This window comes from Coregonus lavaretus (assembly GCF_964263955.1).
Source record: "Coregonus lavaretus genome assembly, chromosome: 33".
In the NCBI taxonomy this organism is placed as follows: Eukaryota; Metazoa; Chordata; class Actinopteri; order Salmoniformes; family Salmonidae; genus Coregonus; species Coregonus lavaretus.
Window position 1 is genome coordinate 20865743 of NC_140020.1, and position 72089 is coordinate 20937831.

The following is a 72089-nucleotide window of genomic DNA, read 5'->3' on the forward strand; positions in this document are numbered from 1 at the left end:
TATGTAGATTGCATGTCTGTGTGCTCGATTTTATACACCTGTCAGCAACGGGTGTGGCTGAAATAGCCGAATCGACTAATTTGAAGGGGTGTCCACATACTTTTTTTTAAATATATAGTGTATTTGCTTTAATTTGTTTGTTTCACACTGGAAATTCCAATAAAATAGAGAAAAGCGAATAAAATAATGAGAGCAAAGTCAGCAAAGGAGAGAGAGAGACCGAGACCGAGACAGAGGAAAGAGATGTTTGTTAGTGACATTGTTTTGGATTATCTTAGACTGTTGGATCTGATCGATGGGATAATGATCATTTGATTGTATTGTCTTCTATTTTACCAAGCACCTTTTTCCTTCCAGTTGTTCACCTTATTCCACCTTCTCCTCCGAATCTCCTCTTCCACCTACAGTTGAAGTTGGAAGTTTACATACACTTAGGTTGGAGTCATTAAAACTCGTTTTTCAAACACTCCACAAATTTCTTGTTAACAAACTATAGATTTGGCAAGTTGGTTAGGACATCTACTTTGTGCATGACACAAGTAATTTTTTTAACAATTGTTTACAGACAGATTATTTCACTTATAATTCACTGTATCACAATTCAAGTGGGTCAGAAGTTTACATACACTGAGTTGACTGTGCCTTTAAACAGTTTGGAAAATTCCAGAAAATTATGTCATGGCTTTAGAAGCTTCTGATAGGCTAATTGACATCATTTGAATCAATTGGATGTGTACCTGTGGATGTATTTCAAGGCATACCTTCAAACTCTGTGCCTCTTTGCTTGACATCATGGGAAAATCAAAAGAAATCAGCCATGACCTCAGAAAGAAAATTGTAGACCTCCACAAGTCTGGTTCATCCTTGGGAGCAATTTCCAAACGCCTGAAGGTACCACGTTCATCTGTACAAACAATAGTATGCAAGTATAAACACCATGGGACCACGCAGCCGTCATACCGCTCAGGCAGGAGACGCGTTCTGTCTCCTAGAGATGAACGTACTTTGCTGCAAAAAGTGCAAATCAATCCCAGAACAACAGCAAAGGACCTTGTGAAGATGCTGGAGGAAACAGGTACAAAAGTATCTATATCCACAGTAAAATGAGTCCTATATCGACATAACCTGAAAGGCCGCACAGCAAGGAAGAAGCCACTGCTCCAAAACCGCCATAAAAAAGCCAGACTACGGTTTGCAACTGCACATGGGGACAAAGATCGCACTTTTTGGAGAAATGTCCTCTGGTCAGATGAAACAAAAATAGAACTGTTTGGCCATAATGACCATCGTTATGTTTGGAGGAAAAAGGGGGCTGCTTGCAAGCCGAAGAACACCATCCCAACCGTGAAGCATGGGGGTGGCAGCATCATTCTGTGGGGGTGCTTTGCTGCAGGAGGGACTGGTGCACTTCACAAAATAGATGGCATCATGAAGAAGGAAAATTATGTGGATATATTGAAGCAACATCTCAAGACATCAGTCAGGAAGTTAAAGCTTGGTTGCAAATGGGTCTTCCAAATGGACAATGACCCCAAGCATACTTCCAAAGTTGTGGCAAAATGGCTTAAGGACCACAAAGTCAAGATATTGGAGTGGCCATCACAAAGCCCTGACCTCAATCCTATAGAACATTTGTGGGCAGAACTGAAAAATGTGTGTGCGAGCAAGGAGGCCTACAAACCTGACTCAGTTACACCAGCTTTGTCAGGAGGAATGGGCCAAAATTCACCCAACTTATTGTGGGAAGCTTGTGGAAGGTTACCCAAAACGTTTGACCCAAGTTAAACAATTTAAAGGCAATGCTACCAAATACTAATTGAGTGTATGTAAACTTCTGACCCACTGGGAATGTGATGAAAGAAATAAAAGCTGAAATAAATCATTCTCTCTACTATTATTCAGACATTTCACATTCTTAAAATAAATGTGTGATCCTAACTGACCTAAGACAGGGAATTTTTACTAGGATTAAATGTCAGGAATTGTGAAAAACTGAGTTTAAATGTATTTGGCTAAGGTGGATGTAAACCTCCGACTTCAACTGTACTTTAGGCTCTCCTCTCCACCATGTAGTTCTCCCTCATCCTGTTACTTTTCCTTCTTCTCCCTCCTGTCCTTCTCCCAGCTGTACCTTCCCTTCTTCTCCCTCCTGTCCTTCTCCCAGCTGTACCTTCCCTTCTTCTCCCTCCTGTCCTTCTCCCAGCTGTACCTTCCCTTCTTCTCCTCCCTCCTCCACAAGACTAGCCCTGGCCAAGCGAAGGAAGGCGAACTGACCACAACCCAGAAAGCTGTCTCTCTCGCTCTCGCTCTCTCTACTCCCCCTCTCCTTTGTCTCCTACACACTCATCAGTAGAGAAGCATCTCCCTAAATCCCCCTGTACACATAAACAAAGCAAGCAGAAAGCAGAGGAAGAAAGGGACCTAGTCTTGACCTTTCACACCAATATAACATTTGAAATAAGAGAGTTTACATACATTAGAACAGTGTTTCCCAACTCCAGTCCTCGAGGCGACAACAAAAATGTGTACTGTTGGGGGTCCTCGAGGCCTGGAGTTGGGAAACACTGCGTTAGAATATCCATACTACCACTGACTGAACATCCATACCGGGGGTGGCAGTGGACTTATCTTTGGAGAGCAGGGAGGGGAGAGAGACGTAGCTGAGACTCAGCTGTGTGTGTTTGTGTATTTTAGTGTCAACTCTGAACATGCCTGCAGACAGGGAGTGTATTCCTCCTCCTCCTCCTCCTCCTCTCTGGCAGTCTACTCTCCTGAACATGGGAGACCTGTTAACTGATTACAGATGTGTGCTGCTTGGAGCAGGTCTGACTGCAGCCAACACACACTCCTCTCCAGAGCACTGTCAGTAAGCACTGTGGAAATATCAGCTTTCACACAGTTTAATGAACACATGGAAATGTCAGGATACACCCACACACTTTTATCCACATAGGGATATAGGCTACTATTCATATTACCTGCTCTGTCATGGACAATCACATTCATACATACAGTCACATGTTTACAGACATAAAACCTACATGCAGGCACGCACGCACACATGCACACACACACACACACACACACACACACACACACACACACACACACACCCCTGACCCCTTACATACAAACCTAGATATGCATACACACAGTCACACACACACAACAACTTTGGCACTGGATTCAAAGTAAACACTTTCACCTTTTGCATCACTGTGGTTATAAATCAATCTGAGTACGAAAATAAAGCCTTGCACAACTCTTCTCCTCCGACATATGCAACCAATACAACTCATCAATCTTAAAGTAACACCCTAAAGCAGTAGGTAACTATGGTTAGTCAGGGAATGTCACAGGACAGGCAAGCCCCTTGCCATGACAACCACCATGCTCGTGCATGGAAGAGTAGCTGCTGCATGTGCAGAAGTTAACTAAACCATGATGTCACTCATTTCCAGACCTGACCTTGTACATACTACAGTACTTCAAGTCTATTCTCCATATTCTGCTTAATTTAAATGATTGAATAACTGTGGTATTCTCTCTCTGTGGATGGAGGACTGTGGCTGACTATATGCATATCTTACTGGCTGTGTTAATTCTGTGGGAGTTTAAGTGGATCCCTTGGAGTTTGGTCATTAATTGGAGTTTAGTCATTTGTGTTTGGTCCAGACCATCCCGCTGACTACACCACTCTCCCTTGAGGCAGGTAAACCAGCAAATTGTTCAGCCACGTTTCTAACATTTGCCATGTTGCGCTCTATACAGCAACAATGCATGCTGGAGATCCTTAAAGGGAAATTTCACTGCTGCTCTATTACACTGTGTACAGTATGTCCATTAATTTCTTCACTACACGCAAATACGATCGTTTCTGCATCTCATTGGTAGAAACGGGCCATCTACATTTCCTGGTTGTAAGCAAACCACAATATCCAGAATTCATATCGATTTCAGTAGAGGTGGATCCAGTTGATGCGAATAATCCCGTGGAGAAATATCAAAATGTCTGTGTTTGTAACGAGCACTTTCAGCCAGAGGATTTCGAAACTGACCTGAAGTCTCAACTGATGGTGTTGTCAGGTCATCGAACATTTAAAAGTGATGCTATTCCATTGATTTTAACCCTTCACTTCAAAGAGGAAAGGTATCCGATCAGCCAACATCAGTGCAGCAGAAAATAAGTTGAGCTGAGATAACGTAGCTAACTTTACTTAGCTAACTAGCCAACTACGTTTATTAATCTAAACCAAAATCTAACTAGCTAGATTTCATAATACGCTGGCTAGACATTCCAAAGCAAATCAATGTAATTAGCTAGCTGCTATCTGGCAAAGTGATTTGTAACTTTGCAAGCTAACAATAGCTACATTAGGTTACGTTAGCTACAGCCTACCGGATCGTATCTAACCGTTAGCTAGCTAACTAACTGACTACCAGTACCGCAGAGGCTAACATGACTATGTGTTCGATCCCATCAACATCTGCAGCGGCATCAACATCAAGCTCAGCACCAGCAATTAGTGTAAGTCACCTTTGCTAAATCTTTCCATGACTCCATGATGAGCAAATAAATATACTGGAGCTAAGGCATAAACATGGTCCATGTCTTGTTGTCATAGCTGGTGTGTTTACAAGTAGGCTATAACTTCTACTGTACTTTTCTCTGTGTAATGTAGGCTTAGTTGATTGTTCATACAAGGCTTGAAGTCTACATTGGAAAAAAGCAGAGGTATTAGTAAGGAGGGGATAGTGTGGGTGACTGACTGGTGTCTGCTGGGGGTGGGTATTGTGTGTGTGTGAGAAGGTTAATATGTGTGATCGATTGACTTGAGGGGGATGAGTGGATATAGTACCTTGTTTGAGTGTGTAAAATTGGGACAAATTAGTCAAATGTTGGCTAATCACTGACTACTGTGTGTCCTACAGATTCTTTGGCATGGGGGAGAGAGGCTGTTAGTATGCCCTTCTAATCTATGTACTCTATTGTTGTGCTTGTCTACTCAACATCACAATTGTAGGTGCTCATATACAACAATACACAACTGGACTGTCTACAAGTCCCCATCAAACCGTTCACATCTTTGCTAACAGCCCATCTCAATGCCCCATTATTGACTCTGAGTGTAACAAAACACATACCAGTCTACTGTACCCTTTTTTGTTTCAAGTTTTATTAGTCGTATGTACGGGATACACATTGTATACAGCTTCTAACTAAATGTTTACTTGCAGGTTCCTTCTCGATAATGCAACAACAATGAGAAATGGTAAAAAAATAAGAATACAAACATAAAGTAGATGACTCAGTAGAATATAATAAACATTTTAGCATAAGTATAATACAGGAAGGCACAATTTATAGTACAATATTTACCTGTGTATTGGGGAAGGGGGGTTGGGGGCAAGTGTATAAATTGAGCAGTATAATAAGAGTCTGGTAGCAGCAGTTGTGATGTGTGCTAAGGTGCAGAGAATCAGAGCAGGTGGTCAGTCCAGTTCAAGTGTTCAGCAGTCTTGTAGATACCAACAAGCTCAGAGAGTTTCTATCAGACCTCATTCTCTGATACCATCTGCCTGACGGTAAGGGAGAGAACAGCTTGTGGCTGGGGTGTGTGGGGTCCGTGATGATGCTGCATGCTTTTTAGAATAGATGTCCTGGATGGGTCCCAGTGATGTACTGGGCCGTCTTCACCACCCACTGGAGGGCCTTGCGGTCATGGAAGGAGCAATTCCCGTAACAGGCTGTGATGCAACCGGTCAGGACGCTCTCGATGGTGCAGCGGTAGTATTTGGAGAGGACCCGGGGCGGCATGCCAAATTTCTTCAGCCATTTACAGATGAACATGGTTTCTTGTATGGTTACACATCCTCATTATCAGTCTTCATGTTTTACACATCCTCATGATCAGTATTCATGTCTTTCCAGGAGTCTTGCAGTACAAACACATCTTCTGCAAGAGGTCGACGCAGTGGGTGGTGAAGAAAGTGTATGAGCCCAGAACCCACCACTTCAGGGAAAGGCTTGTCCACCTGTCTGTGGAGTGCAGAATGACCAGACTGTTGTCTACAAGGAGCCAGAGTCACAGCTCCCCAAACCCAACATCCCTGCCAACAGCGCCAAAGCCTGCTACACCAGCTGCCATTACCCAACACAAGACGAGGTTCACCAGCTGAAGAACACTCTGGAACCTGCCTGGAACATTCAACCAACACAACATCCATATTCAGTTAGACTGATGTTGTAGTATAATATAGAATGCCTAGTATGCTCACAACTGCATTGTGTTATAGATATTGCTAGCTCTTGTACATATGTTTATAATGGTGTTTGATCAAATGTTTTATATAATCTTTTTTAAAGTGTACTGACAAGTGACTAGATGATTCCAGCTTCACCAGAAACCAATAAAGTGTCGTCTTCAACTTCTGGATCAATTCATTGTGATATTCATTAAATGTACCTGTATTTGGATAAACTAGCTACAATCTTAATTCTAAAACAAGTGGTGATGCAGGGAGTTGGTGTATCATTTCAACTTTCATTTGTTGGCAAGTAAACATGTTAAAATAAAACAGTAGATTAGTCTATCAATATAGCACATAAGTAGACATGGCTTGGAATTAAGGCTTGGTTTATTTTATCTGGAGACCGAGGTGAATTAACATTTACATTTACATTTTAGTCATTTAGCAGACGCTCTTATCCAGAGCGACTTACAGGAGCAATTAGGGTTAAGTGCCTTGCTCAAGGGCACATCGACAGATTTTTCACCTAGTCGGCTCGGGGATTAGAACCAGCGACCTTTCGGTTACTGGCACAACGCTCTTAACCACTAAGCTACCTGCCGCCCCATATATATATATACACACACATACACACACACACTGAGATCATGTGACACTTAGATTGCACACAGGTAGACTTTATTTAACTAATTATGTGACTTCTGAAGGTAATTGGTTGCACCAGATCTTATTTAGGGGCTTCATAGCAAAGGGGGTGAATACATATGCATGCACCACTTTTCCGTTATGCTTTTTTTTTTTTTTTTTTTTACACGTTTTTTTTTTAAATTTCACTTCACCAATTTGGACTACTTTGTCTAGGTCCATAACATGAAATCCAAATAAAAATATATTTAAATGACAGGTTGTAATGCAACAAAATAGTGAAAACGCCAAGGGGGCTGAATACTTTTGCAAGGCACTGTATAATGACATCAGCCTCAACTGCCAGGAAGCGTGCAGCACATTGCTGAACAATGATGAGAGGGATTCCTCTTCAGTACGAGAGTTTGCAACAGTGTGTGAGCCAAAGATAAAATCAGATTCAGTGCCCACAAATACTACAATATGGAAACTGCCAAAATAATGAATATAAGAACTCTTGCCTGCAGAGGAGCAGTACATTAACTACACCAACAAACTGAAGTGTGTAGATGTGTTATACGCCTGCCTGTACTAATAAAAATATAAATGTGTCTCTGGTGATGAAGGCCTTTTTCTGTTTGACAGTGTAGGCCTCTTTTTCTATGGAAGAGGACAACAATGTGGTGATCCATCAGCAAGATATCACTAATGTCCACCAGATGGCATTAAAAGCAATGTAAGTGTCTCAAAGACTGCTCAGTGGATAATGTACGTTTTTCACTCTTGAGAAGGCACATGTTCCCCCAAAGATCTCATGCAAAATGACTATATCACTAGGCGCCAACTATAATGTTTTATCTCATTAAAACAGCTGTAAGACTAAATCATGTACCAGCTTGAAATTCTAAGCTTGGGCTTCTTCTTATGTGACAAAAAACATATAGGGCTACAAACTCACTCCCTTGTTATGTAAGGCAGCTAAGGCTGCGTTTACACAGGCAGCCCAATTAACACAGCAGTATGCAGAAACAGTTATGGCAATGTATGACATTGTATATACAGTAGAAGAAAAATATACTACTAACGCCTATAATAAATACTACAGTTCTACAAAGGGAATACTTGCATATGGTGTGTTTGGGTGGTGAGTTCTACAAAGGGAATACTTGCATATGGTGTTCTTGGGTGGTGCAGTGAGGTGTTCAGAGTCACTTTGATACACGGGCCGATTGTTGTTATGGGACCTTTCACACCTCCTCTTGAGAGTCATTAACTTCTTTGTATCCAAGCGGTATTGTCTGAGAGAGAAAGACAAAAACGCTATTAGACATTCATGAACAATCGTTGTGTACTGTCTGTATTTCTACTATAGCAGCATGGAGTAGAATATGAGACATCCCACAGACAGACATTAGCTAGCTAGCTACAACACACAGGTATAGTTACTCCAAGACTAATATGAGTCATAAAGCCAAAGTCATTCCTTGACTCTTCTTCATCATCAAAATGTTTCTCCAGTTTTGCTCCTAATGAGATGCACTGAGGCTAGCTAGCTATAATGGACTACAGTACATTTTAGATATAGCAAACAAAGCTAGCTAGCTAAACTTGGCTAGCTTGGCTTGTAGTGGTACTAGCAAGCCCCGTTATGGCCGACTCGATCACAGAATTGTACTGTACTGAACAACACTGCCTTGTGTAAAAAGAGAGCTTATATTGCTAGCTAGCTGCCAACATCAAAACAACTTACTCATTTGTAATTTGCCCTGCTTGCTGGTCTCACTATTCTTTTTCTCGCTGTATCAACTCCTCTTCAGTGTATTCCTGCTAATGTATGCATGTTCCTTTGTAAAATAACATTTAAACAAATGTTTTGTCATCCAGCTCTTTTTGGAAAGAGGAATTATTAGAAGCAGCCATTGTAATTATTTAGCAATCTCGGATAAACACCCCAAATAGTGTCTAGAGGTGAAGTTTCCGTTTAATGTAAAGATTGTTGTAATCATCAATCATGAAGGAAATTCAAGGTTACTCACGTGACCCCGGTTCTATAAGCATATGAGTGCGATGTCTTACTATGGGATGCACCTGGGCATGTCCTTGAGCTCGAAGTATCCAATCACACAGCGTCTGTTGGAGACAGACAGGTCGAGTGGTGAATGAGGTGAGCCCCTCTCCTCCGTAAAGGGAGCTACTTGCCCGCCAAACTGGTCTTTCTCGAGCATGCCTCTTTTCCTTGCGCTTTTGCAAGCAGTGGAAAGCTCACCGCTTTGACTAGGGTTGCAAAATTCGGTGAACTTTCAATAAATCCCCTGGTTTTCCAGAAATCCTGATTGGAGGATTCCGGATTTCCTGCTTATTCCCTCCTGCTTACAGGAATCCTCCAAAGTTGGATTTCGGGAATAGCAGGGAATTTATTGAAAGTTCCCAGAATTTTGCAACCCTAGGTAAGACATCTCGCTCATATTCTGATAGAACTGGGGTTACGTGAGTAACCTTGAGTTGTATTTCAAATACCTGTTTCGATGTCTCACTATTGGATATGGCCAACTCCCGTAACACAGACATGCTCTCCGAAGCCAGTGTAGTTCCAACAGCATCACCCCTCAGAGGCTCCGACACTGAGGGAGTATGCACCAAAAAAGGTGCAGTGACATCCAGTCGGTAAAGACCTTGGTCATAGAGGGGCTCGAAGATGAGGGATAAGCCTGTTACCTCGCTCAGTCAGAGTGGAGGGTGTCAGGCCTAGGAGAGGGAAAAAGCTTAAGGCATTACCCTTGAGAGGGTGTGCCAATGCTTCCACCTCTAGTGGTGTGTAACCACCATATCAGGACAGGGTCTCCAAAACCCTAATAGGGTTGTCGCTTTCTAACAGTCTGTCTTTTGAGTCAGTCTGGATAGATGCGGAGGGCGAGCTCTCAGGAACAGGTTTGAAGTACTAGCACGTGCGTGTCATGCGCACCCCAGGGCGTGCTAACGTCACAGTGGGGCACAGGGCAGAGAGTGTGTCCCATTGCTGGGATATCCTCATAATGCATCCGAGGCATATGGGCATACTATTTATTTAAAAACATACCTGATCCCCTTGGACTGCGTCCCTAGCAGGTGGCAATAAGTATGGCTATACCGTGTCACTGAGCAGGGCTTTTGCATGAGAGCGGCCAACGGAATGAAATAAGGCGTCAATAGGTGTAGCTTAAAGGAAGAAGGAAACATGCTGATAACCCAGATGTCCTAATCCTGAGAAATGGATCAGCTATGTGTCTGGTCTGTCTTAGTCCTACCCCGGAGGGAAGGGCTGACAAGCGAAAATGTCCTCAGCAGCTGACAAGTGCCCGACTGTGTGAACCAAGTGCAGGTAAGAATGGGACAAGGAAAAAATGTCAGTGTGGTGGACTTGAGATAGCTGTTTGTGGCTGCCCAGCAACAGGCATCCCCCCCCACACTTTCTTTTTCCTCGGACCAGACTACAGGTTTGCCACTTAGAAAGTGCTATCTATAACCAGAAACTGTTATTTGGCTGTCCCCATAGGAGAACCATTTGAAGAACCCCTTTTGGTTTCAGGTAGAACTATTTTGGTTTCAGGTAGAACCCTTTTGGTTCCAGGTAGAACCCTTTTGGGTTCCATGTAGAAGCCTTTCCACAGAGGGTTCCAAAAAGGGTTCTACCTGGAACCAAAAAGGGTTCTCCTATGGGTACAGCTGCAGAACCCTTTTTTCTAAGAATGTAGTCTGCTGAGTCGCCGGGGGTCTTGGGCCCCCAAAGCCAGCTTGTTGCCCCCTCCCTGCTGTGAGGCTAGGTCGAGTTGCAGTGACCAACAGGCTGCCACGGACTTCGATTTCTTTCTAACACGTCACACTTCTTCCGCATGGCAGAGACAGCAGGGCCGAAACAACTCTTTGGGTGTCACAGGGACATCCAGGAGGTCCACTTTCTCTTTGTCTGTTACGCTGGACAAGATTAGCCAAAGTGCCCTTTCTTCCACCCCTGCCAGGCTCATGGTGCGACCACAGCCATGGATGGCATTACGGGAGGCTTGGAGGTTTAGATCCGTAATCATACAGATCTCATCCCAAGCATCCTGATACAGGGTTCCCGAATCTAGTTGCTTCCCAACATCCTCCAGTAACTATGCCTGGTAAGCCAACACGTTAGGTGCTCTGATTGATAAGGCCAAGGCTTTGTACGTTTAATGAAAAATGGAGGCAGAAAAGCGCTCTCTTTCCAGGGAGGGAAGTTCCAGTAGTGCTAGCAGCACGGCTTGTGGGGTGGAGGTGGTCCGCCAGTGACAGCTCCACCATGAGAGGGTTGCAACACCCAGATTCTTCCATATTGTGCATGTCCATGCTCGGGAAACCCCTAGCCAGGATATTGCTGGTAAGGAGCTTATCCCATGAGTTCCTTGCAGGCTAGGACCGCAGGAAGCAGTTGCTTAGCGGGGGCTATGCGGGATGGGAGTATTTTCCAATCATATAGGTCCCTTCTCGGGTCCTGGCCCCCCAAAGGAGCCGGCCACGTAATATCAAGTCTGCCCGCGGCTCGCTTGCAAACATTGAGGAGCCCGTACTCCAAGGGGAGATCAGCGGCTCCTCCGTCTTGGGGGCGGGGGGATCTCGGGACTTGAGATGGGGGAAGAACGAGGCCTTCACCCTCCATGTCAATCACAAAGTCGAGGAGACCCACAATATTAATCCCGTCGTTGTCTTCGTCATCACTTAGCTCGCCTTCCTCCGACACTATGTTGTCAGACAGCAAGGGGAGGGAATCAAGCTGGGCTCGGCTGTGGGGAGTTTAGCCTCCACCTCGGCCAGTGGCTGAGAGGGGAGGGAGGGGGAAGTAATAGCGGAGCGTTTTAGCCTCCTTTTCAAACCTGCTCTAGAGAGCAATTTACAATGCTTACACGACATTTGATGTATAGAGGGTGAAAATCCTTCCCCGCAACCATGGAGCCGCAAGCACAAGAACGTGGTGGGTTGGGTGCTAGGCTCGTCTAGGGATGGGGCAGCAGTGGCCATGGTGTAGAATAGGGTTATGATGAAAACGGCTGTTGTATACTGAACAAAAATATTAATGCAACATGCAACAATTTCAATGATTGTACTGAGCAGGGGCGCAGCCATGGGTGGGCCTGGTAGGGCATATGCCCACCCACTGGGGAGCCAGGCCCACCTATGGCTGCGCCCCTGCTCAGTCATGTGAAATCCATTGATTATGGCCTAATGAATTTATTTCAATTGACTGATTTCCTTAAATAAACTGTAATCAGCCAATCAGAATGTGTTTTTCCCCACAAAAGGGCTTTATTACAGACAGAAATACTCCTCAGTTTCATCAGCTGTCCGGGTGGCTGGTCTCAGACGATCCCGTAAGTGAAGAAGCCGGATGTGGAGGTCCTGGGCTGGCGTGGTAACACGTGGTCTCTAAAATGACGTTGGAGGTGGCTTATGGTAGAGAAATTAACATTAAATTATCTGGCAACAGCTCTGGTGGACTTTGCTGCAGTCAGCATGCCAATTGCATACTCCCTCAAAACTTGAGACGTCTGTGGCATTGTGTTGTGTGACAAAACTGCACATTTTAGAGTGGCCTTTTATTGTCCCCAGCACAAGGTGCACCTGTGTAATGATCATGCTGTTTAATCAGCTTCTTGATATGCCACACCTGTCAGGTGGATGGATTATCTTGGCAAAGGAGAAATGCTGACTAACAAGGATGTAAACAAATGTGTGCACATCATTTGAGAGAAATAAGCTTTTTGTGCATATGGTACATTTCTGGGATCTTTTATTTCAGATCACGAAACATGGGACCAACACTTTTACATTTTGCGTTTATATTTTTGTTCAGTATAAAAACAATATGTAAGCTCTGGGCTTTAGTTAGGTGTAAGCTATCTAGTAGAAGCCTTACAGCTAAAGCTAGCTAGGATGTCCACAGTGGGAACACCACAGCTGTGACGAACGCACCATGTTGGTCGAAGGCGTGTGCTGACCTAGTCAGCCGAAGCCTCGCGGCGAGGGCTAACCGAACCTCGATAGCTAGCCATGTGGAGCTAGCTAGACGGAGACTGAAGAGTAGAAAATGAATTCTACTCGAAGCAAAAACCTTTCGGTCGGTACTCAACTATCGACAGGAGCTGAGGTCCTATGTTTGGCACCGTTAACCTCACAGTTCGCGTGAGATCAGTTCAGTAGGAAACCAGGAATCTAGTCAAGCTGAGTAGAGCTAAGTGAACGCATTCACTTCCGCAAGGATGAGAGGCGAGAATTACCAGTTTGGCGGGCGAGTGGCTCTCTTTATGGAGAAGAGGGGCTCACCTCATTCGCCACTCGACTTATCTGTCTCCAACAGACTCTGTGTGATTGGATACTTTGAGCTTATGGACAGGCTCAGGCGCATCCTATTGTAGAACATCGAAACTAGTATTTGAAATGTAACTAGGTAATTCCTATAGACAGCATTATATACCATAGTCTGAGTTAACCCTTATTTTGCATGGTCTCTATGCACACTGACAGCCTCCACACAGTCACGCACACTGACACTCCAACACACACATAACATGCACAAAATATTTACAGTATACTGACTACACACACACTCACATACAATTATAATTTACGCTGCTGCTACTCTGTTTATCATATATCCTGATGCCTAGTCACCTTACAGCTATACATATCTACAGTGCCTTCAGAAAGTATTCACACCCCTTGACTTTTTCCACATTTTGTTGTGAATTTAAAATTGATTAAATTAAGACTTTGTGTCACTGGCCTACACACAATACCTCATTATGTCAAAGTGGAATTATGTTTTTAGACATTTTTACAAATTAATTAAAAATGAAAAGCCTAAATAAATTCAGGAGTAAAAATGTGCTTAACAAGTCACATAAGTTGCATGGACTCTGTGTGCAATAATAGTGTTTAACATAATTTTTTTATACTATCTCATCTCTGTACCCAATCATTATCTGGAAGGTCCCTCAGTCAAGCACTACATTTCAATCACAGATTCAACCACAAAGACCAGGGAGGTTTTCCAATGCTTTCCATCGAAGAGCCCTTTAAGCATGGTGAAGTTATTCATTACACTTTGGATGGTGGATCAATACACCCAGTCACTACAAAGATACAGGCGTCCTTCCTAATTCAGTTGCCAGAGAGGAAGGAAACAGCTCAGGGATTTCACCATAAGGCCAATGGTGACTTTAAAACAGTTACAGAGTTTAATGGCTGTGATAGGAGAAAACTAAGGATGGATCAACAACATTGTACTTACTCCACAATAATAACCTAAATGACAGAGTGAAAAGAAGGAAGCCTGTACAGAATAAAAAATATTCCAAAACGTGCATCCTGTTTGCAATAAGGCACTAAAGTAAAACTAGAAAAAAATGTGGCAAAGAAATTAACTTTATGTCCTGAATACAAAGTGTTATGTTTGCGGCAAATCCAATACAACACATCACTGAGTACCACTCTTCATATTTTCAAGCATGGTGGTGGCAGTATCATGTTATGGGTATGCTTGTCATCGGCAAGGGCTGGGCGATATGGCCAGAATATCATATCACGTTGTAAAATTTTTAAAAATGACGGTATTTTATGTTTTTGAATAATAAAAGTTCTAAATGTTCTTTATGAGTAGTGCATGATCCTAGAGTGGCAACACATACATTCTAAGTGATTTCAATGGGTATTTCCATACTGCCACATAGGGCTGCACGATATGGGCAAACAATCTAAGCCTTATTTTTAACCAAATGTTTGACTTGCGATTTAGAGCAAAACACATGGGTGTACTGTTGGAATCATGGAAATTGAATAATCATTCTAATTCTATAGTTAGAATATAATAGTGGGCACTTTGAATACAGTGTTGTTTGAAATGACCACGAATGAAAATGCCAGGGAGGAGTTATTGTGACAGGGTAGGAACTAGGAAACAAAGTGTTGATAAGTGTATCCTAGGGGACCCTGTAATCTTGGCTACATTGAATGTTCTCTCTTAGCTACTTCATGTAGCTAACATATTCTTGCTTCGCATATTCCTCTTTGATTTAGAAGATACTGTTGCACAAACAACATGTTGAGTTAGGTCTACATCATTACTAGTATTATCAGGCTGTATAGCTAATTACGTTTGCTCTGACTCTGTACATTTATTAGCTAGCTAGCGATTAGTATTAGCGATTAGCAGCTAACAATTAGTGGCTAACAGGATTTAGGCCCAAATTGCTAAGAAAAGACAAATGTTAGCTGTTGGCAGATGTAAGAAACGCAAACTAATAGTGTAATTCTAAAACGCTAGTGGATTTATATTCAGAAGCAAAGTGAAAACAGCATCGTTGTCATCAACGTTTTTGCATGTGCTTCATTAACCCTGCAGACTGAACGCAAGTGTCTAGTGGTCGAGTAACAACGAATGCGCTACTTGAGCGACAGGGGCAGGGCTAGGTCTGTGGTAAGGGGAGTAAACTATAAAAATGGACGTTCACACAACGTATCACATTTAACAAAATAATCAAATACTGTTATAGAAGGTAAAGTAAAAACCCAAACCGGTCTGTGCATCAATACCGGTACATCGTAAAATACGGTATACCGCCCAGCCCTAGCAAGGACTAAGGAGTTTTGTCGGATAAAAATAAACGGAATAGAGCTAAGCACAGGCAAAATCCTAGAGGACAACATGGTTCAGTCTGCTTTCCAACAGACACTGGTAGACAAATTCACCTTTCAGCAGGACAATAACATAAAACACAAGGCCAAATATACACTGGAGTTGCTTACCAAGACAACATTGAATGTTCCTGAGTGGCCTAATTACAGTTTTAACTTAAATCGGCTTGAAATCTATGACAAGATTAGAAAATGGCTGTAGCAATGATCAACAACCAACTTGATAACACTTGAAGAATTGTAAAAAGAATAATGTGCAAATATTGTACAATCCAGGTGTGCAAAGTTCTTAGAGACGTGTAATCGCTGCCAAAGGTGATTCTAACATGTATTGACACAGGGGTGTGAATACTTGTGTAAATGGAATATTTCTGTATTTCATTTTCAATACATTTGCAAAAGTTTCTAAAAACATGTTTTCACTTTGTCATTATTTTAAATTCAGTCTGTAACACAACAAAATGGGGAATGTCAAGGGGTATGAATACTTTCTGAAGGCACTGTACCTCTATCACTCCTGTATCCCTGCACATTGTAAATATGGTATTGGAACTGACCGTGTATATAACTTCTTACTTTCTCATGTTCTTTCAATGTTCTTATTTTTTATTTCTTGTGTGTTTTTGTTCTACCTTAAGTTATTGTTAGTGCTATATTGATTACTGCATTGTTGGGTTTGGAGCTTGCAACTAAGGCATTTCAGTGTACTTGTGCACGTGACATAAAAACTTGAAACATAGTAGTTATGACCACTTCAAGCCTGACCGTGACTCATCCTTCAGTGCATGCGACTGTTCAGACACAGAGCTCTCGTGGTCTCATCGACTATAGAGCCTGACTCCAAACCAGCTGGCTCAGACTCACTGACTGTATAATGACCACATGGGTTTGTAAGTATAGTCACTGTCAGCATTTTCTCTCCCCCCAAAAACCATCAGAACAGTGATTGATACAGAGTGGAACGTAAATAAACTCAGGATAAGCAGAGAGAGGATTAGGGTATGTTTACAGAAGGATATTTGATTGAAATCATGGCTATTTGGAGAGAATCAATCAAAGTTTCCAGATGAAGAAAAATCGGATTCTTCCCATGCAACAAGACAGCAATTTCCTAATGTTTCTTATAAATATTTATTTGAATTTAAAAGGGCCCTTGACAGAGTTTTAAAAAACATTTCCTGTAAGGTCATTGAACCAGATAATAGGCCATGGATGGACATAGCACAGTACACACTACAGCGTTATATAATGGTCTGTCATACAGGCCTATCTATCTCACTTATGAGCGTGAGATTAAGATTGGATAGAGGTCCTACAGGGACGCCCCTGAAGGATCATATACTGTGGGAAACCCCAGATACTGTATGTTGTTTCAACCCCACGGTATGTTTCTGTAGTGGTGGTATGCGCAGGGAGAAATCCCTGTAGGAGGTGAATGAGGGGTTGACAGGTCAGTATCAGTGCCAGTAGCCTGTAGACACCAAATGTAGAACCATAACAAATGAACTGTTTTACAACCATGACAATGAAGTTGTATTCTATTCAATACTCCAGGCTACAGAAAGATGGTTGATATAAACCCTCTGTCCATCTCTCTCGCTCTCTCTCTGTCTCTCTCTCTCTGTCTCTCTCGCTCTGTTTGATATCAAGTTCCTTCCAGTCAAAATCATTAAGATTATGTGGAACATTAACCATGACTAATGCAGCCGGAGTTCCAAATGGTTCTTCAGAGCACACACAATCATATACAATCATAGAGACCTTTGCTGTTATGTTACTGTAGCCTTAGTAGCCTGTATCCTATTGGTCACACTGAAATCCACATGACAGGAGGGAGCACTGCATTGCTTAGTGAACCTTTAAAGGGGCAATCAGCAGTTGCTACATCCATTTTTGGACATAGACATTAATTATATGTACCCATTCATTCTTGAAGAATATAACTTAGAAATGCCTGATAAGCTTATTTCAACTGGCATACCCCATCAGACCCCAACATATAAGCTTGTTTTACTTCAATGTTTGTAAACAAAGTAAATGTAAACAAACACTATATAGCCTCAAAACATAGTTCAAACTATCATTTTAAAATCATGGATGGTCAGACCTTGCATCCATAGCTCTGTCTATGAATTTGAGAGTGGTTACATTTCTCCAGCCCCATCATTTTTACATTTATGTCATTTAGCAGATGCTCTTATCCAGAGCGACTTACAGTTAGTGAATGCATACGGGTTTTTTTCATACTGGCCCCCCGTGGGAAACGAACCCACATCCCTGCCGGTCAAACCGTCCCCTAACTTGGACGACTTGTGCGCCGCCCATGGGTCTCCCGGTTGCGATAGAGCCTGGACTCGAACCAGGATCTCTAGTGGCAGAGCTAGTGCGATGCAGTGCCTTAGACCACCGCGCCACTCGGGAGTCAGCTTTTCACTGAAACAGGGGCGTGGAGGGCAGTTTGTTATTGTTTCTACTGCTGATTGCTGGTTTTAGATTAAAACATATCTGAAATCAATTAATTACTACCAGATATGGGAGAAATAACTTATCTAGTTGCATAAAAAAGTCATTTGGATCTAAGTGTCTCGGTCACCATAATGACAAACACTAGTTGACATTCTGATTCTCATTTGTGTTTGAACTTTTGTTTAAATCAAAACGCTGTGTTTGACAACGAGCAGAAGAGAACCTACTTACCATTTGAGACCTCCTTACTGTTTGACTGGAGAGGACAAAAGGACTCAAGCATACTGTACCCTCCTGCCTTTGATGGGGTGCAGTGAATGACAGCTGGGGCCGTAATAACTGTGTAAATACTGCCACCTAGTGTCAGCTAAGAGGGAGACGCTTTGGAGAGGAGGCATTCTCCATTGATAGAAAGTCTCTAGTTGATGGACCTGGTGCTATTCAGTCCAGCAGGTGGCAGAACAGGACCTTATAGTTGTATGACTTGTTAGACAGTGAGTGAAAGAGAGAGACTAGACAGTTCTGAATCCCTACCTTTCTACCCAAGTGTACACTTTAGGGAGATGGGTAGAGAATCAGACAGCAGCTTGTGTGTGACCGGGTGAAAGACTGTGCTGTAACTTAAGAAGATACAGTGGGGGAAAAAAATATTTAGTCAGCCACCAATTGTGCAAGTTCTCCCACTTAAAAAGATGAGAGAGGCCTGTAATTTTCATCATAGGTACACATGAACTATGACAGACAAAATGAGGAAAATAAATCCAGAAAATCACATTGTAGGATTTTTTATGAATTTATTTGCAAATTATGGTGGAAAATAAGTATTTGGTCAATAACAAAAGTTTCTCAATACTTTGTTGTATACCCTTTGTTGGCAATGACACAGGTCAAATGTTTTCTGTAAGTCTTCACAAGGTTTTCACACACTGTTGCTGGTATTTTGGCCCATTCCTCCATGCAGATCTCCTCTAGAGCAGTGATGTTTTGGGGCTGTCGCTGGGCAACACGGACTTTCAACTCCCTCCAAAGATTTTCTATGGGGTTGAGATCTGGAGACTGGCTAGGCCACTCCAAGACCTTGAAATGCTTCTTACGAAGCCACTCCTTCATTGCCCGGGCAGTGTGTTTGGAATCATTGTCATGCTGAAAGACCCAGCCACGTTTCATCTTCAATGCCCTTGCTGATGGAAGGAGGTTTTCACTCAAAATCTCACGATACATGGCCCCATTCATTCTTTCCTTTACACAGATCAGTCGTCCTGGTCCCTTTGCAGAAAAACAGCCCGAAAGCATGATGTTTCCACCCCCATGCTTCACAGTAGGTATGGTGTTCTTTGGATGCAACTCAGCATTCTTTGTCCTCCAAACACGACGAGTTGAGTTTTTACCAAAAAGTTCTATTTTGGTTTCATCTGACCATATGACATTCTCCCAATCCTCTTCTGGATCATCTAAATGCACTCTAGCAAACTTCAGACGGGCCTGGACATGTACTGGCTTAAGCAGGGGGACACGTCTGGCACTGCAGGATTTGAGTCCCTGGCGGCGTAGTGTGTTACTGATGGTAGGCTTTGTTACTTTGGTCCCAGCTCTCTGCAGGTCATTCACTAGGTCCTCCCGTGTGGTTCTGGGATTTTTGCTCACCGTTCTTGTGATCATTTTGACCCCACGGGGTGAGATCTCGCGTGGAGCCCCAGATCGAGGGAGATTATCAGTGGTCTTGTATGTCTTCCATTTCCTAATAATTGCTCCCACAGTTGATTTCTTCAAACCAAGCTGCTTACCTATTGCAGATTCAGTCTTCCCAGCCTGGTGCAGGTCTACAATTTTGTTTCTGGTGTCCTTTGACAGCTCTTTGGTCTTGGCCATAGTGGAGTTTGGAGTGTGACTGTTTGAGGTTGTGGACAGGTGTCTTTTATACTGATAACAAGTTCAAACAGGTGCCATTAATACAGGTAACGAGTGGAGGACAGAGGAGCCTCTTAAAGAAGAAGTTACAGGTCTGTGAGAGCCAGAAATGTTGCTTGTTTGTAGGTGACCAAATACTTATTTTCCACCATAATTTGCAAATAAATTCATTAAAAATCCTACAATGTGATTTTCTGGAAAAAAAATTCTCAATTTGTCTGTCATAGTTGACGTGTACCTATGATGAAAATTACAGGCCTCTCTCATCTTTTTAAGTGGGAGAACTTGCACAATTGGTGGCTGACTAAATACTTTTTTCCCCCACTGTATTTGTGGGTAGATAAGCAGCAGGAGAGTATGTGGAGCGTGAGCATGTGTCTTTATGTGGTGTTGCCGTGTTTCTCTTAAGTGTGTGAATGTGTGTGTGCCTGTGAAATAATTGACTATATTAATGTGGAGATCACATTTCATAACACGGAATCAAACAAGAACTGAGTCAGCTCTCTCTGCTAACTGACTCACTTCCTGTTTATGTCGCCGTGGCAATCAATGCCAGTCCTCAGGAAAGGTCACTCAACATGAGGGGGAAATAGCTAAGTTTCCATTAACTTGCCCAGTGATTTTTTTGTCAACATTTAGCACGTTTGTATAGAAAATAGATGTGACAATTGCCTGCTCGGGTCCGTTTCCATTTAACTATATTGTGTCGATAAAAACAGCTGGACGTAATGACGTCACACCAAAAAAAATCGCTAAAAACTACAGTGTCGAATAAGAAGGTAGTGCTTGAAGTGTTTCCATTACCCATTTAGACAAATTAAACATTAATAAATTTGGCGACAGCCAGTATGCCCTCCCACCTATCTGTTTCATGTCTCAGGTAGCCTGCGAAAGCCAACATGGATAGAATGCAATAATTAACTAATATTGGCCATATTCTAATAATAGGCATTAATTCTAAATGCAGTTAGCGTTTAGAATTAAATGTGGAGTGGAGTTTATAGTTACGTGATGACATCACGTGCCCCGCGTTCCTTCAAAAGTATTTGGCAATCATCATTTATTTGAAGAACACCGTTTCCATCATCATTTGTCAATAAAGAAAGTTAGAAAAAATAAAAATCCACCCCTGTCGAAAGGATAAATTTTTTGTCTATCTTTTGAAAATGTATCCTATATCTGCCGTTTCCATTACGCCACATTGCTTTTGTCGAATAAACCTGGGTCAATGGAAACTTGCATTATGCCAAGCTGTACTTCTGTACACATGCGTGCTAGTGGTCAGTCTTGATAACCATTATTTTGAGAGTATATATCTGTATCTAGATACATTGTAGCCTATAGTGTTGACAGACATGCAAGACAGAGGATGTGCATGCACACTGAATGCATTACTCAAAGCACAGCCATTGCAACTCTGTCTGGCATCTAGCCCAGTGGCGATTTTAGCATGTCAATCTTGGTGGGGCAAACTCAAAACAAATGTTTTAGACGCATGCCAGCAAAGCCACAAAACAACACATCACTAAACAATACATTAATTGCACTATAACGGTGACAAGTGGCGACCTGTTTTGAGCCCCACCTGCTTAGCAAAAAATATATATACAGTACCAGTCAAAAGTTTGGACACACCTACTCATTCAAGGGTTTTTCTTTATTTTTACTGTTTTCTACATTGTAGAATAATAGTGAAGACATCAAAACTATGAAATAACACATGTGGAAGAGTATGCAAAGCTGTCATCAAGGCAAAGGGTGGCTACTTTGAAGAATCTTAAATATATTTAGATTTTTATTACACTTTTTTGGTTACTACATGATTCTATATGTGTTATTTCGTAGTTTTGATGTCTTCACTATTATTCTACAATGTAGAAAATAGTAAAAAATAAAGAAAAATCCTTGAATGAGTAGCTGTGTCCAAACTTTTGACTGGTACTGTATATGTATATATTTTTTGTGCCTGTTTTGCATGTTATTTTGGCATTAATACGTGTCACATATCAGTTTGCAAACAATGTAAAAAATAAAAAATAAAGAATCTTTGAATTAATAAAGCCACATACAAACATGGTCTCTTTTTTGCTTTCTTGAGTAAGGCAGCTCCAAAATGTAGGTGTTTCAGCCTAGCTCAGTGCTTTATGTGGTGGTGGGGCAGCCAGCGGAAAATACAGAGCATAGGGGTTGGTAATGTTCTCTAGTTGCGCCGTGATTGGTTCAGTGTTCTGTCACTCATGGGGACACTACGTCACTGCAAAATCTACAGGGACAGTGTGGGAGTACCATTACAGTGAGCTAGAAAGTTCAAGCCTCTTGGGTGCTGCCATAGATTTACATTAGAAGTGCCCATCCAAGAAGGCTCAAGGTCATTGGCCACAGATAAAATGACGTCAAATCACGTTATATCTGCCGTAGCTTTGATTGGACTGATAATGTTTACATCATACTTTCAAAATCTTAGCTAGCAAGCTAGACAAGCAGTCATCATCATGAATCAAGACGACAATCTACTGGCAAATCCTTTTCAATACTTGTCATATGAAGAGAAATTATAGATAAAATGTATCGGTGCTCATCGGCCATTGGACATAAACATTACACAACAAGTTGGAAATAGCAAATTCAACAATGAGGGGTTTGGAAGAAATCAGTGGCTAACTGAAAGCATTGCAAAGCAATCACTGGCCTGCTATTCGGTGGCGAGGGTGTGTGGTCCAAGTCTGGGTGTAAGGGTCTCTTTTCCAAGCTTAAAAAGATAAACATTTACATGCAACACCATGGGCCAGAAAAGGTTGAATACATTGGCCATGCTGTCAATCCAGCATGACTTCTGCCACATTCAAAACCACTGGAAACTCGGAACTGGGAAATCTCAGACTTCAATGAGTTCAACTGGCAACTCTGCAAAAAACGAGTTCCGACTGGGAAAATACGTTTAGAACGGTCATCCAACTCGGAATTCCAAGTCGGGAACTCGGGCCTCTTTCTAGGGCTCCGACCTGAAGATCACTGATGTCATAATTCGACCTTGTTTTTTTCGGAGTTCCCAGTTGTCTTGAAAGCACCATAGATCCAGAGAATGCCAGACTTTGATGACGAAGTTTTATGACAAAATTTGCCAACAAGAAGGACCGCCGTGCCACCTTCCTGTTCAAGTGAGCACAGCACAACAAGGTGAGTCCAAAAATGTCTTGTATGCTGCTGCATAAATGATGTAAATGCCAGGGAGATGCACTGTAGCTAAGAAAGTAATACTAAGTGTATGTTGTGTAGTAAGCTGTTAGTAGCCCATGTGCCTCACCCTAATAATTTGGTCCCTTTCCCCTCATAACTTAGCTTACTGTTCTGACTTGGTGGTGCACATGTAGCCTATAGCCTGTTTTAGAGAAACGTCATCATTGAATATTGTAAGAGCTTTCATTGTCTGCTTATATGCCCCCTTTATTTATCCTACGGTTCTGACTTGGTGTACAGGGAGAATACTGTAAGAACGGCCCATGTTCTGAATTCTGTCACTGTACATTTTAAAAGTGCTGAACAAATAGTTATATTGACTACGTCCGTCTTAGCTCGCTCATTAATGTCTTAATCGAAATTACGGATTGCCTCTTATCCGCTCATCGTTCCCTTATGCCATAGTTTGTACATCTCAATTGTCAGTAGAAACTACATTTGATTAAGAAAGTCAGACATATCAGCTATGTTTTTTAAAAAGGCAGTAAATGAGGCTGAATTAACTATTTCGCTGCCAGGCAAGGCTCCGCTGATAGCCAGGTGTAGCGGTGGTAAGAATTCACTCCATGGTGCTGAAAAGAAAGCTCTGCTGTTGGGACAGCTTTATGTAGGCCCTAACAGTTTATGTGCACGGTTTGTCACCGTTATAGTGCAATTAATGTATTGTTTAGTGTTGTGTAGTGGCTTTGCTGGCATGCATTTAAAAAAAAGTTTGCCCCACCAAGATTTACATGCTAAAATCGCCACTGACAGTGACAAACAATTTTTATTTTTTTGCTGGCTGCCCTTCCACCACAGAAAGCACTGAGCTAGGCTGAAACACCTGCATTTTAGAGCTGCCTTACTCAAGAAAGCAAAAAAGAGACCATGTTTGTATGCGGCTATATTAACTCAATTATTATTACTTTTTACATTGTTTGTAAACTGATATGTGACACGTATTAATGTAGGGATGGGAGCTGTGCATCTTGGTTTAGTGGGCAGGGCGAGTCAGCGAATCTCATTAGCAATGGAGCCGTTTAGCTGAGGCTTAATGAGCGTGCTCCAGAAGGTCAGTTGGGGTGGAGCGGTAACTCATTAAGGTCAGGGCCACAGGGAGGTGTGGGAGTGGCCATATAGAAATACAACCTGTAGAATTAAAATATGTCTGTAATTTTACACATACAATTGGGCCTACAATTCCAAAGTACATTGTCTAGAAAGGACACTACACCTGTGCAAGCACTTCTATTCCACAAACCATGGGCTTTTTAGAATCTATATTTCACAGACGTGTGGAATTGCAGTGCAACTGAAGTTACCTCTCCAAACTGTCTAATGTCCAGTGAGTTCTATGTACTCTATATCTATGAGTATCAATTAAGCACAGTAGGTCAATGCATCTTTTCTGGGCCTGCTCAGACGGACAGTGGGAGGGAGGAAGGGTGGGGATGTACATTCGGCTCTCACAGGCTCATGGTAATCTTATAATGAATTTCCTTTCTTATACAGGTGCATCCTATTTCTGCACTATAGCTGTGTGTGCACTTACTATGTAGCCTAATGTGCATGCACTGCTGCCTTGAAGAAATACAGTTTTACTGTATTGTATATTGTATTGGAATCATGTATTGCACTGCATTTTATTCTATTCTATTGTAAACTTCCTTGTGGGACAAACAGAATCTAACACATGGTGAAACAGGGTAGGTAGCTAGATGATTCATAATTATCTCTTGTTACAATAAGTATTCAAAGATACTTATGTTATTCTTGGTAAAATCAGCCTCTATAAACCAATCACTCAACTGCCCTCTCTCTCCCCTCCTGTGTGAACTTGACTATGTATAATCTCAGCCGGAAGCACGTAGCTACATTCTGAACTCTAACCCTACTACCTCTACGACTTAGTCTCAGACACATAGAACATCCCCTAGACTAGAGTAGATGGTCCAGGGTTGTGTAACATTATGTAAGTCCTATCTCTTCCCCCTTCCCCCAGATGTTGACCACCATCTTCCTTAATCCATTATGATTCTGGGGTAAAACTGTATGGTTGGAGGTGAGGGTAGGCTATACTGTGCTGAATTTCTTGAGTCATTTCACTGGCAAGTTTGCAAGTCTGGCAAAGTAGCCATACAGAAATGGTGGATTGAAATTGCAGCCATTCTTTCTGCATGGACTATATTCCAGATACTATTGTCAAACGATTAATCTAAAAACCACTGTGTAACTGTGATATCCAAATGAAGTTAATGGAACTATTTTCCATTGTGTTCATGGATAGGGACTCCCTTTGCAGGTGTAACATGTCAGAGTGTTGTCTTCCGTCACCTCTTCCCTCACACACCTCTGTCTTTTCCAACAGGCTAGCCCTGGGGAAGAGTGTATGGTTTCATAGCGTGACTGTGCAAAGGTTTCTCTTCCAGGTCGCTGTTTATAGACCCAAAAGGCCATGCCCTCTGTGTCAGTAAAAGAGTGGTTTTACAATGTGGAGCATGCACAGGGCCAGGTCCAGGTCACATGTCATTCGCCAGGCTGGTCTTTCCTTCCTGGTTTCTGCCAGGAAGTTGTAATTGTAAATGTAACACTGTAAAAGAGCAACTTAGGTTCATCAGTCATGGGAAAAACACAGGCCTACTAGGAACAGTATGAGCTGTGTGTGTGCGTGCGTGCGTGCGTGCGTGTACATACAGTACATACATACATACACATGTGTGTGTGGGACTATGTGTGTATGCATGTACGTGTGTGTGCATGTATGTGTAGGTTTGTGTGTGTATAGGTATGTGTTACTGTACATACAGGGTAATCTGCAGTAAGATGGTTTATGGGCTAGTCGACAGTGACGCAGATATGCCAGTGAAGCTCTATCTGATGGATTCTGAGTGACAAGTACTGTAGCCCAACCTGACACTATGGCCTATAGCCTACATACTGTACCTGTACACAGCAGTTACATATACACACACAAATACATTTTGGATTGGGAACTGTGAAAACTGACTTTTTAAAGATTTTACATGCAATGCTTACACTTCTTAAAAGGCAGAGCGAGAGAGAGCGCGAGAGAGATTTTGCCAACCCTAAAGGGTGACATAAGGAAGGATCTAACATAGCCCAGTTTATATCAAGAGATGAATATGACTGATAGTTAACATTAATATTTTTGTAAACAACATGATCTACATATCTGACACAATACTACACAAAACGAAAGGTACTCTCTGGTACTCATACTCTGAAGGGTATGATGACCACATTGGAGTTTGTCAAACAACACATGCATGTGGCTTTTAGTAGTGAATCTTCGGGGTGTAAAATAACTGTGAAAAGCACATCAAAATCCCTGTGCAAAAGGTGTTGCATCTATAAAAACAGCCTTTGTCAGTTTCCAAGTCTTCTTGTAGAATGTGCCTAGTGACAGATCTATAATCAGCGTTCATTCTGCCAATATAACATTAATCTATGGGGGGGTGAAACGCAAAACTGACCTCTGATCGGCATATGGGACAACTTTATTCCCTTTGCACGTTGCAAGCGATGTACCCTGAAGCGCCGATTACAACGATTGGTGGAACAAGCTGCCACTCAAACTAACCATTCCCGCTGTTCCTTCGCTGGGGAAAGCATTTTCGACGTCAGAACCTCTCAGTGGCGCAACGCACTGCCACCAAGCGAAACACGAGCAACATGTAACGGGCAAGTAGAAACCATACACCATTTTATGTAATGGTATGTGAAGGTGTATAGGAATACGTATTTCGTAGGTTAAATCTGATGCGTAAAAGAGCAGCAGATATATTCGAAGAGAGGCGAAACCTGCTGCGTGTAAAAGTGGGAGGAAAAGAAACTTTTGGGGAATGGGAATACAACTTACTAAGAAAGTGCAAGACGCTATTCTGTATCAATGCTAATTGACAGGCGCAACTTTAGGCGATGGCGACCCAGACGGAAGAGAAAACGCACAGTGAGCTAACGAATACGGGACAGTGAGCGAGGCCCACGGCTGGACAAGCCCTTCAGACCCGCCCAACAATCGAATAATATCCCAGTTGAACTTGGGGAAAGGGGAGAGATTGGACAGCTAGCTTTACGCAGCGCAACGAGCTGAACATATACCCCGACTTCACTACAAGCAACTGAGAAGTGGAACTACACGTCTGCTGTGCGTAAATTGGAGATGATACGGCTTGTTATGATTAACAACGTTATCTAAAGGACGGCGATGAAGGTAAATACAGCCAGCTGATGTGGCCAAAGCACTCTTGTAAGCTACTCCTGCGGCAACACGGCCGCTTTAATTCAAAGCGAAGCAAGAGACGGAGGGAGTGAACACTTTTGGCGTTTATATTTTCTTATCTACCTTTTATCAATATGGGCGAGAAAGTCGACTCGAAACGATCGACTCCGGTGGAAGGCTGTTTGGACGGGGAGAGCAGCAACCTCAGCGTGCTCAACTGGGAACAAGTGCAGCGCCTGGACGCTATCCTGGCTGAGTCCATCCCAATCCACGGTCGCTGGAACTTCCCAACCCTTGAGATTAAACCGCGGGACATAGTCAAAGTGGTCCGGTGTCGCATGGAGGAGAAACGCATACATGTCCGGGAGGTCCGCCTGAACGGTTCCGCGGCCAGCCATGTTCTCCATGAGGACAGCGGGTTGGGATGGAAGGATCTGGACTTGATATTCTGTGCCGACATGAAAGGCGAGCTAGAGTTCCAGACAGTGAAGGATATAGTTCTTGATGCTTTGCTAGACTTCTTACCCGAGGGAGTGAACAAGGAGAAGATCACACCAGTGACCTTAAAGGTAATATCACTTTTATTATCAGTTGACATGATCATTTCAGATCCATACTGCTGGTTAATGCAGTTTATTACGCAACAGTTTAGGTGCGCAATGTTTGTATGAGCATTGCATGCTGCGTATCATGGCTGCGTTACAATGCAACCAGTGAAAGTTATGCTCCAGTATAAGAATGCAATACATTAGTTTTACATTACAATGCAACCAATGAAAGTTATGCTCCAGTATGAAAATGCAATACATTCGTTTTACATCTTCATTTCCACTCAATGTGCTTACTGCAATAAGTTATGCACCCTACAGTAGCCTATAAATTACAGTTATGCCAATCCACATAGTATCAACATTCATTTATTTGCTGTAGGCCTATGATGCATTCAGAATTCTGCCCTGCATTCTAAGCTGCATGGTGATAAGGCTGCAGATAGTAGAAACTGTGGTTTCCACTACAAAGAGGATTCAAACTAATCCAATTGGTACGGGATCCGCTCATTTACCTAGATACCTACTTACACATGACCCAACACTAGAGCTGTCCAGCTGACCAAATAAGGGAGAAGATTACCCTCTGTTCAATGCAAAACATATATGGTGTTTCTCAATATGCATACTACCGTGCTCCACACTCATGCTCTGAGTGCATTCTCCGAGGATATTCCCTGTGTGGAGAGTGTGGAGAACGCATAAAACATTACATTTGAGCAGCACTCGCACTCCCCCTATTGTATTACCTCATGCTGCACATCCCCATTCACTGAACCTTCTTCCAGCCAGGACAATAGCAACAGAAGAAACAAGATTTACACAAAGCAAACTTTTTATTCCATAACTATCACTTAGCTATATGTGAATTGTAATTATCTAGCTAACCAGATAGTTTAACAGGCAAAAATGACCTAAAACTAATGTTATACAAGGTAGATGTCAATTCTTGGTGGGTAGCTAGCTGTACATTCTTCATGGCCATCTAACTAGCGAATAGTAGTAGCTAGCCAGTTAGCCCTATTAACTTACCATGGGCTTGCGATCTACGCACACTACAGTGGGTATTGTAGGCAGATAAACATGCCAAAATTAACACAGTGGGTGTTTCTCAAAATGCATACTACCGTGCTCTGAGCACGCAAATTGGAGCATGGGAGGGTCGGAGTATGAGTCCAAATCAAAGTATGTGAAACAGAGCATGGAGGGCAGTTCTCGAATGCATACTCTGTTTGTACATACTTTGAAGCATGCATCGATGCAAGCTTCAACGGAAAGTATGCAAAGAAATATGACGCAACCACGTAACAAAATTATGCAAAATTTCTTGAAATCAATGGCAGCCATTATTTGAGCTGAAGTGAGAGAAAAAATTAACTCAGACTTCGGAAAGAAAGGTTTCCTATTCACATCTCATATGTTGCCTGACTACAATATTGTATCTTGATATGTTAATAAATACATGCTGTGTTAATTTTGGCATGTTTACCTGCCTACATACTGTAGATCGCAAGCCCATAATAAGTCAATAAGGCTAACTGGCTAGCTAGTAGTACTGTTAGCTAGCCAGATAGTCATGAAGATTTGTTAGCTAGCTACCCATGAAGAATTGACATTTATCTTGCATAACATTAGTTTTAGATCATTTTTGCCTGTTAAACTATCTGGTTAGCTACATTATTACGATTCACATATAGCTAGCTGATATTTATGAAGTAAAATGGTTGCTTTGTGTATATCTTGTTTAGTCTCTATTGCCATTGTTGTCTTGGCTGGAAGACGGTTCAGTGAATGGGTAAGTCCATAGTAAATCAATAGGGCTAACTAGCTAGCCACGAAGAATTGGTAGCTACCCACGAAAAATGTACATCTACAGTACCTTGCATAACATTCATTTTAGGTAATTTTTGCCTGTTTATCTAGCTGGCTAGCTAGATTATTATGATTCACATATCTAGCTGATAATTATGAAGTAAAACATTAGATTTTTGTATATCTTGTTTCGTCTATTGTTGCCATTGTCCTGGCTGGAAGAAGGTTCTGTGAATGGGGAGCTGAAGCGTGAGGTAATACAGTAAGGGGAGTGTGAGTGCTTGTCAAATGTATTGTTTTATACATTCTCCACACTCTCGTCCTCAAGAGAATGTGGTCAGAGAATGAAGTACGCATCTGAGAAGTGCCCTCCATGCTCTGTTTCACATACGTTGATTTGGACTCATACTACGAATCTCCCGTGCTCCAATTTGCACACTCGAAGCGCGGTAGTATGCATTTTGAGAAACACCCATGGATTCATTCAATTCAGATAACCTCATCTGACACAGGCAAGAATCACACATGCAAATATTCCATTACCAATAAGTTCTCATAATACAGATGTCAGACATATACAGATGTTTTCATATCAGACAAAGACGAGAACTTATAGTTGTGAGGTAGGCAGGCTACCAGTAACGGATGTGATAAGGATTACATACAGTACCAGTCAAAAGCTTGGACATGCCTACTCATTCAAGGGTTTTTCTTTATTTTTACTATTTTCTACATTGTAGAATAATAGTGAAGACATCTAAACTATGAAATAACACATATGGAATTATGTAGTAACCAAAAAATGTGTTAAACAAATCCAAACATATTTTATATTTGAGATTCTTCAAAGTAGCCACCCTTTTCCTTGATGACAGCTTTGCACACTCTTGGCATTCTCTCAACCAGCTTCATGAGGTAGTCACATGGAATGCATTTCAATTAACAGGTGTGCCTTGTTATAAGTTAATTTGTGGAATTTCTTTCCTTCTTTATGCGTTTGAGACAATCAGTTGTGTTGTGACAAGGTAGGGATGGTATACACAAGATAGCCCTATTTGGTAAAAGACCAAGTCCATATTATGGCAAGAACAGCTCAAATAAGCAAAGAGAAATGACAGTCCATCATTACTTTAAGACATGAAGTTCAGTCAATCCGGAAAATGTCAAGAACTTTGAAGGTTTTTTCAAGTGCAGTCGCAAAAACCATCAAGCGCTTTGATGAAACTGGCTCTCATGAGGGCCGCTACAGGAATGGAAGACCCAGAGTTACCTCTGCTGCAGAGGATAAGTTCATTAGAGTTAACTGCACCTCAGATTGCAGCCTAAATAAGTACTTCACAGAGTTCAAGTAAGAGACACATCTCAACATCAACTCTTCAGTGGAGACTGCGTGAATCAGGTCTTCATGGTCGAATTGCTGCAAAGAAACCACTACTAAAGGACACCAATAATAAGAAGAGACTTGCTTGGGCCAAGAAACACGAGCAATGGACATTAGACCGATGGAAATCTGTCCTTTGGTCTGATGAGTCCAAATTTGAGATTTTTGGTTCCAACCGCCATGTCTTTGTGAGACACAGAGTAGGTGAACGGATGATCTCTGCATGTGTGGTTCCCACCGGGAAGCATGGAGGAGGAGGTGTGATGGTGTGGGGGTGCTTTGCTGGTGACACTGTCAGTGATTTACTTAGAATTCAAGGCACACTTAACCAGCATGGCTACCACAGCATTCTGCAGCGATACGCCATCCCATCTGGTTTGGCCTTAGTCCCACTATCATTTATTTTTAAACAGGACAATGACCCAGAACACACCTTCAGGCTGTGTAAGGGCTATTTGACCAAGAAGGAGAGTCATGTTGCTGCATCAGATGACCCGGCCTCCACAATCACCAGACCTCAACCCGATGAGTTGGACCGCAGAGTGAAGTAAAAGCAGCCAACAAGTGCTCAGCATATGTGGGAACTCGTTCAAGACTGTTGAAAAAGCATTCCTCATGAAGCTGGTTGAGATAATGCCAAGAGTTTGCAAAGCTGTCGTCAAGGCATAGCGTGGCTACTTTGAAGAATCTCAAATATAAAATATATTTTGATTTGTTTAACACTTTTTTGGTTACTACATGATTCCATATGCGTTTTTTCATAGTTTTGATGTCTTCACTATTATTCTACAATGTAGAAACTAGTACAAATACAGAAAAACCCTTGAATGAGTAAGTGTGTCCAAACTTTTGACTGGTACTGTACATGGGTGCGAACTAAATATAACTAAATGCGTGAGAACTAAATTCAACAAGCAGTTGAAAATTGAATATTGAACATAAAGTGAAAATGACACCAGATAATTATCAATCACATTCAAATCAACCCCTGACATACTTTCTTTCTTAAAGTACATTATTATTCCTTACTCCGTCACCTGGCACATTGCCAGACCTAAATACAGAGGATGATAAATGTACTGAGAATAAATGCAGAAATGGACCATGAGACATAATAAACACATTAATCTATCAACATGTTTGGTAATATGATGAATGTGATAATATGATGATAGATATTAGAGCTGGGAATTGCCAGCGACCCCATAATACGATATTATCACGATACTTAGGTGCCGATACGATATATATTGCGATTCGATGTTCCAAACATATTGCTCACCATATGTCTGCTGCAGAGGGACAAGAGAGAGCCATGAGAAAACGAGTTTTGATCAGTCATGGAAATTGAAAAAGTACTGAAAACAAATTGGCTCCCTATTTAAAAAGAAGATGGAGAACAAGCTATGAAGGACAAATACTGGCTGATACCACGGCTTTCAGCCAATCAGCATTCAGGGCTCAAACCAACCAGTTAATAAAATAAAAAATAAAATTAATGTATTTGTGTCTAATCATTCATTTATTATTACCATTTACCATAGACCGAAAACACATAGATATGTATTCTTATGTCTGTGGTGTTGTGTTTTCAGGAGGCCTATGTGCAGAAGATGGTGAAGGTTTGTAATGACTCAGACCGCTGGAGCCTCATCTCCCTCTCCAACAACAGAGGCAAGAATGTGGAGTTAAAGTTTGTGGACTCTCTGCGTCGCCAGTTTGAGTTCAGTGTGGACTCCTTCCAGATTCGCCTGGACTCCCTCCTCCTCTTCTACGAGTGCTCCGAGCACCCCATGGCAGCCACTTTCCACCCCACCATCCTGGGAGAGAGCGTCTATGGTGATTTCTCCGCCGCTCTCGACCATCTACGCAAACGCCTCATCTGCACGCGGAGCCCCGAGGAGATTCGCGGTGGTGGTCTACTGAAATACTGCCATCTGCTGGTCCGGGGTTTCTGCGCGGCTTCTGGAACCGAAATGAAACTTCTGCAACGCTACATGTGCTCCAGGTTCTTCATAGACTTCCCAGAGGTAGGCGAGCAGAGGAGGAAACTGGAATCCTACCTCCAGAACCACTTTGTGGGTCTCGAGGACAGGAAATACGACTATCTGGCCACTCTGCATGGAGTAGTGCGGGAGAGCACGGTGTGCCTGATGGGCCACGAGAAGAGACAGACACTGGGCCTCATCTCCTCCCTGGCCCTTCGGGTTCTTGCCGAGCAGAACGTCATCCCCAACACAGCCAATGTCACCTGCTACTACCAGCCCGCCCCATATGTCGCAGACGGCAACTTCAGCAACTACTACGTGGCCCAAGTGCAGCACGTTTACCCTCAGCAGTACCCCCCTCAGCAGTACCCCCCTCAGCAGTACCCCCCTCAGCAGTACCCCCCTCAGCAATACCCCCCTCAGCAATACCCTCCGTCACAGTATCCCCTTCCACACCATCCACCTCCGCACCACCCCATGTACACTGCATGGATGCCCTGCAACTGAGTGTGTGACAGTGGACACACACACATACACATAGTCACTCATGGAACGATAGGATTCTCATCCTAACAAATGGATAGATCACAGGATGATGGTTGTTCCTCTCTGTATTCTGATAGAGAGATAAAGAGGTGTAGTTTTGCTTTGGTTTTGAGCAGGATGGAGAGGAGAGAAGAAGAGGCCACTTGGATGTGGTCTGACCCTGGAGAGAAGGCTTTCATCCAGGGCAGAAAGCCAGCAGTGGAGGAGAGGAGTGCAAAAGGAGGGGAGCCAGAACAAGGCTGACCTAAGATGAGGCTGAGGTTGAAGCCAGGAGGCCAGTTTGTCCATGGCTATTAGCCAGTCCTAGAAGCCAGGCTAAACACCTTGCTGGACAAACAAGCACCGCCACAGAGTGACAAATATAGGAACATTCGGCTTAGGGCTGAATACTACCAGTGTTGATGATGCAGTGAAATAATGTACATAACCACCTTGATAGTGGTTATGTTTTTGCAAGCAATGGCTTGTATTTGAGACTCACGCTTGAATATACACTCACATACAGTATACTGCCTAACACTCATACATGCATCAAACACAGACACACTCTTAAACATCTCACACACTAGACAGTGCATACATATACATTTACATAGGCGCACACTGAGTGTACGGTGAAGGAAAGTGATCACAGAGAATACTGGAAGTTGTGTACACGTCCTGATTGGTTGGCTAAGAAGACCTAGTGTTGACATTTCTCTGACCAGGGAAAACAAGAAGTGAGACAGTCTGACCGCAGGCAATGCAAAAGAAGAACTGGACATTGTTTACAAACCAAAGATCTATCTTTTAGCTACCCACTATTTGGCTGAACAAGGGGGGGAAAATGCAATATGTATTTGAATATTTTGCTTTAAGTGCCTACATGTCTAAAAGGAAGAAAGAGGTTGTTATATTTTGTGAATAAACCCAGGCCTGTTCATTTTAGACAAAGGACCATGGGCCTTTTAAGGGTGATGATGGTGTGTTACCTGTGTAAATGAATGTATTTTGGACCAGAAAGGGAAACAATGTGGAATTGTTATTGAAGTAGAGGGACACGGTTTTGACCTCTGACTTAGTGTGTCTCATATCGCCCAACTCAAAGTATAATTGGATGATGAGAGAGAGATGGGTTAGAGTGCAAAAGAGAAAGGAGGGAGAAAGTAAGAGATGGGAAGGGGATCAACTCGCGAGAGAGGAGGAGAGTATGTCCTGTAAACTCCTGCACACTTGTAGTGTCTCTGTCGTCAGAGCATACTGTTAGTGTTTTTACCAGTAGAGAGAGGGGCCTGAAAGTGTATTTCTGAGAGATATTTTAGTGATATTCTAGAGTGTGTGTGTATGGGAAATGTGTGTTCACAAGGTGGAAATTGTCCTTCTTTGCCATTTTCTTCTTTGTGACATTTCTGAAGTTTCCATGTGTGATGTGAGAAAGGGGGAGAGTAAGCATTTTCACCTGTGCAAAGCTTGCACCTGTTATTTTTAAGTAATAAAACATAAAATAATTAACAAAAAGTAAAGATTAAGAGAAGGATATCTGAGTTAACATATCAATAAAGTTTTTTTTATTTTTTATTATCTTGTATTCCCCTTATAAAGATGTTAGGTGCAAACTTTGAGCATGTGAAAATATTGAGTAAATCTAACCCTATCAATGCAGACACCTCACATCATTCTATTAAACCTGTTCTCAGATATCTTATTTTTGTATCAATCTCTATTTTTGTACATGTTGTTTGGCTCATGCCATAGTTTTCTTGATTGCCTCATTCCAAGAGGCTGTACAGAGAGAGTTTGCATGCGTGGGAGAGAGTGTTATTTCAATAGATTCTATGGTTTTCCCCAAATCCTGGTTGGAGGATCCCTGGAATCAGGAAGGAATAAGAAGAAAATCCGGATCCTCCAACCAGGATTTGTGGAAAAACAGGGAATTTATTGAAAGTTCCTGTAATTTTGCAACCCTAATGAGACTCATACACACAAGGTTAATGTTCAAATGCAGACACACTTGTGTCTATGGTGTTGCTCATGCAACCTTTTTTATTTTCTTAATTTTTTGTTTAAAAACGTTATTCTCTAACTAACATGCAAAGCACACCGAACACGTTGCGTGCGTGAGCATTGCAAAATAAATGTACACATTCACCCACACAGCGCGTGAACGATTGTCTGCGTAGCCAAGCGCTAAAATAGGACTTGGTTCTATTTGAGACGCTCCACACGCTTTAAGTACCCTCCTTATTCAATATCAGGAAGATACAAACACACGTGGATGCTTGAAAGACAAACGGGAAGATATTAATTATAGATAACTAACTAGGTATCCCTTTTAATCTGTGGATTAATCGTCAGAGTAGAGAAGCATATTTGTAGCAATTCTACAAAGAACCAGCTAAAAAGAGGACTATACTGAATGCATTTCAGGTAAATAATAACCCAATGTTCATCTCCCAGGACAAACTAACTAGCAACCGCTAGCTAGCTAAATGTCCATGAATGTCTCATGTATAATATAATCCATTCACAGTTGATTTTGGTATTTTAACCTACGTGTCATTATCGTGTCTGGTGGGGATAGACAAAAATCAACATGCGGACGCACACGCGTGGCTGATGTAGTCAGCATGTAAGAAAGAGAATGTCTGAGTCTTATTGTTGTGTAAATGTCTGTTTTGATTGCCATCCAATATGGGATTGGTCAAAGAGTTGGAAATAATGTTTAAAGCAACACAAGTGTCTAAGATGAAATACTTTATCATTAAAAAGGAAGGAAAATCAGTTATGCACTCCTGTAGTCAATTATGAATAAACTTAGTATACTAAACATTAGGAACACCTTCCTAATATTGAGTTATTTTCTGCTCATTCATTCTCATTTCGACACCAAACCCACCACTGGTGTGCGTGGCCAGGGCTCTATTTTCATGTCATCCAACAAATGTAAACGCCTGGAGTTTGCTAAACGGCATTGGCACTGGGATTGGAACCAGTGCTTTGGTCAGATGACATGAAAATAGAGCTCTTTGGCCACGCACACCAGTGGTGGGTTTGGCGTCGAAATGAGAATGCAGAAAATAACTTCATACCTAATATAGAAAATGGTGGTGGATCTTTGACATTATGGGGCTATTTTGATTCCACTGACCATGGGGCCCTTGTTAAGGTCAATGACATCATTCACTTTGCCCAGTACCAGGACATTTTAGCCAAAAAACGAGTTGCCTGAAACTTGGCCACAAGTGGATCTTCCAGCAAGACAATAAACCCAAGCGCACATCAAAATCCACAAAGAAATTGTTAATTGGCCGCTAAATAAAATTTTAGCAATGGCCATCTCAGTCTCTGGACTTGAAACCCATTGAAAACCTGTGGTTTGAATTGAAGAGCCATAAGCGCAGACAAAGGATATCAAGGACCTGGAAGGATTCTGTGTGGAATAATGGTCTAAGATCCCTCCCAATGTGTTCTCCAACTCATAAAACATTTGAGAAAAAGGCTCAGTGCCCTTATCCTCCCAAGGTGAGGTTTTGAAAGGTATTGAAAACAGGGGTGTCAATAATTTTGACCCCTACCTTTTTGAGAAAACACGTTTTTTAGCATACAATTACAATTGAAGGGTCTGGAAAAGTCAGAGTTTGGTGCTCCTGCTGCCATTGAATGTAATACAAGCTTAGACATAGAGGCGGGGTCATAGTGATTTGCATTAGCAATACACATATAGCAATAGACCACAATGATTTGTCATTCTCAACATGTAAAAATATGCCTCTGTGTTTTTGTTTGTAAGCTCAAATGGACAGTGAGCACCTCTAGATCACATTATAGCTCGGTATTTTTAATTATTTCATACAGTCATTTTTGCTCATCTTTATCAAGGTTGTCAATAATTTCGGACCCAATGGGATGCACTTCCGTCACACGGTCACGTCATGCCATTGTTATGAACGTTCTAAAAAGAAGCCTGTCATAGTGGTGCCCAAAAGTCGACTAATGCCCAGTCATTCTGAAAGGGGGCTAATGACTGTTTAATCTATGGGGAGCAATGTCACTATTCATGGGTTGCACGTTTCGTCATAATATATTTTTTTACGTTCTCTTGAGGACTGATGCCCGACTGAAGGTTCTACTCAATGCATTCACAATGGCCGCTGATGAAGAACAATTTTGCCATCATTATGATGTCGTCAAATGTACTTTAGAGAGATGGCAATGTTGCCATTAGCGAGCAAAGTTAGTCAAAAATAGCTAGCAATGCTAACATTAGCTAGCTGAAATTCGGTACTGTCCCCTCAATCTTAGCTAGCTAGCTAAAGTTAAACTGCAACCAAAGTCAATCTGGTGACATCCTAATAATTATTTTCCTCCATTTGAAGTGTCATCGTGTTTCCAAGCCACTATGTTGCACACGAAATCTTCATCAACGCCCATTGAAAATGCATTGAGTAGAACCTTCAGTCGGGCATCAGTTCTCAAAAGAACGTTCAAAACAATATTATGACGAAAAACGTGCAACCCATGAATAGTGACATTGCTCCCCGTGGCTCAGCTTTGGGCACTGTTCCAATAGGGACACTACCCATAATGCTTGTATCACATCAAGCAGACCGTGTAGGCTTTCCCTTTCACAGACGTCACCCACCATCACCAACCATCACTGGGTGTGTTTGTCAAACTTAGGCCAGGTGTGTGTCTACCAGTAACCGAAAGGTTTCTGGTTCGAATCTCGAGCTGGCTAGGTGAAAAATCTGTCTGTGCAAGGCACTTAACCCTAATTGCTCCTGTAAGTCGCTCTGGATAAGTCTGTTAAATGACGTAAATGTAATGAACTTGAGTGTGGCACTCCCGACAGAGCCCTGTCCTCCCAGTGAGCTGAGAGGAGCTGAGGAGCAAAGTAAAGAAGAGGAATGAGTGGATTTGCTCCAGGCCTGCGTCATACTAATGTAACCAGGACAGGCCTCCAGATGTCACTCTCCCTGGTGACCAACTGGCTCTCCTGGCCCTCTCCCTCCCTCCACTCTTCTTCTGTGTCTTTCTTTTTCCTTTCTGTCATATCTGTCTCACTGTCCCCTTTTCTTTCTGTCTTTCTGTCATTTCTCAGAGGAGGAAAGGACAAAGGGAGTTTTCCCTCACACCTGTTGCTTTTTGGGGGCATTAGTGTGTATGATCACCAACGGGAGGGAACCATGGCAATGTTATCCCCTGCTAAGAGGGAGAGAGTGGCTGCTAAATATAGTGCTGGCCATGATAAGGACATTACCCTGTCGTCTGGGGAAAGCTGATTAGCTCCTTCATAAGCATGTGCTCACAGTCTACTGTGGTTACTGCAGGGGTATTTACTACCATTGTATTGTAACACACACCCCAATGATGATGATCATAACTCTGTTAGATCACCCTGTCCCCCCTGCTGACTGAACAAGTTCACTTCCTTCTCAGGGTCCTGGTGAACACTTTTTATTTATTTTTATAGCCAGAAATGTTTCTAATGTTGCACAACACAGGACTGACCTAGATAGATTAATACTAGGTGGCCTACATACTACTGTGATAGAGTTACTAATCAAGGTAGTTGTCCATTTTGTGATGCCGCAATAATGAGGTGATGAGTTTGCCATATTGTGCTGTCACAGTGAAGATAATGACAGTATAGGTCATTATCAATAAAACGTCACAATAAGGTGCAGAGCATTCGATTTGCCTGCTGGGGGGCAAGGAGACACCCAGCTCCACTAAAACAATTGACAACTGCGTGCCGTTTTCAAGGGATTGTTAAATAAAAGTTAACTATTTGGTTGTAATATTATCACCTCTTGAAGAGCATAGTCAGAACTACAAATGTCTGATTATTTCATGCAAAACAATTGCGAACATTTAGCTCTATCGTCAGAGTTATACAGCAAGTAACTGCATGCTTTTCGTGATCAGTAAACATCAATAGATCATGTAATTTCAGATACGTCAGGGTAGCCTCACGATATCTCTCAATATTGGTCACCATTAATTGGATACATGAGTGATATAAAATAAAAGTCAACTATACCTGACATGTATGGTTTAGGTTAATTTCCCATGCTTTGTGGCCTCCCTTGATAAAACAAACTGTGGATTGTCCTGGTGCAGCAAAACACCCCCCCAAGGGTGGCCAGTTTGGATTTGGCTTCACACCAATCAAAACACATCCTAAGCTAAACTTAATTTTAGTTTCTGGTTTGCTTGTGTTGATGTTCTGCAGTAGCTAGCTTGCTAAGTCAGCCCTTTCATAAATCATGGATGGAGATGGGGATTTGGACTTGTGGTTTTGACTTAATTCTCTGTACAGGCCAATGATTATGATGGTGATTCTGATCTAACCATAAATTAATATGTTGTGCCACTGGCCTGACATGATTGAAGTTCAATATGTAGCCTAGATGTAGCCTAGCCCTTTTAGGCTCATGTTAACTAGCTAGCTAACTTAGCTGGTTCATTGTTGCCCATTCGAGGAAGTTATGCTAGCAAGAATTTTAGCTAGGTAGCCTAAGCCAACAAAAACTAAAAGCATACTGTATGACAGAGCCATAGACCGTTTTGCCAACATGAAAGAGAGGAGGATGGCATTGGCGTTTAACTAGTCTACAAGTAGGGTGAGTTAAAAAACAAAAAAATACTTGCGCACACACACACACACACACAGAAATCAGTCCCATGGACAGCCACATGATATTTAGCAACATTGATTGGACTAAATTGTTTTTGGTATCTTTAAGTTTGTTTTCAGTGTATTAAATGAAGCATATATAGCCTTGTTGATTTGATGATGTTTAAGTTGAAATGGTGCTGAAATAGCGGAAACAATGCTCCTGTTGTCTTTGTGCTGACTTGCGGTAACTCTGTGGTTCTAAATCAGTAGTTATTTAGTAAACTGTCGAAAACATTACCTTGCTTGACCATGCTGCAGGTCATATAGCTGTTTGTTACATGCAATATTTGCTTTGTTGACTTCACCGGACAGATGTTGCTCTCTGGTTTTGTGATGAAACGAACGTGTGTGTAGTTGAATTTATTCCGCCACTGTGTGACTGTTGTCTTTTTGTTGTCACAGCCTTATTGTATACCACGCTGGCGTATTAACTAATGGGTAATAGAGCAAACAACACAATTATCAAAACATAGGTTGTAATATAGATTTTTTTCTGGCTTGGTTTGGCTTCCTCATTGATTTTACCCATGCACCGCTACTGCTAGAAGGCTATATCCAAGTATTGTTTGATTTGCTTGTCATCTATAGTGGTGATGATGATCGTAGTCTGACTGACAACTTTACCAGGACGAGGACTTGCTGATGTCAAGCTCTTTTCAAAAGCCTAATCTCTGATTAAGCAATCTAATGCTTAGCTAGCTAGCTAACTACATGCCAAATGGATAGGCTACCCTCACATTATACCCTCACATTATTTGCTGTGTAACTCTGATGATAGAGCTAAATGTGGAATAATCAGAAATGTGTAGTTCTGACTATTGCTCTTCAACAGGTGATGATATTAAAACAAAATAATTACAGCATTTATTTAACAATCCCTTGAAAACGGCAAGTAGTTGTCAATGGTTTGCGGAGATGGGTGTCTCCTTGTCCCCCAGCAGCCAAATCGAAAGCTCTGCACCGTATTGTGACGTTTTATTGATAACGACCTATTCTAAGTGGATTATGATTTTACAGAGACAGTGATAATGGGTAACCTATTGTGATGTCAGAAAGACCGTGTAGTGTATTAAGATTATGTCTTTGTTAATGTTTTTAAGTGGAACTGAAAGGATGTTTATTTAGTGTCAGAGGGAATGTTTTAGTGTGACGCCACATACAACCGACAGGAAGTGTGTGTTGTAGACAGGGGATTGGACAGTAGAGGGAGCCACCCATATCTTGGGAAGATTATATATACTGGGTAAAAACGACGAAGAGGTTAGAGCGGCCATTGCAATCTGGGACGCCGTTCTCCGGGTGTCATGACATCTGTAAACTCATGCTGAAAGCTTGTGATATGAATAAACTTATGATCAAGGTTCAGTATGAGCGGACTCCTTTGTTTATCAGCAATGACTAGCAACATTTGACCCGATACTACAACCGGAATAAGAGGGTTTACGTAATTGTGATGTCACAAAGACAGTAATGAGAATACCTCATTGTGATGGCACAAAAACAGGAATTATAATACCTCATTGTGATGAGAATACCTCATTGTGATGTCACAAAGACAGTAATGAGTACCTCATTGTGAGGTCACAAAGACGGTGATTAGAGTGCCTCATTTAATGTGATATGGACAGTGAGGAGAGTCTATTGTGCTGACACAAAGACAATAATGAGGGTACTTTAATGATGTCATAATGAGGGTCACCTATTGTGAATCTATTGTGAGGTTCCCATTCAGAACTGACCAAATGCGATGATTATTAGAGGCTGCTACTTAAATGCTTCTAAACAGTTAAGCGTTTATATTTCCAGGGGCATATTTAATCCTCAGGAACACTGGGGGAAACAAGCTTCTATTTGCTAGTCTCATGCTCACTCGCCAGATAACCTAACGTAGCAGGCGTAAAAGAAGCGCCTGAGCAGCGTTTCTTTCTTTCTGTTTCTGACGAGATACAAAAACTGTCTGGGGAGGTTCTCTTCTGCACTATTCAACCAATCCAGTAAATGTGGAGGAGGAGTTAAGATGGAGTGTCGCCTTGTTAACATCCAAAAACGGAAGTTGCGTCACACGCTCTCCATTTCCCCTGAAAACCGGATTCATCCGGTTGTTTCCAACCCCCACTGAGGGTGCTCGCCAGAAGAAACTCGGAAATGCTTGGAAATAGAACTGAGCTGCTGGGACTTTCAGTTCCTGTATCGGCATGCAGGATAGGCCGATGCAGAGATGCTTTGATTTACGGATTTGGACTGAGGGGGAAAATAAGTGAATAAGAAAGAGTTGGAACATGATGTATCCTTGTTTATCCAAACACAGTAAATCAGAGAGACTAAGGGATCCTGATGTTGTAGAGCCAGTCTCTTGTCTCTTAATAATCTATGTGTACATACACACGAAAACACTCACGCATTCACATGCACGCACGCACACACACACACACACACACACATCCAGTCTGGCCAGTTTGGAAGCCTCCCAGTTGGACCAGCACCAGTAGTCCATCCAACACGACCCAGCCAAGGTCAGAGGTCAGAGACTAAATCAAACAATGGCAGGGTGAGATTGTGAGAAACAGCTCTGCTTGTGTGTGTGTGCTACATTGGTAAGGAAAAAGTGCCTCATTTTTAGTTGAAACCATCTGTGGATATTGTTGCTTTTGCAGATTATTTTGTTCCAGTCATTGGCTAAATGTAATCTGGTTGATTATTAGGCCAATTTAAAAACATTGCATAATGACACATTTTTCTTTCCTCTATACCACTAAGTTAGAGAACTTTCCCAGCATCCATCCCAAATAACTGCCTTTGGTGTTAGTAATAAATAATTCATAATATGGAGTGTTTGTGCCTGATGATAAATATTTTGGCAGGCGAACCAAGTGCCTGAGCACAAATCATTGCTGTCTGATGAAAACCTATTTTCAGGAAATGGAAAAACTGCCATATTTTACCATTAACAAACATACCATTTTGAAATTGAGGGGAGTTACTGCAAAAAATAAAATTGGCAAATATGGAGTTACAAGGTTTTCATTAGACAGTGATGCAGGTTTGGGTCCTTCAGCAGATTAATTTGAGAGGAGGCCATTAAAGTGACTGGCTACTCTTTTTAATAGTAATGAACAGACTGGGCATAGTCAATCATAAATCATTTTGTAGATCTATCCTCTTATACTGAGAGCCTGGGCTGAGGCCTCAATAAATACAAAATCACTCCAGACAGGGAACATGAAAGCACACACACACAAATATGAATCTTCCTTGAATGTCCCTCTCCTTGAAGATTTCATCGACACACACACTGACACAGATACCCACACACAAACACACACACTTGTTTCCAAGTGCGTGTTGCGATACGATGTGCGCAAGCTCGTGCGTGTGTGTGTGTAAATGTACAACATCTATGCCAGATCAGTGATTTATTACAGGCTTTATTATAACAGTACCTCTGGTTCCTCCTGAGGCCAGTGCTCTGTCATTGTGTTCTTCTTTGTATTTCCACAACTGTTACAATTCTCTATGATGGGCCAGATGGAAGGGTCCTCCTCGTTGCAAAATAACATCTGCTGGGTGACTTATACACAAAAACACACAGGGAGAGGAAAAACGGACAGATGAAAAGAAGAAGAGATGAAAATGCAACCCTATTGCTCGCCAGAGAGACTGATATAGTCTAAAGGATGCAGGCCTAATCCTCCATATTAAAACCCTGTTCATAGCTTATGGATATCAGCACATAAAGAACTTCCCCAAAAGTCATCCAGATGCACACACAAATCCATGCAACTGATAATGTCAGTGAGCAACCTGATACAGTAGTAACATTTATTTGAGACATTCATAGTATTAAGATGCTTAATGTTCTACACATTTTTACAGGGCAAAATCGGAACTTGATATCTGTCTTTGTGACTCCTGTACGATATGAGTTACACACAGATTTCAGGTTGGAATTAGTAACATATTTCCTGATATCTCTGGAGATCTCGTTCACGTCCAACTTGCGAGGGAGTGAGTGTACGTTTTAGTGCCTGCCCCAGACACAGTCCGTCAACCATAAAAACAACACACTTTAACAAATATAGTTTTCTTTTAACCTTTTCCCCAGTGTCTGGCTCCCCCTGGTTTGCAGCAGTGTGTGTGTGTGTGTGTGTGTGTGTGTGGTGTGCATGTACGTTCACATGCACGTGTGTGTGTGTGTCATAGGTGAAATTGCCACGAGGGATGCGGGGACATTAAAGGCCCAGTGCACTACCTTTGTGCAAAAATATGAATTATTATTTTTTCTTTTTTATTCAGATTTTTCAGGGGGTGCTGCAGCACCCTCAGCACCCCTGCTTCCCGTGGCTATGGATGGAAGCTGTAGAGATCGATAAGAAAGGGCACTTCTGTAGCCAAATATCTTATTAATCATTTTGGGAGGGGGGGGGGGGTTATCCATTAAATAAACTGGTATGATTGTGCATTGATCAACTAAACTGTTTAAAGTAGTTATTTTTGAGTTTTTTGCCCAAAGTCGACCCTTAAAGTAACTGTTTAGTGTTTCCAGATTTCTATGAAATATGAGTGAAATAGTTCCCCTTCCAAAAAAATGGTAATTAAGTATGTTAAATAGCAGCTTTTCTGTGTTCAAATGGTGTGGGCGTACCCCAACAAAATAATGGTGTGGGTGTATACCGGTCATTAAAAATATTCATGCGAGTAGACCGCTCCATGCGAGTAGACCGCTGATTGGCCTGCTCATCCTCCTCAGGAGGATGACATCATCATACAGACTGGGGCTGCTTCCTCGTGGGGATACAGTGCATTGCATTCCTATATGGGCTAAATATGCCAATATAAATTGGAAGCTATTCCCCTACAATTTTATTGTACTACTGTTTAGGATACAGTGCCTTCAGAAAGTATTCACACCCCTTGACTTTTTCCACATTTTGTTGTGTTACAAAGTGGGATTCAAATTGATTGAATTGTCATTTTTTGTGCTTAGCTCTATGCCGTTTATTTTTATCCTAAAAAAAAACTCCCTAGTCCTTGCCGATGACAAGCATGCCCATAACATGATGCAGCCACCATTATGCTTGAAAATATGAAGAGTGGTACTCAGTGATGTGTGTGTGTTGGATTTGCCCCAAACATAACACTTGGTAGTCAGGACAAAAAGTTCATTTCTTTGCCAATTATTTTGCCGTATTTAGTGCCCCTGCAACTTATCCACAAGTCTGCAGCCCGCCTGGTTTTCAACCTTCCCAAGTTCTCCCATGTCACTCCGCTAATTTGTAAAGATTTCTAAAAACATAATTCCACTTTGACATTAAGGGGAATTATGTGTAGATCATTGACACAAAATGTCAATGTAATACTTTTTTTATTCAGGCTGTAAGTTAAGGGTTGTGAATACTTTCTGAAGGCACTGTCGGAGGCCAGTCCCATATGGGCTACCCCACAATTCCTTAACATTTTAAAATATTTTCTGTTGATGGCTGTTTACGCTACTGAATTTATCTCCCAAGAAGGACTTCGCCTACAGGCCATGATTCATTATTGTGAAAATAGAGATTATAAACTGCCTTTTTTGCACAAACACTCTTCTTTTTTCTTCTTTTTTTTATATAGTACAGAGCACCAAAATGCTAATACAAATTGAAGGTACATTTATCTTTAAGGTAATTTAAAATATTGCTAATAATTATGAAGATAATGGGTCAAGAGCTATTACTCCTACAGCCATCCTATTTGACTGATTAGGCTTGCATACAGTGCCTTTGGAAAGTATTCAGACCCCTTGACTTTTTCCACATTTTGTTACCTTACAGCCTTATTCTAAAATGGATTAAATAAATACAAATCCTCTGCAATCGGCACACAGTACCCCATAATGAGAAAGTGAAAACAGTTTTTAGTAATGTTTGCAAATGTATCAAACATACAAACAGAAATACCTTATTTACATAAGTATTCAGACCCTTTGCTATGAGAATCGAAATTGAGCTCAGATGCATCCTGTTTCCATTGATCATCATTGAGATGTTTCTACAACTTGATTTACCTGTGGTAAATTCAATTGATTGGACATAATTTGGAAAGGCACACACCTGTATATACAGTGGGGAAAAAAAGTATTTAGTCAGCCACCAATTGTGCAAGTTCTCCCACTTAAAAAGATGAGATAGGCCTGTAATTTTCATCATAGGTACACGTCAACTATGACAGATAAAATGAGAAAAAAAAATCCAGCAAATCACATTGTAGGATTTTTAATGAATTTATTTACAAATTATGGTGGAAAATAAGTATTTGGTCAATAACAAAAGTTTCTCAATACTTTGTTATATACCCTTTGTTGGCAATGACACAGGTCAAACGTTTTCTCTAAGTCTTCACAAGGTTTTCACACACTGTTGCTGGTATTTTGGCCCATTCCTCCATGCAGATCTCCTCTAGAGCAGTGATGTTTTGGGGCTGTCGCTGGGCAACACAGACTTTCAACTCCCTCCAAAGATTTTCTATGGGGTTGAGATCTGGAGACTGGCTAGGCCACTCCAGGACCTTGAAATGCTTCTTACGAAGCCACTCCTTCGTTGCCCGGGCGGTGTGTTTGGGATCATTGTCATGCTGAAAGACCCAGCCACGTTTCATCTTCAATGCCCTTGCTGATGGAAGGAGGAATTCACTCAAAATCTCACGATACATGGCCCCATTCATTCTTTCCTTTACACGGATCAGTCGTCCTGGTCCCTTTGCAGAAAAATAGCCCCAAAGCATGATGTTTCCACCCCCATGCTTCACAGTAGGTATGGTGTTCTTTGGATGCAACTCAGCATTCTTTGTCCTCCAAACACGACGAGTTGAGTTTTTACCAAAAAGTTATATTTTGGTTTCATCTGACCATATGACATTCTCCCAATCCTCTTCTGGATCATCTAAATGCACTCTAGCAAACTTCAGACGGGCCTGGACATGTACTGGCTTAAGCAGGGGGACACGTCTGGCACTGCAGGATTTGAGTCCCTGGCGGCGTAGTGTGTTACTGATGGTAGGCTTTGTTACTTTGGTCCCAGCTCTCTGCAGGTCATTCACTAGGTCCCCCCGTGTGGTTCTGGGATTTATGCTCACCGTTCTTGTGATCATTTTGACCCCACGGGGTGAGATCTTGCGTGGAGCCCCAGATCGAGGGAGATTATCAGTGGTCTTGTATGTCTTCCATTTCCTAATAATTGCTCCCACAGTTGATTTCTTCAAACCAAGCTGCTTACCTATTGCAGATTCAGTCTTCCCAGCCTGGTGCAGGTCTACAATTTTGTTTCTGGTGTCCTTTGACAGCTCTTTGGTCTTGGCCATAGTGGAGTTTGGAGTGTGACTGTTTGAGGTTGTGGACAGGTGTCTTTTATACTGATAACAAGTTCAAACAGATGCCATTAATACAGGTAACGAGTGGAGGACAGAGGAGCCTCTTAAATAAGAAGTTACAGGTCTGTGAGAGCCAGAAATCTTGCTTGTTTGTAGGTGACCAAATACTTATTTTCCACCATAATTTGCAAATAAATTCATAAATAATCCTACAATGTGATTTTCTGGATTTTTTTTTCTCAATTTGTCTGTCATAGTTGACGTGTACCTATGATGAAAATTACAGGCCTCTCTCATCTTTTTAAGTGGGAGAAGTTGCACAATTGGTGGCTGACTAAATACTTTTTTCCCCCACTGTATCAGGTCCCACAGTTGACAGTGCATGACAGAGCAAAAACAAGCCATGAGGTTGAAGGAATTGTCCGTAGAGCTCTGAGACATGATTGTGTCGAGGCACAGATCTGGGGAAGGGTACCAAAACATTTCTGCAGCGTTGAAGGTCCCCAAGAACACAGTGGCCTCCATCATTCTTAAATGGAAGAAGTTTGGAACCACCAAGACTCTTCCTAGAGCTAGCCACCCGGCCAAACTGAGCAATCATTGAAAAAGGGCCTTCGTCAGGGAGGTGACCAAGAACCCAATGCTCACCATGACAGAGCTCTAGAGTTCCTCTGTGGAGATGGGAGAACCTACCAGAAGGACAACCATCTCTGCAGCACTCCACCAATAAGGCCTTTATTGTAGAGTGGCCAGACGGAAGCCATTCCTCAGTAAAAGGCACATGAAAGCCCGCTTGGAGTTTGCCAAAAGGCACCTAAAGACTCTCAGACCATGAGAAACAAGATTCTCTGGTCTGATGAAATCAAGATTGAACTCTTTGGCCTGAATCACAAGCGTCACTTCTTGAGGAAATCTGGCACCATCCCTACGGTGAAGCATGGTGGTGGCAGCATCATGCTGTGGGGATGTTTTTCAGTGGCAGGGACTGGGAGACTAGTCAGGATCGAGGGAAAGATGAACGGAGCAAAGTACAGACAGATCCTTGATGAAAACCTGTTCCAGAACGCTCAGGACCTCAGACTGGGGGCTAAAGCTCACCTTCCAACAGGACAATGACCATAAGCACACAGCCAAGACAATGTAGGAGTGGCTTCGGGACAAGTCTCTGAATGTCCTTGAGTGGCCCAGCCAGAACCCGGACTTGAACCCGATCGAACATCTCTGGAAAGACCTGACATTAGCTGTGCAGCAACGCTCCCCATCCAACCTGACAGAGCTTGAGAGGATCTGCAGAGAAGAATGGAAGAAACTCCCCAAATACAGGTGTGCCAAGCTTGTCATACCCAAGAAGACTCGAGGTTGTAATCGCTGCCAAAGGTCCTTCAACAAAGTACTGAGTAAAGGGTCTGAATACTTATGTAAATGTGATATAGGGAAGGGGGAAGTGGCTTACAGGGGCCGGTTTCTGTGTGGGGAATAATGTATCAATTATATTATTAATAATACATTTTTTTATATATATATTATGTCAATGCTAGCTATTCTCTCTTGGAATTTGAAAGTCCTTAATAGCCCTATTAAACTGTCTTGATAGCCTTGACATTTAGCAAGAAACCATATTGATATAGAAACCGTATTCCAAGAAACACACCTTCTCCAAAAGAATGCAAATAGAGTAGAGAACCATTTGTACAAACTGGCTGCTTTTTCATCAGCCCTGAACAAAACTAAAAGTGTAATCATAATGATACAGTTCATAAGAAACTCAAAATCACCATCTTGGGTATAAAGATCAAGAAGGTAGAATCACTTCCCTTAAATGTATCCAAATGATTCTAAATTTTTTGATTCTCTGAACAGCATATTGTTAGAATTAACTGAATTTCATCTGCTTATTGTGACAGACATTTTGGATATGCAAGACTAATCTAACACGCAACCAAGGCTCTCCAGCATATACTCTCTGATTACAACATTTACATTTTAGTCATTTAGCAGGTGCTCTTATCCAGAGCGACTTACAGTTAGTGAGTGCATACATTATTTTTCATACTGGGAATCGAACCCACAACCCTGGCATTACAAACGCCATGCTCTTCCAACTAAGTTACATCCCTGCCAGCCATTCCCTCCCCTACCCTGGATGACGCCAGGCCAATTGTACGCTGCCCCAAGGGACTCCCGGTCACGGCCGGCTACAACAAAGGCTGGATTTGAACCAGGATCTCTTGTGGCACAGCTAACACTGCGATGCAGCACCTTAGACCACTGCGCCACTCGGGAGGTTACCACCACATTGATGCCTGGTGAGCACATAATCCTAAAGCAAAAGAGTATACTTTCTACTCAAACAGGCATAAAGTATTCTCACAAATTGATTTCGTACTATTATCTACACCTCTATTTTCTTTAATCAATAAAATTGAAATTCAATATAATGAGCCAACTTCAAATCTTAGAATCTACTAAAAGAGCCACAAGTTGGCATTTCACTGTTTCATTACTACAAAATCCTACATTCTGTGATCAATTTGAAATTGAACCAAGGAAACGTTTTACGATGAAATTGGCCCCAACTCCAAACTGTTCACTGTGTTCCCTAAATCAGGTAGGCACATTCCTTTATGTAGGCCGTCAATGTAAATAAGAATTTGTTCTTAACTGACTTGCCTAGTTAAATAAAGTGTTTTTTTTAAATTAGGGGGGGTGGGGGGGGGGGGGTTGATATGTATGATGTGAGAGTGCCCTGCAGATAAATGCTTCTGGGCAAAAAAACCCCCAAAGCATAATGTTTCCACCTCCATGTTTGATGTTGGGGATGGTGTTCTTGGGGTCATAGGCAGCATTCCTCCTCCTCCAAACACGGCGAGTTGAGTTGATGCCAAAGAGCTCGATTTTGGTCTCATCTGACCACAACACTTTCACCCAGTTCTCCTCTGAATCATTCAGATGTTCATTGGCAAACTTCAGACGGCCCTGTATATGTGCTTTCTTGAGCAGGGGGACCTTGCAGGTGCTGCAGGATTTCAGTCCTTCACGGCGTAGTGTGTTACCAATTGTTTTCTTGGTGACTATGGTCCCATCTGCCTTGAGATCATTGACAAGATCCTCCCGTGTAGTTCTGGGCTGATTCCTTACCGTTCTCATGATCATTGCAACTCCACGAGGTGAGATCTTGCATGGAGCCCCAGGCAGAGGGAGATTGACAGTTCTTTTGTGTTTCTTCCATTTGCGAATAATCGCACCAACTGTTGTCACCTTCTCACCAAGCTGTTTGGCGATGGTCTTGTAGCCCATTCCAGCCTTGTGTAGGTCTACAATCTTGTCCCTGATATCCTTGGTGAGCTCTTTGGTCTTGGCCATGGTGGAGAGTTTGTAATCTGATTAATTGATTGCTTCTGTGGACAGGTGTCTTTTATACAGGTAACAAACTGAGAATGGGAGCACTCCCTTTAAGAGTGTGCTCCTAATCTCAGCTCGTTACCTGTATAAAAGACACCAGCGAGCCAGAAATCTTTCTGATTGAGAGGAGGTCAAATACTTATTTCCCTCATTAAAAGGCAAATCAATTTATGAAATTTTTGACATGCGTTTTTCTGGATTTTTTGTTGTTGTTATTCTGTCTCTCACTGTTCAAATAAACATACCATTAAAATTATAGACTGATAATTTCTTTGTCAGTGGGCAAACGTACAAAACCAGCAGGGGATCAAATACTTTTTTCCCTCACTGTACGTGTAAGGTCCCTCAGTCGACCAGTGAATTTCAAACATAGATTCAACCACAAAGACCAGGGAGGTTTTCCAATGCCTCGCAAAGAAGGACTAATATTGGTGCATGGGTAAAAAAGCAGACATCGAATATCCCTTTGAGCATGGTGAAGTTATTAATTACACTTTGGATGGTGTATCAATACACCCAGTCACTACAAAGATACAGGCGTCCTTCCTAACTCAGTTGCCGGAGAGGAAGGAAACCGCTCAGGGATTTCACCATGAGGCCAATTTTGACTTTAAAACAGTTACAGATTAATGGCTATGATAGGAGAAAACTGAGGATGGATCAACAACATTGTAGTTACTCCACAATACTAACCTAATTGACAGAGGGAAAAGAAGGAAGCCTGTACAGAATAAAAATATTCCAAAACATGCATCCTGTTTGCAACAACGCACTACAGTAATACTGCAGAAAATGTGGCAAATCAATTAACTTTTTGTCCTGAATACAAAGTGTTATGTTTGGGTCAGATCCAATACAACTCATTACTGAGTACCACTCTCCATATTTCCAAGCATAGTGGTGGCTGCATCATGTTATGGGTTTGCTTGTAATTGTTAAGGACTTGGGTTTTTCATTATAAAAAATAAACGGAATGGAGCTAAGCACAGGCAAAATCCTAGAGGAAAACCTAGTTCAGTCTGTTTTACAACAGACACTGGGAGATTAATTCACCTTTCAGCAGGACAATAACTTAAAACACAAGGCCAAATCTACGCTGGAGTTGCTTACCAAGAAGACAGTGAATGTTCCTGAGTGGCCGAGTTACAGTTTTTACTTAAATCTGCTTGAAAATCTATGGCAAGACTTGAAATTCGTTGTCTAGCAATGATCAATAAACAATTTGACAGATCTTGAAGAATTTTGAAAATAATAATATTGTACAATCCAGGTGTGCAAAACTCTTAGAGACTTAAGGATATATTTACATTTACATAATGGGAACCTGGAGGGTCATGCTTTTTCAATTTCAGTCAAGGGGAAGGTTTAGTATTTTTTAAGTCTAGTCCAGAGCAGGGTCATGTCATTTGTAATTTATGATATGATTTATGATTATGATTTCTCAGTGTTTTAGAATTAGTTGCTTATTAGGCTATATATCGACGTGTGCCCGATGCCACCCCTCATCTCTGATTCTCCACTGGGCGTGCAATATCAAGTACACCTATAGGCTATTTAGTGTGGTCTCAATCAAATGATCCATAGCCTATAGCTACACAGAGCAAAATAATCCAAACACAGAGCAAAGTTACATTTTTAAGATAGCTACTGGGGTGGTGTAAATACAATTAGGCTGCATTACACACTGCAATGAATATTCCAACCCTGAGCCCCAGCCTGCTCTGCTCTTGCTGATCAAAAACGTTTTTGTGTGCTGCCTAACCAATGGTTGTGCTGTGTAGGCCTACGGTGGAAGTTCAGGAGTTAGAGTCAAAGGCTTCTTCCGAATTGTTATATTTATTAGGCCTAGTCCAAAAAATTAAGCAGCAGCCGTGGCAAAGTCAACCGGGAATGGACAGCTCATGTTGCTGAAAGTAGGCAAATTTGAATAGATATAGTTAATTTAAACCGTCTTCATCTTGCACGCCTATAGCCTATGTTCTGTTCAGTTTGAGAAGGAGAGCGCAAAGATGAGGAGGACCAGAGGTTAACTTTGATAGTTTGCTACTACTATAATTGATTTTATTAAAAACAATATGTTTCTTGCCCATCATATATTTATCAAACGTAACTTACATTGTGGTGCTGAAGCAGCCGCGGCACAATCAATCGGAAATGGACAGCTCATGGTGCTGAAAGTAGGCAAATCAATTTAAACCGTCTTCATTTAAATTAGACTTTACTAACAACAAGAGGGCTTTGTGTTGGAGCCTATTTATTCCTATTTAAGAAATAAGAGGTAGGCCTACCTGTTTGACAGACAAAATTAGGCTATAGGCTGCTATATCTGTAGATATAGTGTCAGTGAAGGGCTGTGAAGTTAAAACTAAGACTCGAATTGAGGGGATATGAGAGGGTATGCCATAGGCCTACCTTTTATTTAGGAAAATGGCAAAAAGCACAAGCCTACCCCTTGTTAGCGTAAGATTTTGAAGAAAATAAAACGGATCAGATGATATTAAGTGATCTATAAGAGCGCTTTGGTCCGTGATGCTTTATGCTAGAAACAAACTGTAAAATATCCGGGATAGACGTGACTCTGATGCATATGGGGATAGTATTGATTTGTTTCTTTGACATTCAGAGGCTGAGCTAAATCCACTTATAGCCGAGGAGACCATTATTTTTTTTACTTTGCTTGGGAAGTAGTCTAATTCTGTCACTATCAATTGATTAAGCTATTCACTTTCTGTACAACAGAATATGTTTAAACCCAGACAGCTTTTAGAGAAACACTTGTGACCTTCTCTCGTTGGGTTAAGCCACGGAAGAAGAGTAGCCATCAGTTAAAGCTTATATTTTTCTGCGTCGGTAGGCCTACTCCGTCTGGGGTGGAAAGGTAGGCCTAACTTTTGAAAGTACCATAATCAGATTCCTAATGATGTCTCCGATTTAATTATTTGCAAATAGGGACAGTTTCGTTGCAAACAAGACGTAATGATTTGGCATTGGAGAAATATGATGAGGCCTATCTCTCTATCCATTCTTAGCCTGCAATTTCGGGTAAAATATTCTGCTAATATTTAAAATGGCATAGAATCGTATGAAACGTTTATAAAAGGCAATTTTTTGTCTGACCTGCAAATACGATGATAGATTCATGCAATGCTTTTACTATAAAGGAGATCTTTCCACCCCTACTCTTGTCCACGGTGGTCTGCGAACCCACAAACTTCTGGCCCGCAGCCCTGTGCGCTATCAAAATTCCTGCGCTACCATGTAATGCTTACAGGACGAAGAACAATTTCTAAAACTGCATATCTAACGCTCTGGTCTGTCCAAGAAGTGAGGGTAAACGGTAGACTTGTTCTGTATGTTTTAATTATTATTTTGGGTATAAGGGAGGGTCACTTGTTTTTTTCCTAAGCGTTCAAGGAGGGTTGAGGTAAAATATATTTTGCTAAAGGGAGGGCCATTCATTTTAATTTCAGAGAGGTCCGATTTTCTCCATGTGACCCTTATTATAAATAACGTTCACTCCCTTATATTTTCAAGTTGTTATTATGGGCTATTGTGTGAGAAACATTTTTTTTTAATTTCTACATTTTAGTCATTTAGCAGACGCTCTTATCCAGAGCGACTAGGGTTAAGTTTTCACCTAGTCGGTTCAGGGATTTGAACCAGCGACCTTTCGGTTACTGGCACAACGCTCTTACCCACTTTATTGGCCCATATGTTTCTCAGTTGATAGAAAAGGAAGATACTATTTTGTCCTCACATATTGTAAATAAACTTAAAGGGAAAGCTGTATGAATAAAAGGATGGGAAGAGTGGGGGATGAGGCAGAGGGAGGAAGAGAAAGAGAAAGAGAAAAAATGGGTAGTGAGGTTCAGGGAGAGGGAGGAGTGGGGTGGGGTGGTAGGGTTGGGACAGAGGAGATCAAGGCGTGTGGAGAGGAAAGGTAGTGAGGAGAAGTAAGAATGTGTTGACTTATTAACAGTGGGGTCTGGTCTCTTTGAGGATTCACTAGAACAACTTCTCCTCCTGCACGGGCCCTAGGCAAACGCAATACATAAAATGTGTGTGTGTGTGTGCCCGTGCGTGCTTGAATATATTTACACACAGCAAATAGAATGCCCCATGTCCAGCGACTAATGAACTTCCTTTTTCCGAAGAACTGCTAGAAAGAGGATCCTCAAACAGAGTGTCAGATTACAAACACTTGTCTTAAAGCTGCACTGCGTAACTATGTGTGTACAGGTGTTTTTGAAGAACCCTCTGGCAAGAATGCAGTACTTTTTCTAGATTTGAACACAATTTCCCAGAAACCCCTGCTAGGGAATGACGAAGTACATCAACATCCTCTGTTGGCTGCAGGAAATTCGAGACAGGATGCGATAACAGCTACGGACAAGATTGAAAAGAAGATAAATCAATTCTATTTTACAATGTTTTCAGAACAGATGTAATTATTCGTTTTTATATTGTAATCAAATGTATTCATGTTGTTTGCCAGAAAGGTAGCAATTTTAGGTACATTGTAATAACATTATTCAAACAGACCTTTATGAAATAAACAAGTAGTGATAAATGTGCACCAATGTCAAACAAAATGGTATGAATATGATGTACCCTAATCATAGATGACACATTACATTATATTTTATATGTATCAAGAACAACTAGCTAGCTAGCTAGCTACTGCATTTTATTTAATATCTACAAGTAGTTATTTCATTAGCTATATTGGTTATCAAGATGTTGTGTATTGATTTTAGAAGTGTGATACTCGACCCTTCTGCATGAAAACCATTATCAGTTATACATACACAATTACATTCCTAACAGTGTTGTTTACATGTGTTCTTTCTGTAGGATTCCAGTTTTGAAGAGCCGTAGTCCTCATTCGGGGGAAGCTATCCCAGGATCTCCAGACATCCCAGACCGAGGACAGGCCCGCTGGTGCACCTGCCTGAATTGTCGGGAGATGGCCACTGACCTTGAGAGGAAGTGCTGTGGTCAGGGCCTGGGCAGACATGTGAGCAGGATGCCACTCATGGAACTTTTTTGCCTGGAGGAGGGGATTTTGCGGGTTGTCCGGTCTACCAGAAATTACATTTTGGCGTTGGCAGATCTGCTGTATTTACACCAGGGTAGTCCCTCTGCTAATTTGAAGTGAAAAACCGTCAGGAGCATAGATATCCAGGAAAAGAGAACAGTTTAGTAAATAAACATCAAAGTACAATAATGATGCCTAAATGCTAGATAAAGAATGCACAAATATTGTTTCTCACATGTTAATTGTTGTCTACCGAGTCATGGCTGAACGTCGACATGGATAACATACAGCTGGAGGGGTTTCGGTGCATAGGCAAGATAGGACAGCTGCCTCTGGTAAGACAATAGGTGGTGGTCTGTGTATATTTGTAAATAACAAATGGTGCACGAAATCTAATATTAAGGAAGTCTCTAGGTTTTGCTCGCCTGAGGTAGATTATCTCATGATAAGCTGTAGACCACACTATTTACCATGAGAGTTTTCATCTATATTTTACTTAGCTGTCTATTTACCACCACAAACTGATGATAACACTAAGACCGCACGCAACGAGCTGTATAAAGCCATAAGCAAACAAGAAAATGCTCATCCAGAGGCGGCGCTCCTAGTGGCCAGGGACTTTAATGCAGGGAAACTTAAATCTGTTTTACCTAATTTCTACCAGCACGCTAAATGTGCAACCAGAGGAAAAAAAACTTTACACCACCTTTACTCCACACACAAAGACGAGTACAAAGCTCTCCCTCGCCCTCCATCTGGAAAATCTGACCATAAATCTATCCTCCTGATTCCTGCTTACAAGCAAAAACTAAAGCAGGAAGTACCAGTGACTCGCTCAATACAGAAGTGGTCAGATGATGCACATGCTAAGCTACAGGACTGTTTTGCTAGCACAGACTGGAATATGTTCCGGGATTCTTCCGATGGCATTGAGGAGTACACCACATCAGTCACTGGCTTCATCAATAAGTACATCGATGACGTCGTCCCCGCATTGACCGTACGTACATACCCAAACCAGAAGCCATGGATTACAGGCAACATTCGCACTGAGCTAAAGGGTAGAGCTGCCACTTTCAAGGAGTGGGACTCTAACCCGGACGCTTATAAAAAATCCCGCTATGCCCTCTGATGAACCATCAAACAGGCAAAGCGTCAATACAGGACTAAGATTGAATCGGACTAAACCGGCTCCGATGCGCGTCGGATGTGGCAGGGCTTGCAAACTATTACGGACTACAAAGGGAAGCACAGCCACGAGCTGCCCAGTGACACGAGCCTACCAGACGAGGTAAATTACGTCTATGCTCGCTTCGAGGCAAGTAACACTGAGGCATGCATGAGAGCATCAGCTGTTCCGGACGACTGTGTGATCACGCTCTCCGTAGCCGATGTGAGTAAGACCTTTAAACAGGTCAACATTCACAAGGCCGCAGGGCCAGATGGATTACCAGGACGTGTACTCTGAGCATGTGCTGACCAACTGGCAAGTGTCTTCACTGACATTTTCAACCTGTCCCTGACTGAGTCTGTAATACCAACATGTTTCAAGCAGACCACAACAGTCCCTGTGCCCAAGAACACTAAGGTAACCTGCCAAAATGACTACTGACCCGTAGCACTCATGTCTGTAGCCATGAAGTACTTTGAAAGGCTGGTCATGGCACACATCAACACCATTATCCCAGAAACCCTAGACCCACTCCAATTTGCGTACCACCCCAATAGATCCACAGATGATGCAATCTCTATTGCACTCCACACTGCCCTTTTTCACCTGGACAAAAGGAACACCTACGTGAGAATGCTATTCATTGACTACAGCTCAGCGTTCAACACCATACTGCCCTCATAGCTCATCACTAAGCTAAGGACCCTGGGACTAAACACCTCCCTCTGCAACTGGATCCTGGACTTCCTGACGGGCTGCCCCCAGGTGGTAAGGGTAGGTAACAACACATCTGCCACGCTGATCCTCAACACAGGGGCCCCTCAGGGGTGCAAGCTCAGTCCCCTCCTGTACTCCCTGTTCACCCTTGACTGCATGGCCAAGCACGACTCCAACACCATCATTAAGTTTGCAGACGACACAACAGTTGTAGGCCTGATCACCGACAAAGATGAGACAGCCTACATGGAGGAGGTCAGAGACCAGGCTGTGTGGTGCCAGGATAACAACCTCTCCCTCAACGTGATCAAGACAAAGGAGATGATCATGGACTACAGGAAAATGAGGACCGAGCATATGCCCCCATTCTCATCGACCGGGCTGTAGTGGAGCACGTTGAGAGCTTCAAGTTCCTTGTTGTCCACATCACCAACAAACTATCATTGTCCAAACATACCAAGACAGTCGTGAAGAGGGCACAACAAAGCCTATTCCCGCTCAGTAGACTGAAAACATTTGGCATGGGTCCTCAGATCCTCAAAAGTTCTACAGCTGCACCATCGAGAGCATCCTGACTGGTTGCATCACCGCCTGGTATGGCAACTGCTCGGCATCCGACTGCAAGGCACTACAGAGGGTAGTGCAGACGGCCAAGTACATCACTGGGGCCAAGCTTCCTGCCATCCAGGACCTCTATACCAGGCGGTGTCAGAAGAAGGCCCTAAAAATTGCCAAAGACTCCAGTCACCCTTGTCATAGAATGTTTTCTCTGATACCGCACGGCAAGCGGTATCGGAGCACCAAGTCTAGATCCAAAAGGCTTCTTAACAGCTTCTACCCCCAAGCCATAATACTATAGAAATAGTTAATCAAATGGCTACCCAGACTTTTTGCATTGTCCCCCCCCCCACCCCCTCTTTTACGCTGCTGCTACTCTGTTTATAATCTATGCATAGTCACTTTACCTCTACCTACATGTACTGTACATATTACCTCAATTACCTCGACTAACCTGTGCCCCCACACATTGAATCTGTACCGGTACCCCCAGTATATACAGTGGGGAAAAAAAGTATTTAGTCAGCCACCAATTGTGCAAGTTCTCCCACTTAAAAAGATGAGAGAGGACTGTAATTTTCATCATAGGTACACGTCAACTATGACAGACAAATTGAGAAAAAAAAATCAGAAAATCACATTGTAGGATTTTTAATGAATTTATTTGCAAATTATGGTGGAAAATAAGTATTTGGTCACCTACAAACAAGCAAGATTTCTGGCTCTCACAGACCTGTAACTTCTTCTTTAAGAGGCTCCTCTGTCCTCCACTTGTTACCTGTATTAATGGCACCTGTTTGAACTTGTTATCAGTATAAAAGACACCTGTCCACAACCTCCAAACTCCACTATGGCCAAGACCAAAGAGCTGTCAAAGAACACCAGAAACAAAATTGTAGACCTGCACCAGGCTGGGAAGACTGAATCTGCAATAGGTAAGCAGCTTGGTTTGAAGAAATCAACTGTGGGAGCAATTATTAGGAAATGGAAGACATACAAGACCACTGATAATCTCCCTCGATCTGGGGCTCCACGCAAGATCTCACCCCGTGGGGTCAAAATTATCACAAGAATGGTGAGCAAAAATCCCAGAACCACACAGGGGGACCTAGTGAATGACCTGCAGAGAGCTGGGACCAAAGTAACAAAGCCTACCATCAGTAACACACTACGCCGCCAGGGACTCAAATCCTGCAGTGCTAGACGTGTCCCCTTGCTTAAGCCTGTCACACTCTGGCTCCGGGACTTGTATTTGAGCCAGGGTGTATTCGTGTTGTTGGGGTTTGTTTTGGTTAGGTTGGGAATAGGGTGTGTTCATTTGGGTGTGTGTGGTTTTGGTTAGTTCTTGTGTAGTCATGTGACTCCCAATCGGAGGTAACGAGTGTCAGCTGTCGGCTCGTTATCTCTGATTGGGAGCCATATTTATCTGTATGTTTTCCTTTGGGTGTTGTGGGTTTTTGTTCCGTTTCGGTCGGTGTACCGTGGACTTCATGAGTCGTCTTTTGTTTGTAGTTCGAAACTTTAACTAATAAAGTCATGTTTCTTGCACACGCTGCGCCTTGGTCTCCTTCGCTCTTAGACGACCGTGACAGAAAAACCCACCATTCTAGGACCAAGCGGCGTGTCAAGCGGCAACAGGATCCACCTACACAGGATTCATGGACATGGGAGGAGATACTGGATGGAAGGGGTCCTTGGGCACAACCGGGAGAATATCGCCGCCCTCGTGAAGAGCTGGAGGCAGCTAAAGCCGAGAGGAGGCAATATGAGGAGGCAGCACAGAGGCAAGGCTGGAAGCCCGTGAGCACTAGCCAAAAATTTCTTGGGGGGGGCCTTAAAGGGAGTGTGGCGAAGTCAGGTAGGAGACCTGCGCCTACTCCCTGTACTTACCGTGGAGAGCGAGAGTACGGGCAGACACCGTGTTACGCAGTAGAGCGCATGGTGTCTCCTGTACGCGTGCATAGCCCGGTTCGGTACATTCCAGCTCCACGTATCGGCCGGGCTAGATTGAGCGTTGAGCCGGATGTCATGAAGCCGGCCCAACGCATCAGGCCACCAGTGCGTCTCCTCGGGCCGGCTTACATGGCACCAGCCTTACGCATGGTGTCCCCGGTTCGCCTACATAGCCCGGTGCGGGTTATTCCTCCTTCCCGTACTGGTCGGGCGACGGGGAGCATACAACCAGGTAAGGTTGGGCAGGCTCAGTGCTCAAGGGAGCCAGTAAGCCTGCACGGTCCGGTATTTCCGGCGCCACCTCCCCGCTCCAGCCCAGTACCACCAGTGCCTACACCACGCACCAAGCCTCCTGTGTGTCCCCAGAGTCCTGTGCGTCCTGTTGCTGCTCCCCGCACTAGCCCTGAGATGCGTGTCCTCAGCCCGGGACCACCAGTTCCGGCACCACGCACCAGGCCTATAGTGCGTCTCGGCCGGCCAGAGTCTGCCGTCTGCCCAACGGCGCCTGAACGGCCCGTCTGCCCAACGGCGCCTGAACTGCCCGTCTGCCCAACGGCGCTTGAACTGCCCGTCTGCCCAAAGGCGCCTGAACTGCCTGTCTGCCCAACGCCGTCTGAACTGTCCGTCTGCCAAGCGCTGCATGAACTGCCCGTCTGTACTGAGCCTGCAAAGCCGCCCGTCTGCCATGAGCCTTCAGAGCCGTCCGCCAGACCGGAGCCGCTAAAGCCTTCCGCCAGACAGGAGCCGCTAGAGCCTTCCGCCAGACAGGAGCAGCCAGAGCCTTCCGCCAGACAGGATCAGCCAGAGCCTTCCGCCAGACAGGATCAGCCAGAGCCTTCCGCCAGACAGGATCAGCCAGAGCCTTCCGCCAGACAGGATCAGCCAGAGCCTTCCGCCAGACAGGATCAGCCAGAGCCGTCCGCCAGACAGGATCAGCCAGAGCCTTCCGCCAGCCATGAGCAGCCAGATCCGTCAGCCTGCCATGAGCAGCCAGATCCGTCAGCCAGCCATGAGCAGCCAGATCCGTCAGCCTGCCATGAGCAGCCAGATCCGTCAGCCAGCCATGAGCAGCCAGATCCGTCAGCCAGCCATGAGCAGCCAGATCCGTCAGCCAGCCATGAGCAGCCAGATCCGTCAGCCAGCCATGAGCCGTCCAGCCAGGATCCGCCAGAGCCGTCCAGCCGGGGTCCGCCAGCCAGCCAGGATCCGCCAGAGCCAGCCAGCCAGGATCTGCCATTCAGTCCGGTGCTGCCCCTTAGTCCGGTGCTGCCCCTTAGTCTGGTGCTGCCCCTTATCCTGGTGCTGCCCCTTAGTCCGGTGCTGCCCCTTAGTCCGGTGCTGCCTCTTAGTCCGGTGCTGCCCCTTAATCCGGTGGGGTTAAGTTGGAGGGTGGTCAGTTGGAGGAGGCTACGGAAGCGGGTAGTGACTATGGTGGGGTGGGGACCACGACCAGAGCCAGAACCACCGCCGAAGAGGTATGCCCACCCAGCCCTCCCTGGGTTAGCCCTAGTTGAGGCGCGGTCGCAGTCCGCGCCTTTAGGGGGGGGTACTGTCACACTCTGGCTCCGGGACTTGTATTTGAGCCAGGGTGTATTCGTGTTGTTGGGGTTTGTTTTGGTTAGGTTGGGAATAGGGTGTGTTCATTTGGGTGTGTGTGGTTTTGGTTAGTTCTTGTGTAGTCATGTGACTCCCAATCGGAGGTAACGAGTGTCAGCTGTCGGCTCGTTATCTCTGATTGGGAGCCATATTTATCTGTATGTTTTCCTTTGGGTGTTGTGGGTTTTTGTTCCGTTTCGGTCGGTGTACCGTGGACTTCATGGGTCGTCTTTTGTTTGTAGTTCGAAACTTTAACTAATAAAGTCATGTTTCTTGCACACACTGCGCCTTGGTCTCCTTCGCTCTTAGACGACCGTGACAAAGCCAGTACATGTCCAGGCCCATCTGAAGTTTGCTAGAGTGCATTTGGATGATCCAGAAGAGGATTGGGAGAATGTCATATGGTCAGATGAAACCAAAATAGAACTTTTTGGTAAAAACTCAACTCGTCGTGTTTGGAGGACAAAGAATGCTGAGTTGCATCCAAAGAACACCATACCTACTGTGAAGCATCGGGGTGGAAACATCATGCTTTGGGGCTGTTTTTCTGCAAAGGGACCAGGACGACTGATCCGTATAAAGGAAAGAATGAATGGGGCCATGTATCATGAGATTTTGAGTGAAAACCTCCTTCCATCAGCAAGGGCATTGAAGATGAAACGTGGCTGGGTCTTTCAGCATGACAATGATCCCAAACACACCGCCCGGGCAACGAAGGAGTGGCTTCGTAAGAAGCATTTCAAGGTCCTGGAGTGGCCTAGCCAGTCCCCAGATCTCAACCCCATAGAAAATCTTTGGAGGGAATTGAAAGTCCGTGTTGCCCAGCGACAGCCCCAAAACATCACTGCTCTAGAGGAGATCTGCATGGAGGAATGGGCCAAAATACCAGCAACAGTGTGTGAAAACCTTGTGAAGACTTACAGAAAACGTTTGACCTGTGTCATTGCCAACAAAGGGTATATAACAAAGTATTGAGAAACTGTTGTTATTGACCAAATACTTATTTTCCACCATAATTTGCAAATAAATTCATTAAAAATCCTACAATGTGATTTTCTGGATTTTCTTTTCTCATTTTGTCTGTCATAGTTGACGTGTACCTACGATGAAAATTACAGGCCTCTCTCATCTTTTTAAGTGGGAAAACTTGCACAATTGGTGGCTGACTAAATACTTTTTTTCCCCACTGTAGCCTTGCTACTGTTATTTTACTGCTGCTCTTTAATTACATTTTTTTATTTGAATAGTAATTTCTGAAAAACGCCATTGTTGATTAAGGGCTTGTAAATAAGTTTGTTACAGCTACACCTGTTGTAGTCGACGCATGTGACAAATACAATTTGATTTGATTTGATTTATATGTTTGGTTGTAGGCCCTCCCACACTTTCAAAAACATTTGTACTCTGTAGGTTTTCACACTTCCCGGGAGCCACCAAGTCTGACAATAGGGAAAGCTCAGGTCCTTCCCTGCTCAAAGGTGTACCAACTCCAATCAAATCTAATCAAATGTTATTTGTCACATGCTTCGTAAACAACAGGTGTAGACAGTGAAATGCTTACTTTACAAGCCCTTTCCAACAATGCAGCGAGAAAGAAATCTATAGAAATAATGGAAAAGTAATAACATGTACAGTACAAGTTCAAAGTTTGGATACACCTACTCATTCAAGGGTTTTTCTTTATTTTTACTGTTTTCTACATTGTAGAATAATAGTGAAGACATCAAAACTATGAAATAACACATATGGAATCATGTAGTAACCAACAAATCATGTAGTAACTAAATTTTTATATTTGAGATTCTTCAAAGTAACCACCCTTTTCCTTGATGACAGCTTTGCACACTCTTGGCATTCCAACAGTCTTGAAGGAGTTCCCACATATGCTGAGCACTTGTTGGCTGCTTTCCTTCACTCTGCAGTCCAACTCATCCCAAACCGTGCTATTTATATCTATAGTCTACATTGAGGTTTTTCTTTCATTATTTAAGGCTATCTGGCATTAGTGCGTAAGCTTTATGGCCAAACTGTATGCGCCAATTAGACTACACGCCAATCGCCAAATGCTTTGAAAAGGGGCAGAAAAGGTTTATGTCGATCCAGCATCTTGAGAGAATAAACAGTTAGATAGGACCTCTGCAGTCGGTAGGCTATCTTTATCAGCATCATAAAAGCTTATAGTATTTCAACCACATAAAATATGTATCCAAGCTGAACTGACATTTTATCAGAAACATGTTGGGTCATTTTCAGAACTTTCTATTTCCTTATAACTGGTCAAATTTATGTCATTTGGACATTTTGCACAGAAAAATCTTTCCAATTTTTGGGGGGGGAGTAATTGCATTTTCTCCCCAGTCCCTAAATGTCTTTGCCCTGCGAAAGAAGCAAAGATGCCAGAGAAAACTTTACCAACTTGATTAAAGCATTAATTCTATCGATTTATAACATTATTCTGGTGAACAAGAGTTTATTTAGTCTTCTAGGGCAACCTATAATGACAGAAGAGAAGCTGCATGTATCTACATGTAATTATAGACCTGCACCCCCTGTCAAAAAATCATGACTTTAGCCTAAAGCACATTTTCAATATTAGCAGGTTAGGGTCGGTTGTGGGCCTCAGATTTTCACTTTATCACATATAGTCGGGCGGTTGTGGATGGGTTATTAGCAATTGTGGGTGGGTGCGGGTGAACAAACAGCTGACCCGCGCACCACTAATGTGCAGTAAAATAGCTAGCTAGCTCTCTGCTTGGCTAGCCTGCTAGTTGCTTGGCTGAACATGGAGTTAGCGCACTGTTCTTTGATTGGCTAAATAGATCTGTCTCATCTCAAGACTTTGGCTAAAGATTTGACGTGTTGATTCTTGAAAATTCCAGCCAACGACATGAGACTTTCTAAAACTAGACAGTTCAGATCAAACAAACCGTTGCGTCGTGTCTCATCTTATGTATCTGAACTAGGCCTATTCTGTGCCAGTACTAGTGTGAAGTGAAGTAGCTAGCTAGCTAGCCAATATTTTATTTTTATTTTTTTTATTTCACCTTTATTTAACCAGGTAAGCCAGTTGAGAACAGGTTCTCATTTACAACTGCGACCTGGCCAAGACAAAGCAAAGTAGTGCAACAAAAACAACACAGAGTTACATATGGGGTAAAAAAAAACATAAAGTCAGAAATACAACAGAAAATATATATACAGTGTGTGCAAATGTAGCAAGTTATGGAGGTAAGGCAATAAATATGCTATAGTGCAGAATAATTACAATAGTATTAACACTGGAATGCTAGATGTGCAAGAGATTATGTGCAAATAGAGATACTGGGGTGCAAAAGAGCAAATTAAATAGCAATATAGGGATGAGGTAGTTGGGTGGGCTAATTTCAGATGGGCTGTGTACAGGTGCAGTGATCGGTAAGGTGCTCTGACAACTGATGCTTAAAGTTATTGAGGGAGATAAGAGTCTCCAGCTTCAGAGATTTTTGCAATTCGTTCCAGTCATTGGCAGCAGAGAACTGGAAGGAATGGCGGCCAAAGGAGGTGTTGGCTTTGGGAATGACCAGTGAGATATACCTGCTGGAGCGCAGACTACGGGTGGGTGCTGCTATGGTGACCAATGAGCTAAGATAAGGCGGGGATTTGCCTAGCAGTGATTTATAGATGGCCTGGAGCCAGTGGGTTTGACGACGAACATGTAGTGAGGACCAGCCAACAAGAGCGTACAGGTCACAGTGGTGGGTAGTGTATGGGGCTTTGGAGACAAAACGGATGGCACTGTGATAGACTACATCCAATTTGCTGAGTAGAGTGTTGGAGGCTATTTTATAAATGACATCGCCGAAGTCAAGGATCGGTAGGATAGTCAGTTTTACGAGGGCATGTTTGGCAGCATGAGTGAAGGAGGCTTTGTTGCGAAATAGGAAGCCGATTCTAGATTTAACTTTGGATTGGAGATTCTTTATGTGAGTCTGGAAGTTGAGTTTACAGTCTAACCAGACACCTAGATATTTGTAGTTGTCCACATACTCTAGGTCAGACCCGTCGAGAGTGGTGATTCTAGTCGGGTGGGCGGGTGCTAGCAGCGTTCGATTGAAAAGCATGCATTTAGTTTTACTAGTGTTTAAGAGCAGTTGAAGGCTACTGAAGGATTGTTGTATGGCATTGAAGCTCGTTTGGAGGTTTGTTAACACAGTGTCCAATGAAGGGCCAGATGTATACAAAATGGTGTCGTCTGCGTAGAGGTGGATCTGAGAGTCACCAGCAGCAAGAGCGACATCATTGATATACACGGAGAAAAGTGTCGGCCCAAGAATTGAACCCTGTGGCACCCCCAATATCAATGTGGCTTTCAGACCACAAACATCAAATATCACACAATGTCAAGTAATGTTCACATACATATTTACAATTAAATAGCAAAACAGTCATTTCACTTTATATCTAGCAAGATATATTATCTAACTATGTCTTACCTTTTCAGCAGAAAAAATGCAAACTCTGGGTCAGTTTTGAATCCCTTAGTTCTCTCCTCTGTGTGAACACAAATCTGAGTTTACTCTCATTTTACATTGACATTTTAATCATTTAGCAGACGCTCTTATCCAGAGCGACTTACAGTTAGCGAGTGCATACATTTTCATACTGGACCCCTGTGGGAATCGAACCCACAACCCTGGCATTGCAAACACCATGCTCTACCAACTGAGCTACACAGGACTCTCATCTCGGCCCAGGCTCTATCGCTTTCCCTTTTCGCCTGTCTGCTCTACAAAGTTCTGTTTCTTTGGCTTAGATAAAGGAATAGGTGCTGCTGGGTCAGGTCGTTTGCCCCTCACGTCTGCCATGTCTGTAAACTTGCTAGTAGCTATCTCCGCTAGCCAAGTGTGGACATGGGCTCAGCTAGCTAGCTATCATAACGCTACCAATTAGAATATCTCTGGGCTGTGACACCGCCTCCTCACTGACAGAAACACATCACTCATTATGTGCAGCACAAAATTTGTCTGGGAAAATCCAACCCGACAGGGAAAATGAAATCAATGAATACAGAGGTTCTCAGGCAGGCTAGATGCACAACATTCTTTCTGTTGCATCACATTGGATGACCACTAGTGACTAATTGGAGGTTTTAAACATTAACAAAATACAAAAAGTTACATATTGCAGTTTTAAAGGAAATACTGGTTTATGTTTATGTACTCATAGGAGTTTCTAAGAACATTACAATATGTGTTTACAGTAAAGATCAACTCTGTAAATAAAGTATGAAATACTTCCCTGTACTCCACCCTAGCCTATTTGCTTAGTTAATGTCATACTGTTGATGGATACAACTTTATATACAGTACGCCCTCTCCATGCTTCAACATTCTCTGTAAAATAATAGATGAACATTTAGCTTGTGGTAGTGCTACACTGTGTGTGTAAGAGCTGTCAGTGGAGGTATTCTATTGAGATTCTCTGACAGATGTTTTGAGGAGATGTATTGCCTTTCTCTAGAGACAAGTGATATTTTTGTGTTTGCATTCTGACCATCTTAGTAAATAAAGGATGAAGCTTTACTATCTCTCCCAGGCTTGAGACAAGTCTATGGCCTTTTATATACAGTAAGGGAAATAAGTATTTGATCCCCTGCTGATTTTGTACGTTTGCCCACTGACAAAGACATGATCAGTCTATAATTTTAATGGTAGGTTTATTTGAACAGTGAGAGACAGAATAACAACAAAAAAATCAAGAAAAACGCATGTCAAAAATGTTATGAATTGATTTGCATTTTAATGAGGGAAATAAGTATTTGACCCCTCTGCAAAACATGACTTAGTACTTGGTGGCAAAACCCTTGTTAGCAATCACAGAGGTCAGACGTTTCTTGTAGTTGGCCACCAGGTTTGCACACATCTCAGGAGGGATTTTGTCCCACTCCTCTTTGCAGATCTTCTCCAAGTCATTAAGGTTTCGAGGCTGACGTTTGGCAACTCGAACCTTCAGCTCCCTCCACAGATTTTCTATGGGATTAAGGTCTGGAGACTGGCTAGGCCACTATTAATTAATTAATTACTATTAATGTGCTTCTTCTTGAGCCACTCCTTTGTTGCCTTTGACGTGTGTTTTGGGTCATTGTCATGCTGGAATACCCATCCACGACCCATTTTCAATGCCCTGGCTGAGGGAAGGAGGTTCTCACCCAGGATTTGACGGTACATGGCCCCGTCCATCGTCCCTTTGATGCGGTGAAGTTGTCCTGTCCCCTTAGCAGAAAAACACCCCCAAAGCATAATATTTCTACCTCCATGTTTGACGGTGGGGATGGTGTTCTTGGGGTCATAGGCAGCATTCCTCCTCCTCCAAACACGGCGAGTTGAGTTGATGCCAAAGAGCTCGATTTTGGTCTCACCTGACCACAACACTTTCATCCAGTTCTCTTCTGAATCATTCAGATGTTCATTGGCAAACTTCAGACGGGCCTGTATATGTGCTTTCTTGAGCAGGGGGACCTTGCGGGCGCTGCAGGATTTCAGTCCTTCACGACGTAGTGTGTTACCAATTGTTTTCTTGGTGACTATGGTCCCAGCTGCCTTGAGATCATTGACAAGATCCTACCGTGTAGTTCTGGGCTGATTCCTCACTGTTCTCATGATCATTGCAACTCCACGAGGTGAGATCTTGCATGGAGCCCCAGGCCGAGGGAGATTGACAGTTCTTTTGTGTTTCTTCCATTTGCGAATAATCACACCAACTGTTGTCACCTTCTCACCAAGCTGCTTGGCGATGGTCTTGTAGCCCATTCCAGCCTTGTGTAGTTCTACAATCTTGTCCCTGACATCCTTGGAGAGCTTTTTGGTCTTGGCCATGGTGGAGAGTTTGGAATCTGATTGATTGATTGCTTTTGTGGACAGGTGTCTTTTATACAGGTAACAAATTGAGATTAGGAGCACTCCCTTTAAGAGTGTGCTCCTAATCTCAGCTTGTTACGTGTATGAAAGACTCCTGGGAGCCAGAAATCTTTCTGATTGAGAGGGGGTCAAATACTTATTTCCCTCATTAAAATGCAAATCAATTTATAACATTTTTGACATGCGTTTTTCAGGATTTTTTTGTTGTTATTCTGTCTCTCACTGTTTAAATAAACCTACCAATAAAATTATAGACTGATCATTTCTTTGTCAGTGGGCAAACGTACAAAATCAGCAGGGGATCAAATACTTTTTTCCCTCACTGTACATATATCCCTCTCAGTGAATGATGAGGGACAGTTCAGAATTTACTGGGGTGGGAGGGCTGGTCCAAAACAAGGGAGTGTTGTCTAACTATTTTTGGGGGGTTTGGGGAGGGTTGTGTGTTTTTTTATTGGGTAGAGGGGAGGGTAGTGTGTTTTTTCCCCGATTTACATTCACCATTTTGCAGGTTTTACTCTATGTCTTCCATATAGCCACATTTCCTCATCTGCTTGCATGCACCTCCCCTAGCAACGTGTTTTGGTACTTCCCTTATGCACTAAGCTTTTCCGCACGCTTACTATACCACAGGGCAATATGTGACTAGTTTTAGGAAACTAGGCGCATGTTGCACTTCACTACTTCACACTACTTAATTTGAACGTAAACATTATTTTATATCAAAATGTGTTTTTTTGGCAGAAATGCCTTCTGGGACATTTAACTTTAATGTGCCTTAATAACAAACTTGTTTTCCATCCATAAATACGAATACAATTGTTAAATTACGAGCCTTGTTGGTTTAGCCACAGAAAAAGACAGGAACCTTCCCGCTAGCAATGATTGGCTGATATAATGGATGGGCTGGACATGCCAGGAGATGAGTTTCAATTGGTCTGCTATGTAGCAATAGTTGGGTCGGGTCGGGTGAGGTTGTGTCTCTCTCTGGCGGGAGGTAAGCTTGGCTTATATGTTGTCGAGTAAAGCTTAAACCATGTATTTAGATTGTAGGTAGGTAGGTATTGTAGTTAGGTATTGTAGGTAGTTTATCTAGGTAGTTATTGTAGGTTATTGTAGGTAATTAGTGTAGGTAAGTATTGTATTCGGCTGAGCCCAGTGAAGCACGAGGCTAGCTAACTCACTACCTGGACCAATAAAGCTAGCTAGCTAGCAGGTAGCTACTGGTAACTATTAGCAACTGTGGATAGCTGTTTCCAATGTTATTTCACGCTTAAGAGTACCTGTAATTATGCCAGCTAGCTACCTACCATTTAGCTGTTTTTCTAACCTCATTATCTGAAGCATTAACGTTAGGTAGTTAGTAGCTATTGTACTCGAAATGTAGCTAGCTTGTTGCTACCTGGATAGCTAACTAAACAATAGCTGGAACGACCTAGCTTTAATATTTGGAGACGCTTTCTCACCGTTGGGACAGACGCGAACTGGCTGAATCGATTCAGTGGCTAGCTTTGCACTCAACTGGCTAACAGTAGCTACTAAGGGTAAGTTATAACCTACATTTATTTTTGTTTTGTTTTTATATGCTGGTAACCAGAGTCGTTCAAGGGAATTCGGGACATGGGTGACTAGTTAACGTTAGCTTGTGTGTTCGTGCCGTGGGAGGAGAGCAATGGCTAGCTAGTATGCTAACTATTCTAGCTAACTAACTGCCGTGCCGTTGGCAGAGAGCAATGGCTAGCTAGTATGCTAACTATTCTAGCTAACTAACTGGCTGAATAAGTTGACGACGTACTCACTCAAACTGTCAAAACTAACCCAAAACTTTACACAACGTTAGACACGGACACAAATGATCTGCTTGCCGTGTTAACACACTGGTGGTTGTTGTAACCGAGTATTGGTGCTAAACCGTGTTATTGGAGGCTGGCATGCTAGTTGGCTTTGGCGTCATAGGATTTGGTGCCCTGGACGGTTTTTACGGAAGAATACTGTACCAAGTTAGCTAGCTGAATAAACTAAGTTAGAGTCTATTCCCAGAAAACATTGAACCGCTGTAGTTTACAACAATTATAATTTCTAAAGTGGAAGTTGGGAGAGTTATATTTGAGTGTTTCAGTGAAACGTAAGTGAGGGAGGCCCCGCTCTCTTGCTTTCCCAGATGTTTAGTTCGTTTCATTCTGATCTCCTTTGCATTATTGTAGCCTTTTTATGTAGCCTGTCATCTATGTGTCTGTCTATCCCTGTTCTCTCCTCTCTGCACAGGCCATACAAACACTTCACACCATGTGGCTGTTGCCACTCTAATCTGGTGGGGTCTGCGCGCACGACCCACGTGGAGTTCCAGGTCTCTGGCAGCCTCTGCCGTTCTGCAGCCAACAAGGCAGAGTTCATCTCAGCTTATGCTACCCTCCAGTCCCTCGACATCTTGGCGCTGACGGAAACATGGATTACCACAGAAATCACTGCTACTCCTACTGCTTTTTCCTCGTCTGACCATGTGTTCTCGCATACCCAGAGAGCATCTGGTCAGCGCGGCGGTGGCACAGGAATCCTCATCTCTCCCAAGTGGACATTCTCTCTTTTTCCCCTGACCCATCTGTCTATCTCCTCAGTTGAATTCCATGCTGTCACAGTCACTAGCCCATTCAAGCTGAACATCCTTGTCATTTATCGCCCTCCAGGTTCCCTTGGAGAGTTCATCAATGAGCTTGAAGCCTTGATAAGTTCCTTTCCTGAGGATGGCTCACCCATCACAGTTCTGGGTGACTTTGACTCATTTCTCTCTGCCTCCTTCTTTCCACTCCTTTCCTCTTTTGACCTCACCCTCTCACCGTCCCCCCCCCTACACATAAGGCAGGCAATACGCTTGACCTCATCTTTACTAGATGCTGTTCTTCTACTAATCTCACTGCAACTCCCCTCCAAGTCTCCAACCACTACTTTGTATCCCTTTCTCTCTCGCTCTCCTCCAACACTACTCACTCTGCCCCTACTCAGATGGTAATGTGCCGTCGCAACCTTCGCTCTCTCTCTCCCGCTACTCTCTCCTCTTCCATCCTATCATCTCTTCCCTCTGCT

General features: G+C 42.7%; 1 protein-coding gene across 1 annotated transcript; it reads left to right on the forward strand.

The window, feature by feature from the left end:
* Nucleotides 1-26823: 26823 nt before the first annotated feature.
* On the forward strand, nucleotides 26824-35356 carry LOC311108761 (terminal nucleotidyltransferase 5A-like). The gene is made up of 2 exons (XM_084151502.1): nucleotides 26824-27966; nucleotides 32734-35356. Exons 1-2 carry the CDS (start codon nucleotides 27532-27534, stop codon nucleotides 33631-33633), a joined length of 1335 nt encoding a protein of 444 aa, XP_084007628.1. The 5' UTR covers nucleotides 26824-27531; the 3' UTR covers nucleotides 33634-35356.
* The last annotated feature ends 36733 nt before the right edge of the window (nucleotides 35357-72089 follow it).

Excerpts from the sequence above, each read along its gene's own strand:
- LOC311108761 (XM_084151502.1), top strand. The coding sequence starts at position 27,532 with ATGGGCGAGAAAGTCGACTCGAAACGATCGACTCCGGTGGAAGGCTGT. Across the intron at positions 27,967-32,733 it reads TCACACCAGTGACCTTAAAG|GAGGCCTATGTGCAGAAGAT; the intron begins GTAATATCACTT and ends TTGTGTTTTCAG.